We start from the raw sequence: 72,089 nt of genomic DNA, 5'->3' as shown, positions 1-72,089 counted from the left end.
TCGAAATGGAGAGTGATTAGAAAAGCAGTAGAACTTTTGGTGTACTCTGAAAAATGTACCACAACGGGCATCATAGCATTGAATTCGGGCCTCCGATAAATACAAAAGCTCGAGTAGAAGTTTATAGTTTATAAAATACATTTTGGAGTTTTTCATTTTGTATAACTTTGGCTTGGGACTATGTGGATTCCCATGCACTATAATCCTCTTGGTTGGAAAATCCTTGCAACTGTATATTTGACATTTTTCAGTTGAAAGTGTGGATGAATTTCATTATATTTAACGTTTTTTAGTTGAATGTGTTGATGAATTTCATTCTTAACCGTCTATCTTCCAATCGCTATCAATGATAAGCACTTAGTCCTTTCCTACCAACCAACCAAAAGTCGTCGGTAGATACATATATAAGAACAACACATACCAAACAAAGAGAGAGTGGGAGTGAGTGAACAAATACCCCATTGTTGGGGCTTTTTCTCCTTGTGATGAGAAAGCTAATGGAGAAAAGGGCTGAAAAGAGTCCTAATATTTTGAAAAGGATAGGTATTTGCTCTTATAGCTTGATAATTTTCCTTATATACTTTAATAAAAAATCAGAATGCAAAGGTGAATCAACCACAGAAAAATGGCCCATTACGATACCCTAGAAGCATATTGGCCCATATGATTGTTATGGCTATATGAGGCTTGGGTTTTGTTTCCTTTCTCATTTTTCTTCCAAAAAATAAAAGACGGGCCTTTGAGAACATGTTCGATTAGATTAAAGATCAACAATCAATAATTAACAATTTGGGTGGGAAAGATATCCATAGATACCAGCGGATACTAATTCCACCTGAAAAGTTCAGTTAATCAATCTTGTCATTGAGCTCGACCTTAGAACTCCATCAATGATTCAATGATCTAAACCAATGGATTGATTAGGCTCTACATTGGATGGGTTTGCCACAAAAATCTCTATGGTATTACAAATCTAACTTTTTAATTATGGTCCACAAATAAATAGTTAGCAAGACATACAACAACAATCTACTTGTGTAAATGGCCTGGATCCCTAAACCATGACTTGGCTACGGATCTTATAAGAGAAAAGATTCATTAGCCTGATTATGTGATGGGTCATACACATGTTCTCGAAAAGTCAAGCATGTTGCTTACGTGTATCTCAAATTAAGTTGTCCAAGCCATGGGCCCCACCGAAGCTAGGTCATAAAATAAAAGCCGATGTAAGATGTTTGATTCCAATTAGACCATTAGTTGGTATCTAATGGATGGTTAATATGGAAATAACTTATGTTTGTGATTAAATCAAGAAAAACCAAAGGTTGGGAGTTGAATATCAGTGGGTGAATGATCAAATGGCTAGGGAAATTCAATGCATGCAATTAAAGTTGGGCATCGAGTCGAGTCAGACCGAGTTAGGGTTGACCTGACTCGATCCAATTTTGAAATAGGCCTGAACTGAACTCAACCCGACTTGATACCGAGTCTAACACGCTTGACCCGATTCGAGTCCGGGTCTGGCCATAAGTACCAAGTTGAGTCGAGTCGGGTCGGGTGCAACGAATATCCACGGGCTGAAATCACAACTCAAAACCTAGATTCACTTGCCAGAATTGCAGCCTCTCCATCAGCTACTTCACATCTTTCTGAAACCCTCATATCTAAGTTACACATACGCGCGCGCGAGAGTTGAGTCAGTATTGAGTTGAATTTTGGGTCGAGTCAAGTTGAGTTACTGGGTGACTTAAACTCGATTGAGTTTGAATTTGGATTGGACGAAGTCAACTCAATTCGGATCAACTCACCCATTCGATTTGGATCGAGTCAAATTTGAACAAGTCGGATGAGTCAAGCTTGCTGAGTCAAGTTGTCCCGTGCCCAGCTCTACATGCAATGTTTAAGCTATGACTCACTTTATAGGTGGTCCATCAATTGAAGTGATAGACGATCACCATTTGAAGAATAATGACATGATGCATTGCATCTCTAAAGTTTATGAAATATCACATATATACTGCACAATCCATGCATGTGTTTGTCAATCTAGACCATTGAGTCAAGGTCCTACTTAGATTGACCACATTTCAAAAATGACATCAATGGGATGATCCAAATTGCTAAATCTTTCAAACAATTTCTCAGCTTGTTAATCAAGGTAGGATCTACTACAAAGTCTTGCAGGTTAAGCTTAACCTATAATGAGTGTGTGGGACCCATTGTGATGTGCTCATGATATCCAACTTTCTATCATGTGCACCCCCAAATGTTCTCTTTGAAAGCTAAAATTAGGTGGATCCAAAACTTAGGTATGCCATAGCATAGAGAACAATTAAAATGACGCCAACTATTAAAAGCATTCCAAATTGAGGGGCCCATAGTGTTTTTTTAGATGACATCTAATCCATTCAAAAGATGTGTCCTACCAAGATGAATGGATACATTAAAAAAAAATGGCAATTTTAAAACTTAAGTAAGCCCTTTTAATGGTTTTACACATGATTTTAAATAGTATGCCCTACATGAGTTTTGGGCACCAGGGAGGACAAAAGAGCGCAAAGCAAACGTGATATACGGATTAGATATCATGAAAGCATCATGATGAGCCCTACACATTTTAGTGTAGATAAAGCTTAACCTACAGAACTTTGTAGTGGATCAGGGCTCTAATTGAGCTAATAGCAACCAAAAAGTGGGCAATTTTCATCATGTCCTTAAGATAAGCCAGTTAGAAGGATTTTTGGATTACAACCAATCTAAGATGCGTACTATCTATTGAAAGGTCTAGATTGGCAAGAATGTGTCCCACTTATGTTTGGTGAACATTAAAATAGTTTGCCTATGATGGGGTTTTTCTCCCCAGGCTCGACCGGTCGAGAGCCTCACTCGACTGGTCGAGGGTGGCACTCGATTAGTTGAGTGGGGCTTGACTCAAAGTCCAGCAACCAATTGTTTTTATTCGTCTGGGCTGCTCGATCAGTCGAGGACTCTGCTCGACTAGTCGATGTTACGTAGATTCTAGTCCGATTCTGTGCGGGATTCGAAAATTTGAGGCGGTTTTTGCACCCATGCGAAATGGAGTTTCCTAAACTATAAATAGGAGGTACCTAGGACTTTCTAGGTAATGCAATAGGGTTTCCTAAAGCTTTACAAGGGTTTTGTGCAACGACCTCCGACAAAGTAGTATCAAAGCGTTCAGGTTGGTTGAACGGGGTGAGATCAGTGCTGAATTATGGAAGGTGGCTCATCAAGGATGATTAGTCTCAATGGTTCTAACTGGACTATATGAAAGGCTAAGATAGAAGATTTACTTTATTTTAAGGACTTGTATTCTCCAATTCAAGGCATATCAGCAAAGTCAAAGGATATGACAGATGATGATTGGAAGAAATTAGACCAGAAGGCGGTGGAGTTTATTAGACAGTGGTTGGATGATTCTGTATTCCACCATGTGTCTACGGAGACCTCAATCGCTGACCTATGGCTGAAACTACAAGGGTTGTATGAGAGGAAGACAACCGGTAATAAGATTTTCCTGATACAATAACTTGTGAATCTCAAGTTCAAAGATGGTGGTTCTGTGGCTGAGTACATGAATGAGTCAGCAATATATTGAACCAACTCTCCGCTATGAAGATGGTTATGGATGATGAATTACAGGTTTTACTATTGCTTAGCTCATTGCCTGATAGTTGGGAGACATCGGTGATGTCTCTAAGTAACTTCGCGTCAGACGGAACGGTATCTATTGAACAGGTAACTAGCTGTCTCTTCAATGAGGAGACAATGAGGAAGTTTCAAGGGTCTACTTATCAAGAGGCCCTTGTGACACAAGAATGGGGGAGAGGAAAGCATAGAAAGGGCGGGAAGGCCCGAGATAAATCATGAGGCAAGTCGAACACAAGGAAGGATGTTGAATGTTTGAATTGTGGCAAGAAGAGCCACTATAAGCATGAATGTCTTAAGAATAAGAATGACAAGAAAAAGAAATGAAAGGAGAAGGAAGATGAATCAAATTCCACTGCGGTCGTTTCAGATGGTGACGTTGTAGTTATTCTTTCTGCAGATCATGATGTTTATCTCACGGCTACGAGTCAGGACACCGACTGGATGATAGACTAGAGAGCCTCGTTTCATGCGACTCCACGCAGAGACTTTTTCATAAGCTACAAGTCAAGTGACTTTGAGACCGTGAAGATGAGAAATTCTAGTGTATCAAAGATCGTAGGTGTTAGTGATATTTGTGTGAAGACCGATGTGGGCTGGACATTGGTTCTCAGGGATGTGAGGCATATTCCAGACCTTCGTCTTAACTTAATGTCGACAGGAAGGTTGGATGATGATGACTATGAAAGACGATTTGTTGGTGGGCGTTGGAAGCTCATCAAGGATTCATTGATCGCGGCCAGAGAAAAGAAATGTTGCACCCTTTATAAGGCAAGTTTCAGTGTATGTAATGGTGAGTTGAACGCAGCGAAAGATTCAACTATTAACATGTGGCATAGCTGTCTAGGCCACATGAGTGAAAAAATGGCTTCAGGTACTACTGAGGAAGCGGCTCCTTCCAGACGTGATAGGTATACCTCTCAAAACCTGTATTGATTGTTTATCAAGGAAACAACATAGAGTTTCATTTGTTAAAACTGCTTCTCATGTTAATAAAGTGCATGCATTAGATTTGGTTTATTCTTATGTTTGTGGTCCTATGAGAATAAAAACCTTGGGCAGGGCATTGTATTTTGTCACTTTTATAGATGATGCATGTAGGAGGGCTTGGGTTTATACTTTGAAATCTAAGGACGAGATCTTTGGTGTGTTTAAATTGTTTCATGTTATGGTCGAGAGAGAGACAGACAGATCATTGAAGTGCATCCACACTAACAATGGTGGTGAATACATCGGTGACTTTCATGAGTACTGTAAGTCCTTGGGTATACGGCATGAATAAATGGTTCCCAAGACCCCCCAGCATAATGGTATGGCTGAGCGAATGAATCGCACTATTGTTGAGAGAATCAGATGCATGTTATCCCATGCGAAGTTGCCCAAGACGTTCTGGAGAGAAGCAATGCACATGGCAGTGTATTTGATAAACAGGTCTCCATCAGCCCTATTGAATGGAGAAGTAATCGAGAAGGTGTGGACTGGACAAGATCCATCGTACAGTCATCTCAGGGTGTTTGCAAGACATCCGTTCAGGTACCAAAGGACGAGAGGTCCAAGCTCAATATGAAGATCAGGCAGTGTGTGTTCTTGGGGTACGGTGATGAAAAGTTCGATTACAAATTGTGAGATCCGATCGAGAAGAAGCTCGTCAGGAGCAGAGATACGGTTTTCTTTGAAGATCAGGGTATAGATGACATTGGTAAGCTAGAGAAGAACTGGCTTAGTTCAGGTGAGCTAGAGGACATGGATCTAGTTATTCATCCAGTGGTGCCTGATAACGGGGGAGTACAGTAAGGTACAGAGGCCGAGGGAGTTCCTATAGAAGATGGACTTGGGGAGCAGCCCCCACTTGATTCACCTTTTGAGCCACAGGTGAGGAGGTCATCTAGGGACAAACAGCCATCTAAAATGTACTCGCCGCATGAGTACATTGTGCTCACTGATGGGGGAGAGCCAGCAGATTATTCTAAGACCCTAGCCGACGAGCATAAGGGGGAGTGGTTGAAAGCTATGTAAGAGGAGATGAAATCCTTGTATAAGAACCACACTTATGATATGGTGAAACTACCCAAGGGCAAGAAAGCTCTGAGCAACAAGTGAGTTGAGAAAGAAGATTGAGCAGAAGAATTCACAGACGAGGTTCGAGGCCAGACTTGTGGTGAAAGGGTTCGGTTAGAGGAAAGGTATAGACTTCGAGGAGATATTCTCACCAGTGGTGAAGATGGCATCCATACAGGTGTTGCTTGGGTTGGCGACTAGCATGGATCTAAAGATAGAGCAGTTAGATGTTAAAATTGCTTTCCTCCATAGTGACCTGTAAGAAGAGATATATATGCACCAACCAGAGGGGTTCGAAGTCAAAGGCAAAGAGCATATGGTGTGTAGGCTGAGGAAGAGCTTGTATGGGCTGAAACAAGCTCCAAGGCAATGGTACAAGAAGTTCGACTCGTTCATGTTAAAGCATAAGTATGATAGAACGGAGTCGGACAACTGTGTGTTCACGCACAAGTTCTCAGATGGTGATTTCTTAGTTCTGTTATTATACGTTGATGACATGCTCATCATGGAAAAATACATCAAGAAGATTGACAGGCTAAAACAGGAGTTCGACAAGTCGTTTGCGATGAAATACTTGGGCCTAGCTAAGCAGATCCTAGGAATGGAGATAACCCGTGACAGATGCAGCAAGAAGCTTTTGTTGTTACAAGAGCGGTATATTGAGAAAGTCCTAGAGCGGTTCAATATGAATGCAGCGAAGCCAGTTAGTACTCCACTGGATGGTCACTTCAGATTGAGCGACAGACAGTGTCCCAAGATGAAGGAAGATGTGGATGAGATGCAGAAGATACCCTACACGTCAGCAGTAGAAAGTTTGATGTATGCTATGGTGTGTACACGCCCAGACATAGCATATGCGGTTGGTGTTGTCAGCCGGTATCTTGCCAATCCTTGCAAAGAGCATTGGGCAGTGGTGAAGTGGATACTGCGGTATCTAAGAGGCTCATTGTTCACTCCCCAAGTATAGGGTTGTGATGTAATAATAAACTCGGTGAGACCGAGGTCGAATCCGAAGGGACTGAAACCTACACGTAATCTGAAACTAACTAGAACTAGAACTAGAACTATATTAAGATGAAATCTAAATCGAATGATTTTGAGGAATAATGATGAAATAATTATCTAAAACATAAAGAATTCAGGGAAAGGAAACTAGGGATTCAGAGGATCCACTTGTAGAGATCAGGGAGATCTTATGCCTGCATCAAAAACTCAACTGGACTTAGAGTGCATCTTCATCCAGTTGAAGGGTGTAACCATGAAGATCAAAATTGAACTTTCTTTGATTTAATTTTCAATGGATGAAAGATATATGAATTAGAATGGATTCCATCACTAAACCATGCCTAGGAGACAAAGTAAACAATAGAATTAAACTAATTACCAACCAATCAACAATGTATGAAGGTTAGGAAGGGTACCGTCATCTGACCATGCCCAGGAGACGATGGTGAACAATAGGGCTTCCTGACGTCATACACATAAAAGGAAAGAAAAATGCTCAAAGTCATCACAGACCCATTGTAATTTTAGTCACAACAGACTATTAAAAACTAAAAACATTCCCTTAATAATCAAACTAATATCAAATTGAGTTTATAAATTAAATTAAAGGCATAAAATAGAGTCTCCCATCTCCTACAAGCTTCATCTCTTAGCCCTAGCTAAGAGGTCTAGCCTAACATGATTGGACCAGATCTTTGGAAAACCATGATAAAAAAAACTACAAATAAAACAAATAAACGAAACTACTCCCTGTCTCTCTCTCTGCTACTGACGTTCTCAGCCGTCTGATCCTGGAAAATTGAATGCCCTTAGCTCTCCCTCTTCTCTTCTTTTATAACTGTGATAGACCGTGGAGAATTCGACTGGAGTCGGTTTTAGCAGCCTCCGTGCGAAGAGGCGGTGGCCGCGTAAGAAGTTACGCACTCCTTTCGAAGAGAATGAGTTGCGCCCCCTGTTTTACGCAGCAAAGAACGGGAAGATCTGCTCCACTTTCCTTCCTTTCTTTCTAAAGAAACAACGTCCCCTAAGACAATTTTCGACGGCCTACATGATGAACGGATCAGATCTTGCATCCGATCAATGGTCATGATCGTACAACGGCCAAAAACCATCCATCGTCCGGTGCAAAAACAGGGCCTACACACTGATCGCGCTGTGACATTGGTGGAGCCCACTTAGCTATCATTTTGAGAAATCCACACCGTCCATTGCACTCTACTCGAAAAATCAGTCAGAGATGAACGATTTTGAATCAAACATGGTTTGGCCTATTGAATCTCTTTCGCTGCCATCTATCTTTTATTTGAACGACTGAAATATGTTCCTCGTTGTTTCTTCGAATATTTCCACCTAAGCCTTGACCCGTGGACTTGTGGGATTCTCATGGACGGTCCAGATCAATCATCTGGACTATGATGGTGGCCCACAGAGATCACGCTCCCTCTCTGTACACGGACGAAAATGGAAATTCCGTTTTAAAGAGGAAAGCTCGGTCAAACATCCTTTGACCTGCTCGGCTGATCCGGTGCACTAAGAGTGCACTTGTGCACTGTGCACTGACACCTCCAATGGGGTCTATTGCAATGTTTTGGATGAAATTCGCTCCATCCATCCATTCTCCCAGTTGATGTAAGGAATCGAGCCCAAGTTTGAAACATATCTAGAGATCCGGTGGGCCCAAAATCAACGGTTTATGGGCTAATTTGTCTGTTGGGCCACTTTCACAGGGATCTGAGGGCTGGAATTCGACGTGTACAGTTAAGCTATATATAAAGTTTCGATCCAAATTGATGGTTAGAACCAAGTGATCTTGCATTCTGGACCAATTTCAGGCTACTTGAACTTCAGTTTCTCGATTTTCTCGGGTCTCTGGCATGTAAATCCATCGATCTTGGTCCCCTGGGATCCGTCCCTTGCCTTGGTGATTTTGGAGCGCTAAATCCATGCTTTTAGTACCCTTTTTCAGTCCAAGCTTGTAATTGCACCTTGCATCATAAACACGATTACAACAGGCCGTTAAACAGTATTATGTTCATAAATCTAGGCAATAACTGGGGTCTTATATGCAATATTTGACCCTCAACACAACCCTCAACCAGCATTTTGCTAGTCCCGAGCAAAGTATGAGAAAAATAAGTTGAGAATTACGAGACAATTCTTGTGAAACCGAGTGATATTTTGAAAAACGATTCAGATACGAAAAATCTAAGATTCATGAATGTTGGGCATAATTCTCTCCTAGACTCAAGCACATGGTAAACTTCATAATTAAGTTCAAAGTATTAATCCATTAATTAGAATAATTCTAAACATTGAATTCCATGGATGTATAGTCTAACCTCGACTTATCAACATTAAAATTCACTTCTCTATTTCAGGATATCATTGGTAACCAATAAGAGAATTCATGATAACCAAAACTTGTCTCACACATCATCTTTTCATTCTTTTAGTTTTTGATTTTTTTATTAAAAGTAACGCCAAGAAGGGGAATTAAATCATCACCTATAGGGAGCAAACCTATGGTAAAGACTGTACACCTAACCCATTTTTACATATCATCCATGGGGAATCGAATCCTTACTTATAGGGAGCAAACCTATGGTGAAGACCGTTCGCCCAATCCATTCAATTTTCTCAGGTTGGTTCCTTTCATGTTTAGTGATTACCAAGTTAATCCTTCAATATCGACTGAAACCTTAATGTGTAAGCGAGATGTGACATGTAAAATTATGATACAATCAATGTTTAAAACTTCTAATCATGGATTGATAAGTCGCTCTCAACTGTGAAATCTATCAAACAACTAAATCCAAGAGATATAAATCACCAACATCATGTATCTTGTAAGTCTAAATCCAAGATGGTCGTCAAAATAACTTCGAATTCATACGAAATTCCAGAAAAATTTAAAAATTTTCACAATTTCTGCTCAAGACCAAAAAAACACTGATTAGGTAACCTAATCTCCCACCCCCAACTAAAAATCTACATTGTCCTCAATGAAAAAGATATGCTCGCAATGTACATGACACAATGAAAGTAAATGAGAAGTGATGGGAAGATTGTACCTGGACGAGGGATTCAAGAAGCTTTTACATAAAGATCTCAACATGAAAGCAAGTCAGCACAAGAGAGAAACCAACAAAAGAAAACTATCCTAAAACAATGTAGAAAATAAATTAACCTAGGACAACATAAAGTAAACTACCCTAGTCCTATGAAAACAGGAAACCTACCTATACCTCCATCAGACTAGGAGATCAATCCTGGTAAACAAGATCAATCAGAGGTATGGACATGTCCTCTGAATCAAATTTCTCGACAAATGGCTTTAAGCGATGTCCATTTATTTTAAACTTCTTGCCATTATCAGGATCTCTTATCTCAACGGCCCCATGAGGATACGCAGTGACCACAATGTAAGGGCCAGTCCAACGAGATCGAAGCTTACCTGGAAAGAGATGTAATCGAGAATTATACAAAAGGACTTTCTGACCAGGTGTGAATGATTTTCGTAGAATACGTTGGTCATGAAATGCCTTCATTCTGTCCTTATAAATTCTCAAGTTCTCGTATGCATCGTTCCGGATTTCTTCGAGTTCATTCAACTGAAGTTTGCGTAGCGAGCCAGCATTGTCCAGATTGAAATTCAATTTTTTGATTGCCCAGTAGGCTCTATGTTCCAACTCCACAGGCAAATGGCAAGCCTTCCCATAGACAAGTCTAAAGGGAGACATTCTAATAGGGGTTTTAAACGCAGTACGATAAGCCCATAAGGTATCAGTTAATCGGATTAACCAATCCTTACGGTCAGGGTTAACCGTTTTTTTCAAAATGTGTTTGATCTCCCTATTAGAAATCTCAACTTGCCCACTTGTCTGTGGGTGATATGGGGTGCTCACCTTATGAGAGATATCATATTTCTTCATTAAACTCTCGAATGGCCTATTACAAAAGTGTGAGCCCCAATCACAAATGATAGCTCGAGGTGTTCCGAATCGGGAAAGGATGTTCTCTTTTAGGAATTTAATGACCGTGCGATGGTCATTATTCCGACACGGAATCGCTTTAATCCATTTAGTGACATAGTCTACAACGAGCAAAATATATAGATTTCTAAAAGATTGGGGGAATGGTCCCATGAAATTAATGCCCCAACAATCAAATGCCTCAATGATAAGAATGAGATTCAAGGGCATTATATTTCAACGGGACAACGCTCCCAATTTCTGACAACGCTCACAAGCTTTGCAAAACTCATGAGTGTCCCTGAACATAGTGGGCCAGTAAAAGCCACACTGTAAAATCTTGGCTGTGGTCTTTTTGGCAGAAAAGTGACCACCACAGGCCTGTGAATGACAGAAAAAGATGACACTCTGATGCTCAACGTCTGACACACATCTCCTTAAGATTTGGTCTGGGCAATATTTAAATAAATATGGATCATCCCAGAAAAAGTTACGCACCTCGGTGAAAATTTTCTTCTTATCTTGCGCAGTCCAATGTGTCGATATGAAACCTGTGGCAAGATAATTAGCAATATCAGCGAACCAAGGTGAATAAGAGACTCTGAACAATTGTTCATCAGGGAACATGTCATTGATATGTGTCGTTTCAAGGGAATCAGAGGGATTAAGGCGAGAAAGATGGTCAGCCACTACGTTCTCTACTCCCTTTTTATCTTTTATTTCTAGGTCAAATTCCTGGAGTAGGAGGATCCATCGTATCAGGCGGGGCTTAGCATCATTCTTAGACAGAAGATACTTGAGCGCCGCGTGATCAGTGTAAATAATGATCTTGGATTCGATCAAGTAGGACTGAAATTTGTCCAAAGTGAACACTACAGCCAAGAGTTCCTTTTCCGTAGTCGAGTAGTTCACTTGGGCAGGATTTAGAGTCTTACTCGCATAATGAATAACGTAGGGTTTCTTATCTTTTCTCTGGCCTAGAATCGCCCCAAGAGCATAATCAGACGCGTCGCACATAAGTTCAAAAGGAATGCCCCAGTCGGGTGGTTGTATGATGGGTGCACTAGTCAACATACCCTTAGGCTTAGTGAAAGCTTCCTGACATGGCTCAGTCCACTCGTATGGTGCATCTTTTTGAAATAGATTACATAAAGGACGAGAGATGAGACTAAAGTCCTTTATGAATCTCCTGTAAAACCCAGCGTGTCCTAAGAAGGATCGCACGTCCCATATGTTCTTGAGTGGAGGTAGGTTAGAGATAAGATCAATTTTTACCTTATCCACCTCGATTCCTTTGGACGAGATAATATGTCAAAGGACAATTCCCTTATGAACCATGAAATGACACTTCTCCCAATTAAGTACCAAGTTCTTTTCTTTACATCTTTTCAGCACACATTTAAGACTCTCTAAGCACTTGCTGAAAGATGAACCGAAAACAGAGAAATCGTCCATGAAGACCTCTAGATATTTTCCCACCATGTCAGAAAAGATACTCATCATACATCGCTGAAAGGTGGCAGGGGCATTACATAATCCGAATGACATCCTTCTGTAGGCAAAGGTGCCGCAGGGACATGTAAATGTGGTCTTGTCCTGGTCCTCAGAGGTGATTTCAATCTGATTGTAGCCCGAATATCCGTCAAGGAAACATTAATAGGAATGACCAGCTAGCCTTTCCAAGATTTGATCAATGAAGGGCAAAGGACAGTGGTCCTTCCTCATGACGGTATTCAGCTTCCTGTAGTCAATGCACATTCTCCAACCAGTTGTAACTCTAGTTGGCACGAGTTCATTATTGGCATTGGCTACGATGGTGATCCCGGACTTCTTAGGAACTACCTGAGTTAGACTCACCCATTGACTATCGGATATGGGGTATATGATACCCACATCCAATAGTTTAAGAACCTCGGCCTTTACCACTTCCCTCATGTTTGGATTTTAGTCTACGTCGTGATTGGCGAGCGGTCTTCGCATTATCCTCAAGATATATGCGGTGAGTACAAATCGAGGGGTCGATTCCTTTCAGGTCCGCTATCGTCCATCCAAGGGCTCCCTTATGCTCAATGAGAGTAGATATGAGCATACTCTCCTGTTCTTTCTTCAGATGAGCAGAGATCACCACCAGGTATGTCTCATCTTGACCTAAATATGCGTATTTTAAATCAGAGGGCAAAGGTTTTAGGTCAAGCTTCGGTGGCTTGAAGTTAGACGGTAGAGGCACTACATCGATTTGTAGCAATTCTTCAAATTATGGCCTCCAGCGTTTAACTTCAAGTACCAGTGCAGTATCAAGAAAGGAAAACGTCTCCCTAATCATGTCATCATCAAAATCATGAGAGTGGGTCAAGCACGTCTCTAGAGGATCAGAGGATAAGGTCAAAGGTGTCGTATCTTCCACGAAAGAGTCAATCATGTTAATGTCGTGCAAATCGTCATCATTCTCTAAGTTTCTACCGTTATTGAAAAAGATGTTTGACTCCAATATCATATTCCCAAAAGACAGTCATGACACCATTCTTACAATTGATAATTGCGTTTAAAGTGGCAAGGAATGGGCGTCCAAGAATGACGGGAATCTGAGTGCTCATGTTATTGATGGGTTCGGTGTTCAGGATGATAAAATCTAAAGGGTAGTAAAATCTATCAACTTGGACCAACACATCCTCAATTATCCCTCTTGGTACATGAACAGAGCGATCAGCAAGTTGTAGTGTGGTTAGGGTGGGTTTTAATTCACCAAAACCTAACTGTTTGTATACCGAGTATGGAATCAGATTGACGCTCGCTCCTAAGTCAAGAAGTGCGTGATCAATTCGATAGTCCCCGATTTCACATGATATGGTTGGGCTACCGGGATCTTTAAATTTCTTTGGCACGACTTGCTTTAGGATGTCATTCACTTTCTCAGTCAAGAAGATCTTCTTTTGAATACTCTACCATCGTTTGGTTGTGCATAAGTCTTTTAGGAATTTGGCATATGAATGTATCTGTTTTACGACATCAAGTAGAGGAATGTTGACTTTCACTTCTTTCAACACCTTTAGGATATCCTGAGAGTTAGAGAGAGGTTTTGATGCGACTAACTATTGGAGAAATGGAGCAACTGGCTTTTCTAAAAGTTCCGGTTTTAATTTTTGTGGGGCATCACTAGATCCATCATTGTTGTCCTCTTCTGGTTCTTGAGGCTTTTTGGGCATAACCGGAAGGGTTTTATCAATGATCTTCCCACTCCTAAGAGTGGTGATGGATTTAGTGTGCTCCATTTGATTTGAAGAGTTGGGATTACTTATCTCGTATTGCGGTTTAGGATTGAGGAGCGGTTGTGCAGGAAGCATCTCCTTTTCTATAACCGTCATACGTGAATCCATCTTTTGCGTAAAATCTCGCATGGCCTAGGTCAGCTCTTGCATGGAATTTTGAACCGGTTCTTCTTGAGGTTTCCCCTGATTTGGATTTTGATTGAAGAAACCTTGAGGGGTAGCAGTTTGTCCATTTCTCCAACTAAAGTTTGGATGATTTTTCCAACCAGGATTATACGTATTAGAGGTCGGTCCATTGAAAGGTCTTTGATAAGTATTTACGGCATTGGATTGTTCATTCAACACTTCTTGAAAGGCGGGTATTGTAGGACAATTTTTAGTTGTATGAATGTTGCAATCACAGATGCCGCAAACGCTTTCATTAACCTTATCCTTCTTTCCTTCCATGATTTCAAATTTTCTTATGAGCGTAGTCACTTTATACTTGAGATCATCCTCTTCTTTCAAGAGATACATCCTTAGATTGAGTCGGCCTAGACGCGGTGTTCGATTTTGGGTAATAGTCCCATGATTGTGTTTTTTCAGCAAGACTATCGAGGTAATCCCATACCTCGTCGACATTTTTATTAATGAATTCTCCATTACACATTGTCTCAACCATTTGGCGCATAGAAGATGTCAGTCCATCGTAGAGAAAATTTGTAATGTGCCACATTTCAAAGTCGTGTTGTGTGCATGAACTGACCAAATCCTTGAACCTTTCCCAACATTGGTAAAATGTTTCATCCTCCTTTTGGGTGAAGTTCATGATTGCTTTTCTAAGGGTAATCGTTTTATGATGTGAAAAAAATTCCTTTATAAATTCCCTCTGCATATAATTCTATGCGCCAATGGATCTAGGACGCAGTGAATGTAACCACGTCTGAGCCTTCTCCTTCAAGGAAAAAGGAAAGAGTTTCAGCCTGACTGTATCCTCAGACACATTTTGAAAATATAAAGTGGTTATGATCTCATCAAACTCTTTTAAATGTAGATATGCTTCTTCAGATTCAAGCCCATGGAACTTAGGAAGGAGTTGGATAACCCCTGACTTGATATCCATATGTCCTATATTTTCAGAAAAAATCATGCATAAGGGCGTACTCACCCCCGCTGGTTGTAAATAATCTCGTAAAGTACGAGGTGGGGGTGCTTGATGCACCTTATTCTCATCCTGAATGTCCTCCACCCTAGGTTGGGGTAGAAGAGGTTGGTTTTCAGCCATCACTTCAATTAACTCAGGGAATTTCGAGTGGTGTCTACTCCTCTGATGGATAGTTAACCTCTCAACCAATCCTCCTTCAGTCAAGAGACGTCGAGTGTTGTCACGGGCCCACTTGGGCATGAAACACTCGCAGCCCTCAATCAAATTCGAAACCTAATCTTAAAAAGGGAAAGAAAATCTAGAAAGAAAGAGAGGGTTGGAAAGAAGTTAACAAATTGGAGTCCCTAAGTTAAAAACCTGAAAAATAAAACAAACCAAGTTAATTTCTACAGATAGAAAGTCTAGAAATAGCAGGAGATCCTAAAGTAAACTAGTTTCTAAAAAAAGAAAATTTTCTAAAAGGAAAAATAAAAAGTTTCTAAAACAAATTAGGAAAATTCTAAACCTAAAATAGAAAGACAATTAGTTTCTAAATTAGAAGAAATCCTAGAATTAGAAAGTTTCTAAAGATAAAACCTAATCTAAAAGAGAAAACAGAAAGACTAGAAAATTAGAAAGATATTACCAATTTAAAATGTGTATATTAAGGTCCTACAAAACAGGAAAACAGATTAGTTTCTAAAAACAGAAAAAAATTCTAACCTAAAATTAGAAAATCCTAATCTTAAACTAATCCTAAAACTAGTTAATCTCAGAGAAACGTAACCGTCAATCCCCGGCAACGGCACCAAAAACTTGTTCACTCCTGTAGTAATAAACTTGGTGAGACCGAGGTCGAATACCAAGGGACTGAAACCTATACGTAATCTGAAACTAACTAGAACTAGAACTAGATTAAGATGAAATTTAAATCGAATTATTTTAAGGAATAATGATGAAATAATTATCTAAAACTTAAAGAATTCAGGGAAAGGAAACTAGGGATTCAGAGGATCCACTTGTAGAGATCAGGGAGATCTTATGCTTGCATCAAAAACTCAACTGGACTTAGAGTGCATCTTCATCCAGTTGAAGGGTGTAACCATGAAGATCAAAACTGAACTTCCTTTGATCTAATTTTCAAGGGATGAAAGGTATATGAATTAGAATGGATTCCATCACCAAACCATGCCCAGGAGACAAAGTAAACAATAGAATTAAACTAATTACCAAACAATCAATAATGTATGAAGGTTAGGAAGAGTACCATCATCTGATCATGCCCAGGAGACGATGGTGAACAATAGGGCTTCCTGACGTCATACACATAAAAGGAAAGGAACATGCTCAAAGTCATCGCAGACCCATTGTAATTTTAATCACAACAGACCATTAAAAACTAAAAACATTCCCTTAATAATCAAACTAATATCAAATTGAGTTCATAAATTAAATTAAAGGCATAAAATAAAGTCTCCCATCTCCTACAAGCTTCACCTCTTAGCCCTAGCTAAGAGGTCTAGCCTAACATGATTGGACCAGATCTTTGGAAAATCATGATTAAAAAAACTACAAATAAAACAAATAAACAAAACTACTCCCTGTCTCTCTCTGTGCTACTGACGTTCTCAGCCGACTGATCCTGGAAAATTGAATGCCCTTAGCTCTCTCTCTTCTCTTCTTTTATAACTGTGAAAGACCGTGGAGAATTCGGCTCGAGTCGGTTTTAACAGCCTCCGTGCGAAGAGGTGGTGGCCGCGTAAGAAGTTACACACTCCTTTCGAAGAGAATGAGTCGTGCCCCCTGTTTTACGCAGCAAAGAACGGGAAGATCTGCTCCACTTTCCTTCCTTTCTTTCTAAAGAAACAACATCCCCTAGGACAGTTTTCGACGGCCTACATGATGAACGGATTAGTTTTGCATCCGATCAATGGCCATGATCGTACAACGGCCAAAAACCATCCATCGTCCGACGTAAAAACAGGGCCTGCGCACTGATTGCGCTGTGACGTTGGTGGGGCCCACTTAGCTATCGTTTTGAGAAATCCACACCGTCCATTGCACTCTACTCGAAAAATCAGTCAGAGATGGACGATTTTGAATCAAACATGGTTTGGCCCATTGAATCTCTTTCGCTGCCATCTATCTTTTATTTGAACGACTGAAATATGTTCCTCATTGTTTCTTCGAATATTTCCACCTTAGCCTTGATCCGTGGACTTGTGGGATTCTCATGGACGGTCCAGATCAGTCATATGGACTATGATGGTGGCCCACAAAGATCACGCTCCCTCTCTGTACACGGACGAAAACGGAAATTCCGTTTTAAAGAGGAAAGCTCGGTCAAACATCCTTTGACCTGCTTGGCTGATCCGGTGCACTGAGAGTGCACTTGTGCACTGTGCACTGACACCTCCAATGAGGTCTACTGCAATGTTTTGGATGAAATCCGCTCCATCCATCCGTTCTCCTAGCTGATGTAAGGGATCGAGCCCAAGTTTGAAACATATCCAGAGATCCGGTGGGCCCAAAATCAACGGTTTATGGGCTAATCTGTCTGTTGGGCCACTTTCACAGGGATCTGAGGGCTGGAATTCGACGTGTACGGTTAAGCTATATATGAAGTTTCGATCCAAATGGATGGTTAGAACCAAGTGATCTTGCATTCTGGACCAATTTCAGGTCACTTGAACTTCAGTTTCGTGATTTTCTCGGGTCTCTGGCATTTAAATCCGTCGATCTTGGTCCCCTGGGATTCGTCCCTTGCCTTGGTGATTCTAGAACGCTAAATCCATGCTTTTAGTACCCTTTTTCAGTCCAAGCTTGTAATTGCACCTTGCATCATAAACACGATTACAACAGGCCGTTAAACAGTATTATGTTCATAAATCCAGGCAATAACTGGGGTCTGATATGCAATATTTGACCCTCAACACTCATCCAGGTTGAGCCTATACTATGGTGACGAAAAACTTGTGTTAGAGGGCTACACAGATGCAGATATGGCAGGTGACATAGACTCCAGGAAGTCTACATCAGGGTTCATGTTCACATTTGTAGGGGGAGAGGTCTCTTGGCAGAGTAAGCTAAAGAAGGTCGTAGCATTGTCGACAACAAAGGTCGAGTACATTATAGTCACAGAGGCATGTAAAGAGATATTTTGGATGAAGAGGTTCCTACAGGAACTTAGCCTGAAGTAGGAATAATACGTGGTCTATTGCGATAGCTAAAGTGTTATACACTTGAGCAAGAATCCAAGTCAACACTCCAAGTCGAAGCACATAGAGATTCGGCATCACTGGATCAGGGATATTTTGGAATAGAAGGTATTACAGCTTGACAAGGTCCACACGGACGATAATGGGTCAGACATGATGACCAAGGCACTGCTCAAAGGCAAGTTTGATGTTTGTAGACACCTAGCTGGCTTGAAGAAGGCGGATCTTTCTTGAGTCGAAAAGGGAGAGATTTGATGAGGTTTTTCTCCTCAGGCTCGACCGGTCGATAACCTCACTCGACCGGTCGAGGGTGGCGCTCGACCAGTCGAGTGGGGCTCGACTCAAAGTCCAACGACCAATTGTTTTTATTCGTTTGGGCTGCTTGACTAGTCGAGGTTATGCAGACTCTAGTCTGATTCTGTGCGGGATTCGAAAATTTGAGGTGGTTTTCGCACACATGCAAAAGAGAGTTTCCTAAACTATAAATAAGAGGTACCTAGGGCTTTTTAGGCAATGCAAGAGGGTTTCATAAAGCTTTACAAGGGTTTAGAGCTATCAAAGGTGAGAGAGAAAAAAAAAAAGAGAGAAGAAGCTTGTGGAAGGGAGGTTATGCTCGTGGAGGTGATCTATTGTGCAATCAACATCTCAGAGCCTCTACGTCCTCGTGATCGGTGAGATCTCTCCATTTTTCTTTATTCTCTTATTGTTTATCCGCTCCTGCGTGAGTGAAGAAGGTTTGATCATAGCAAGGTGTGCTTGTGATCGGTTGTAACGTTTTACTTCATAGTGGATTGTTGATCTGTACGAGGTCCCGTGGTTTTTACCTCTTTGAGAGTTTTTCATGTAAAAATCTCTTGTGTCGTGTGGTTTATGCTTTGATTTATTTCATTGCTTTATTATCCCATAATTTTGATGTTTTAGGAGGCTACATCCTAAGGTTTTGTGCAATGGCCCCCAACAGCCTATACCATGAACATCATAAAAACCCAAGGATTAATGGCACCAAACAAACTTATATGTTTCCTTAGTTGTAATTTGTTCTTAATAATTTGATATGAGTAATATTATATTATAGAACCAAAAAACTCAACTTCGCTCGATGTCCGGTCAGGTCAAGTTGAATCAAAGACATAACCCAATCTTCACTCAATCCGACTTAGTATTTTTAGTAATTAAATAACAATATTTGAAATATTTTTGAGATCTTCTCTAGCTATCTAAAATACTTTAGATTGATAATATAACATGTGATTGAAGGGTGGCTATGATTAGAGTTGGGCATTAAGTCGAGTTGGACCAAGTTAAGGTTGACCCGACTCGACCTGGTTTTGAAATAGACCTAACCCAAACTCAACTCGACTCGGTATCGAGTCTAGCATGCCTGAGCCGATCTGAGTTCGGGTCTAGCCTGGACTAATTCGAACCGAGTCCGGCCTAGTCTCAGCTACATGGCATCTCGGATCTGAAACGTTATACACACACACACACACACACACACACACACACACACGAGTCAAGTCAGTACCGAGTTGGATTTTGAGTCGAGTCCAATCGAGTTACTAGGTGACCTGAACTCGACTCGGTTTGAGTTCGGATTGGACAAAGTCCACTCGGTTCGGATTGACTCACCCACTCGGTTTGGATCAAGTCGGATGAGTCGAGTCGTCCCATGCCTGACTCTAGCTTATGATGTTTGTTCTTATTGTGGATGGCCTAGCTTTGGACCTCACTAGCCTTTAAAATTTTACAATCGACCCACAAATTAAATGATTTTTTTTTTTAGTAAATCGAATGATTCTGTTCGAGTATCCACAATTGACTTGTCGATAATTGATCAAGTCAAATTTTGAATTTCTTGAAACGGGGCCATGTTTCAAAACTGCTGGTAATGTATGCTTTACTATAACAAGTTATTCATTATCATGGAAGTAATTAATATAATGAGAAAACCCATAGCAAAACTTCAATATGGACATGAATGTTATGCTATGACATATGCTAAAATTTTCACAGGATATCAACTTTTGCACTTTAACATTTGATGGGGATGAAGTTGAATTTAATGAGATTAAAAATTTCTAGAGACCAATCTTTATTTTACTAAGAAATTTAGAGAATAAAACTAATTTCTTGATTGGACAACCTGTTCAATTCCTCTTTCTAATTGTAAAAATGGATTTTTGGTGGGTAATTAATCGTGTCTTTCATTTAATATGCAATTACTAAGGGCTAGTTTGGATCGTAAGTTACTTATTCCACAGTAAATTATCTTAGTTTCTACTTATTAAGAAGATAAGTATGTTTGGTAAACAACCTGCTTATCAACTTCTCCTCTCCATCAGCTCTCCTATGCTTCTCTTCAACAACTTAAAAAAAGTAGAAAAACTAAAAAAAATTAACTGAAGTGATTAGGTACTTCAAAATAAAAAGTTACTTATAACTAATTATAAACCAAACTTATATAAAATAAGTTACTTATCTATGGCTGTAAGTGGAAAAAGTAACTTATTTGGTGGTATCCAAACAGGCCCTAAATGACATTGGTTTCATTCCTTTCGTTATTTGTATTCACATCTCATTTTACAATCAACCATGCGTTATATCTCACCGTAATTAATTTTTTGTATCAATTCTATGTTTTAAAAGTTAGATCAGACTCTGACATGTTTTGTAGGTGGTTCAATTTAATTGCTAGTCCAAATAGTTAGACTCACTCCAACTCCTTATGGGTTGGAATTTTACTTAATCTAAAATGATTTTTTTTTTTTAAAAGATAAAAAGGAATAAACAGGTACTCTATTATTAGCCTTGTGATTAGTGTTAACCTTTCAAGTACAAATTATATATATGTTTGAGTTTGAGCTTGCACTCGTTTGCTTTTATTTTTTATCGAAAGTACTTGACCACTTAATATACTTGGGTTTTTAGTTAACCAGCCCATTTTTGTAGCCAGTTTTGGTCCAAATTGGTCTGACCATCCACTCTAGTTAGATCTTGAATCACTTCTCATCAAAGTTTGTCCTGGAACCTACTAAATGGCAATAGCTAAACAAGGTAATGAATGACTCGTAACTCTTTCTTAACTGGTGGCTATTGTGTCCAATTCCAAGCTTTTAAGGATAACTGAAGGAATCCCTCTTAACCACCTGTATGAATTCAATGTTCCATGCACATTCATGAGACTAATGAATGAATGCATCATATAATAAACTATCCAGTCTGGTCAGGTCGTTAATCACTTCTGGCATTGTAACCATTTTAGTACGAAAGAAAAGAGAAAGAAGAATAACCAAGTTGTGTCTTTAATAAAATGAGTTGTAAAAAGCAAAGATCATATATGAAATCTTATTATCAAATAGATACCCTATAATTGTTGTATTCAATACATTTATTTTTATAAATAATTACAATGACTATTTTCGGAGAATCTCCAAACATGATTCGATATATCTATCTACTGTTTTAAAATAAATCTTTCTCCAACTATTGTTCAATATAAGAAAGGTGATGACACCACAAAATCCACAAACATATGAAAGAGCCACAAATGAGTAGAAAAATAAAGAGCTGTCGACTATTCTGGATGCTTCTTCTCCCGTATCCTTGGAGTGTTGTTGTGGAGTGTTCAACGAGCAATTTCTTTCTAGCGGCTTCCCACATAGATATGAATTCCCGAAGAAACTGTCCTCATTGAATGTGGTGAAGTGATTCTCATATGGTATCTTTCCCGTAAGATTATTGAATGAGACATAGAAAGTAGAAAGGGAACTCAATTGATTCATCTGGTGGGGGATTGACCCATTCAACTTATTATGAGAAAGATCTAAACTCTCAATATTTTTCAAGTTTTGAAAGGATATTGGTAGAGGTCCAGAGAGAACATTGTTGGACAAGTTTAATGAGCGAAGTCCAATCAAATCTCCAATTTCGTACGGAATATTACCCGTCAAACGATTGGATGACATGTCGATCCCGGTCATCAAGGCTAGCGGAATGCCTTCATAAGAATAACCTATATCTTTTGTAGTGAAATCAACCGTAACCCGAATACCATTATCCCTTAGTGGTGATAATAAATTACCTAAAGTTGTAACATTGGAGCCTATGGATTGATTTTTAAAGAAAGTAATGTTGTTCAAGCAAGAGGGTATGCTTCCTAAAAAATAGTTACTGGAGAGATCTAAGAATTGAAGGCTTTGCATTTGACATAACTTCCTTGGGATGAGGCCTTTGAAATGATTTCCCTTTAGGAGGAGTACTCTCATATAAGGAAAGACGGGTAGCTTCGCAAACAGATCACCTGATAAGTAGTTATTTCGAATGTCTAGATACACCAAATCAGGACTGTTGGCTAGGCTTGGCGGAACCGTTCCAGTGAAACAATTACTATGAAGCTGTAAATATAGCAAATTTGTCATATTGGAATCTCGCGGAAGTATTTGTCCTTGCAAACTATTGTTAGAGAGGCTCAAATATAACAGTGAGTTCCCACCGGCAGTTAAGCTCTGCGGTATTATTCCAGACAGTTTATTGATGGATAGGTCTAATGCTTCTAACTTTAAGATTTCACCAAAGGAGAGCGGGATGCTTCCATGTAGGTAATTTGAAGACATGTTAAAGAAATATAGGTTTTGAAAGCATGCTCCAATGTTAGCAGGAAGTGTCCCGTACACATGATTGTCAGATAGATCAATTACCATGAGCCATGAAGTGAGGTTTTGCACAAGTTGAGGAAATGGACCATCAAACATGTTACTTTTCAAAGACAATGATTGAGAAATATTGAAAAACATCCAAGATGGAATGCTTCCAACAAGTGAATTTCTGGACAAATCTAGACTCAATAGATCATTTTGAGTGGAGAGGAAGCTAGGGATAATACTGCCACTATGTTTATTCAAGTTGCACCTTCCTAATTTAAGAATTTGTAGTTGAAAAGATGGAGACCAAGTTGGAGACTCCGTTTCAACCTCTAAGTTGTAATTGTTGGAGAGGTCGAGACTAATAAGATTTTTGAGGTTGGAAAATATGGAAAATGAGAGCTTCCCACCAAACCGATTATAGGAAAAATCAAGATCTTCGATCATAGTGAGATTGCTAAGAAATGAAGGAATGTTTCCACTTAATTCATAATTTCTTTGTAGGTATAAACTCTTCAAAGAGCGCATGTGGCCCAAACATGGAGGAATAACACCTTTGAGTTTGTTATGGTCGAGTGTCAATGTCTGTAAGAACTTCAGCCCACAAAATGCTGCACAATAACAAAGAGATGTTAGTGCTATATATAATCTAGATAAATTATAAACTAACATGTCTTAGGGATTGCCTAGATGCTTATAAAATTTTAAGTTGCAACCAATTTACACTTGTAAAAAGTTTGAAAGGTAAATTTTTACATTTTATATTTCACGATAAGTGGTAAAGTGTTTACAAGTAAAACTTTTTGGGTGTTTAGCTAGCTTGTAAAGTGTTTTATATGTGGAAAGTGGGTAGTTATGCTAAACGGAGCTTGGAGTGGTAAGTCTAGCTAAAATCTTCAAATCTCATTAAAGGGTTTTTTTTTTTTTTAAAAAAAAAAAAAAAAACTTCCAAAGAGAGCATAAATGGATGCACATAATGGATGTATTAGATATACTTTTCTTTTTTTCTTTTACTTCCAAAGAGAGGATAAACAGATGCACATGATGGATGGATTAGATATCCTACACCCACCGTCAGCCACACCCACAATCTAAAATATTTTTAACTATGAGTGTCTAATCTCAGCTATTCCCTATCATGTGGCCCACATGGAGTACCAACCAGCCTACCTTTTTGGGCCCTAGGAGAGCATTAAGAGATGGAAATAAAAGACGATGTGGATATACGATACACATCATGGTGGGCCCCATAGTATATATATGCACTTTGCTGTGTATAATGTCTTTCCAAGCGTATTCCTTTATCTATAATCTAAAACCATGGGGCTTTGTGCGAGGCAAAAAATGTGGTGTTTACCTCTAAACACTTTATACCTAAATTTTGTCATCCAAACATCACTTATAAAATTTTCACCTATAAAGTCTTTACAACTAAATGGTTTTACAGGCATTGAAATAACCCTTTAGAGTCATTCTATTTTCGTTCGACAAATCAAAAAAATGGAATTTGATTATAATAGAATATCAACAACATTGAGAGATAAAATAGCATGTGCCACATATTTTTATTAAGACAGTTTTTATTAGTGCAACAATTCCTTGTTGAATTCCTTAAAATAAAATATTCAAATGACAATATGTTATCTTAAAAAATATTGATATTTGGTATTGTTTATCAACATGTTAATCTTTTATATCATATCACTATTGTATGGATTGGATGATGTTATAGATGATATGAACATGCAATATATTAATTTCATTATTTCCTTTTTTCTTATTTGATAAGTTCATGCATAATTGGAAAAATATGAGAAATAGTTTTTTTTTTTTTTTTTTTTTTTAAAATCAAGTTTTATTCATATGATGATAAGGAGAGGAATGTATGACTATTAGTTGTGGAAAAAATGGCCCATAACAGTGGTTAAGGGCCGAGCCGATATAGTTTTTCTTTAAAATGGCCATAACAACCATTATGGCATGTATCGTAATAGTAATTATAATGGTTGTTATGGCCATCGTTATTGTTATTGAATATGAGAAACCAAGAAAGAAAAAAGAAAAAAAAATCAGGACCCATTATTCATCGCCAGCCAATGGTAAGATGAGAAATATAAGATCTAAAGATTTAAACAATATATGCAGGTTTTTAGTTGTCTACTGGGACAATGATTTGATTTATGAAGATGGTTACTTTGTGGCATTTGCCTATGTATGGACCATGTCATTAAATCTTCTTATTGGAGAATCTTAATCTTTCAACTTTTGCCTCACACTGTCTGATAGGTACAACGATGGTCAATGTTCAATTGAAATTTTTTCCAACATTGTTCTTAGGATCCTCCAATTTGGGAGATTTTTTAGAGACATGATCCATCCATGGTGGGACAGAATAGAGGACTAGTCTTTATAGTTGATTGATGGGCCCCAAATCCCACTTGTTACTGATAAGATAAAAAGTTACGTTATGTCAAAGTTTAGGCAGGTGTCTAAGTAGTTTATGGTAAGATTCACTCACAATTATTTCCATGACAATTTGTCCCAAGCGGTCAAAATCATTTCTGTATGAATATTTTGGTAGAAGCCTATAAAAATAAGCTCATTTCATTTTAATTAATCATAATTATGATTAGATATTATGATTATTGGTTATCAAGATTATTTTAATGTTTTAAAAAAGAAATTTAATCTCTAATACACAAAGGTATTCAATAATAGTGTCGTTATGATATAGTATGTAAGGGCCATTATGGCCACTTTTTTTTTTAATGAAAACTGTATCATCCCATTAATAGTGTATTACAAGTTTTATTTTTTTCTTTCATAACGACCTTTATGGCCCCATAATATATAATGGTTCCCATCATTATCATTACATAACGGTTGTTGTATAACTATTTTTTAATACGTTATTAATATATACTTATAATTAACTAAGATGAGATAAAATTTATTTTTATAAGTCTACCAAGCGGGCCCTTAGAAAATAACTTGCACATGCATCATCACCATCACCATAGCCTCATCACAACTATTTAGGGTCAAGATTATGAATCTCAATTTTCCAATTAATCCTTTCTAAGGCCCTATCTCCTGGGGAAATTTTGGCTAGGCATAAAGCATGACTATAATTGTATGGGCTAGTATTCAATTTCAACAATTGGAGGATCATATGCAGGCTTTCACTTCTACATATATTAGTTCTCGACAAGGCCAAACTTTGTAGTTTTGGAAAAAAATTACAATTAGTCAATTAAATCTCCGAACCTTTTAGAAGACATGATTTTTATTTTTATTTTGAAATCTTTGAGAATCAAAATTAAACACATTTTTGTTAAAGATGTGATCTATTAAAAGAGTTTAGAGCACAATTTAGAAAAAAAGAAAGAGATTGTGGTCACTATCCATTGATGAGCAGTTGGACAGGGTGAAATTTTTTAACCGAGGTGGACTATTTATATAAGATTATTACAAATGAAGAATTTGAGAGAATCAAAGTATATAAACCTATCATTTAATTACCTATATACATTACTACATATATACATGGTGTGTGCTACTCGCACATAAAAAAGAGTGAGAAGAAGTGAGAAAATTTCAAGTCGTTTATCCATGTGGATTAAGACATTTAATAATGGTAGCAATGGCCGTAATGGCTGCTACTGTTATGATATGAATCATAGTGGTTATTACAACTTTAAACAATGTATAATTCTTGTAACGGCAGTCATGTGTCATTTTTTGTATTACATAATAATTCTAAGAGTTCTGTTACCATTAATCATTTTTAATACCTTGAAGTGGATACATCTATGCCATTAATTTATAAGCATATAAAAGTTTTAATATTTTATAAATACCATCTTTTTTAATATTTCATAAAAATTCAAAAGTCATGATTATTTTTTAAAACTAATTGAATGGGCAAAAATGTTTGTTTGCTCCTCCAGTGAAGATATATACACACACAATTATATGATAGCCATTTTTCTCACTCTATAATTTAATCTGAACCATATGTTAATGGGTCTTTTCAATCTTTTTATTTTTGGCATTTCTTTTCTTTTTTTTTTTTTTTGCTAATTCTTTTACCATTTTTTTAATTATTGAAAACTGAATTAAACACGAACATTTTGCCGTATTGTTTTATTGCCGATATGCTGTTTTTGTAAACTATGATCCTAACCATTGATCTGTCTCTCTCAGTTGTGGATGGACTCCATCTTAAAATTCTCCCTGACTGCAAGATCAGGGCATCTGATCTTTGGACTGCTACCCAGCGAGTTGATCTTTTGGGCACGCTCCATCCATGGGGTGATACAACGAAGCGGATTCGGTCAGGTCGGGGTCACACTCAGTTCGGTCAGGCTGTGACTGTGGGGGCCACCTTGATGTATGGGTTGTATATCCACGCCGTCCATCCGTTTTACTAGCTCATTTTAGGACACTAAAGAAAGTAAATTTAAATCTCAGATGGACCATAACACATGAAACAGGGGGTGATTGAATGCCTACCATTCAAAACTTCCCTGGGCCCACCGTAATGTTTATTTACCATCCAACTTGTTGATAAGTTCACATAGATCTGGATGAAGGAAGAAACAAATATCAGCTTGATCCAAAACTTTTGTGGCCCACAAGAAGTTTTTAATGGCCAATCACCACTGTGTTTCCTGTGGTTTGGTCCACATGAGACTTGGATCTGCTTAATTTTTGGGCTCATGCTCTAAATCGAGCTGTAAAAACGGATGGACAGCATGGATATATAACAAGTTGGCCCTGCAATCATAGCCTGACAGAACTACATGTTACCCCAACCTGACTGAATCCGCCCTCGTGATTAGGGCTGAGAGTCGGGCGGGTTGGGTCGGGTTGGTGCTCAACCCTAACCCAACCCAACCCAACCCAATCTCGGGTTGGGAATTCTCAACCCAAGCGGGCTCGGTCGGATTGATCGGGTTAGTCAGGTGTATACATGCTAATATTTTCATTATTACATTAGTTTATTACATTTCAATATATGACTTATTTTTTGTATCTATGATTTGATTAATTATATATGTGATTATTCATCATAAAGGACTTCATTTTTTTTCTTAAAAAAAAACAAGTTAAAATACAGGACAACTACTACTTTAAAAATCATGTAGCATGGCACGCAATCTATTTGGGAGAGAGAAATCCGGCATATCTTGTTAGCTTGAGTCCTTGGAAATGACGTGGATAAATGAGACCCGACATCACTAATGTGCCTTTGACACAAACGATCCACACTCGATTATAATTTATAAGTAACTAATATATTGATCGGGTTCTGGTTGGGTCGGGCAATCCGAGACCTCAACCCGAGCCCAACCCAAGTTTTATCGGGTTAGTGTTTGTATAGCCCATGCTTGAATCCTGCCCGAGCCCAACTCAATGTCCGGTCGGTCACAGGTCGGTCGGCCCAACTTTCAGCCCTACTCGTGATACAACGGCAAAGTGGTCTAGATTACCAAGCCGTGGGTCCCACTCATCAAAATAGAATATCCACCCACCTATATGCATTCTATAATCAGAAATGATCACACACCATTCATGCATGTTGGGCCAACAGATCACATGTGTAGAGTATTCTATAAGTGCAAAAGGTGGGGCCCACACCATGATGATCACCTACCATCAAAATCAGGCCGTTCCACTCATCAAGAAGGATACCATGTAAAATCAATGGACAGAAAATGATTTGGCTCAATATTCTGGCATGGCCCACACGATGACTGGATTGGCCTGATTTTCGTACCAGGTGTGGCCCACCTTATTCTACACTTGGGAAAGAAATGGCTTCATGTGTGACTAAAATGTGAAAATGAAAACAGGAAAGAGCATCATCACCTTTGATCACATCTGGTCCACTCAACTGATTCCATTGCAGCTCTATGATCTGCAATTGCTTGAATTCGGAAAATAATGTGACATTGGGATACCATGTTCCCTGACTCTCATGCCTTTGACGGATGAGATGGAGTTCTTTCACATGAGATGTAGACTCGTCGCATACAACTAGTTCCCATTTGCAACAGTCCTCTCCTACCCAGTCTGGGAGAGCTGCCCCGTTTGGATGGTTGATGGATTCTTTGATTTGTAACAGGACTCTCCTTTCTCCATCCAAACACCCTTCACACCAACACCAACAATAGGCAATGCTCCAAAACAGCACCGACAGCTTGTAGGCATTTGAACCGTCCATTTTCTTCTGGTATTTTTTTTCTTAAGATAGGAGGAGATGCCATCTCTTTTTATACATGAGGTGGACCATCCTCAGGCTGAATGTTTGTACAGTGTGGTCAGGTTTTCAATTTGTGTATGTGGGGCCCATGATTTAGTGATCCAAACCGTTGGTATGATGGGACTCACCGTGGATGGCCCAGGAACAAATACTCCCCTGGATTGGAAGATCCCACCCATTGGATATTTTTGTTTTCTGCTGGATGTGAATGGTAGCAGTGTTTTCTTTCCTGACCGTCTATTTGTTTGGCCCCACATTGAAAGACTTTGGGATTTGCCATAAGGGAGAATTTCGATACAACGACCATCAATAACGGAGCCCTTCATATCAATGGCTTGGATCAATAAGCCACGGGTCCCCCTTGTACAAAATGAAGGCTACAGCAGAACCGTACAAATATTAGGTGCCCATCACTGCAGCGCGGTGATCCCAACGCCACGCAGCTACCAGATGTAAGGACTCTCTGGGCCGTACTGTGATGTATGTACTTTTATCCACGCCGTCCATCCGTTTTCCTAGTTTATTTTAAGCCAATATGTTAAAAACTTTAAGCATATTTAAAGTTCGAGTGAACCACACCATGGGAAACGGTGGCGATTGAACGTCTACCCTTTAAAACTGTTTAGGGCCACAGAAGTTTTGGATCAAGCTGATATTTTTCTTTTCCCTTCATCCAGGTCTGTGTGACCTTATGAACAGATTGGATGAGAAATAACCATCAATGTCGGTCCTGGGAAGGTTTCAATGGTGGAAATCATGTTTCCTGTTGTGTGGTCCACTTAAGATTTGGATATACTTCAATTTTGGGACCATGGACTAAGATGAGTTAGAAAAACGCACCACGCAATCCACGTCCACGCCTGAGTCGACGCCAAAGGCTCCTGCCACCTACCTTCATTAATGCATGGAAATTCGGTTGGATTTCAGCATCCAGTTATTTGATACTCCGACGGTGGTGATAGTTTATACACATGCCTTCTGAAATTGTACACGTTGCATATATGATTCTCGAATTAAATCATGCCTAATATTTGGGACGTTATAATCCAATATCAATCTGGACAATGGATTTTTTTCTTATTGAATTTGAACTATTTCTCACATTTGATTTTAGCTGTCCATTTTATGTGCACTAATTGGTACTAACTAAGATATTGTTTGTCTGTAAATTTTGGTCCAAGGCCCTTCTGAAGTGGGACCCACTATTTAAATACTTTATTTTTATCTTTGTAAATATCAATTATCAAAATTTGTTAGCGCATGTGCATTAACCATCGTGCTCTACCAGAGCATCAAATGTACAGGGAAAAGGATAGAGCGAAGACGAATTCATGGCTAACGTGCCACATCGATTAAATGTGTGAGATCCGGACCACTCATCAACTGAATCTGCTTTCAAACATGTCCTGTCCCAAACATCAGGATGGTCCATGAACCATGTGGGTCACACGAGTACTTTGAATATAGATCAGCGCTCATATTTTTATTTAAAACAGTGGGTTTTTCTTGTAGACGTCCACAGCCCATGTGATCAAAGGACAGGGTAAGGCACCCAACTGATGAGCGGACACGATCTTGCATGTCTTCCATGTGACACGTGTCATGCAAATAACTTCTCAAACTCTTCTCGCCGACAAATTGGAATGGCGCAGGACGTGACTTTTCTGACAAAACTTTAATTCGTTAGTTGAGAGTCTGATTGATTGGATGACTCGCATGGAAAGTAGCAGGGCTGTCAATGGGCCGGGCTGGTCCACGGGCTTTGCAGCTAGGCCACATCAGCCCTAAGGGCTGGCGGGTTAAGTTTGGACGGTGTACAACAGCCTGACCTGAATCTAGCCCGGCCTGGAAATGGATTGGCTACTCCCCCTGCCACCTGCCACCAGCCCAGTGGCTGGTGATCGGTGCTATGTGGGCTCCACAATTATGTATATGTTTCATCCATTCCGTTCATCCATTTTTACAGATCATTTTAAGGCTTGATCCAAAAAATGAGAGGGGTATAAATCTCATGTGGACCACACCATCCAATCATTAAAATCCTCTTAATGCCCACTGTACTGTTTATTTGAAATATAGATTAGGTCATATAGACCCGGATGAAGGGAAATAACAAAGATTGGCTTGATCTAAAACTTTTATGCCCCTAAAAAGTTTTTAGTGGTCAACGTTCATTCAATACTGTTTCCTGTAACGTGGTCGCTTGAGATTGGAATGGACATCTCGTACCATAAAATGATCTAGAAAAATAGATGTACGTCATGGATGAATCGAATACATCATGGTGGGACCCATAGAGCACCGACCACCAGCCATTGGCTGGTGGCAGCGGGAGTAGCCAATCCGTTCCCGGCCGGCCTGACCCCGTGGCTGGTGGTCAGTGCTTTGTGGGCCCCACCATGCGTTTCCGACCCATTAGGTTTGCATGTGTACGACGGGCGCGGATTAGCTACTTGAGTAGCTAAACTCGAAGTGACGTCACCAAGTTATGTGAGCCCCACTGTGATGTATGTTTTGTATCCATACCATCCATCTATTTGAAGGGATCATTTTAGGGCATGAGACAAAGAATGAGTCAGATCCAAAGCTGGAGTAGTCCCCACCAACACAGAAAACAGTGGAGAGAGTGATGCCCACTGTTAAAAATTTCTAACGGCTACAAAAGTTTTAGATCAAGCTGATATTTGTGTCTTCTCTTCTTTCATGCTTGTGTTAACTTATAAACAGGTTGGATCTCAAATAAACATCATGGTAGACCTTAAGAAGGTTACAACGGTGGGCGTCACTCTCCCTGCTCTTTTCTGTGGAGGGGTTTTGTATCTGCCTCATTCTTTGTCTCCTCCATTAAAATAATCTCTCCAAATGGATGGACGGTGTGGATACAACAAATACATCATAGTGAGGCCCAAATAACTTGGTGACGTCACTTCAGCAGCGAGCCAGTAGCTATTCCGCGTCCGTGAACGATAAACATCTCGAGCCAGGCTTGGCTGGGCTATTTTAGCTTCACAGGCGCCCAAGCCACGCTCAAGCCTAACATTGTGAGCCGGGCTTCGATAGAGGCTGGTCCACAGGCCCCACCATGAATGTATATGGTTCATCCATGCCCTCCATCCCTTTTTCCAGCTCATTTTAGAGGTTTAATCCAAAATTGAAGGATATCCAAAGCTCAAGTGAACTATAACACATGAAAAAAAGAGAATAATGATTTAAACCTAGAAACCTTCCTAGGGCCAACAATGATGTTTATTTGTTATCTAACTTGTTCATAAGATCACAAAGACATGGGTGGAAGGAAATAAAATAAAATAAAATCAACCCTAAATGTTCAATTCAATTCGCATTGCTTCCCGTGGGAAGGCGCATCGACACCAACCCTGGCCGATGGGAAAACTGTTCATCCCAACCCAATTCAATCCCCTCATACAAGATGACTACATATCTTATGATAGAACCTTGGCTTTAGTGGCCATCATTTTATGGTATGAGACGAAAACTTAGGTATATCCCAACTTCAAGTGGGCCACATTACAGGAAACAGTATTGAATGAAGATTGACCGTTCAAAACTTTTTGGTAGCCATAAAAGTTTTGGATCAAGCTGATCATTGTTTTTTTTCCCTTCATCTGGGTATTTATGACCTAATCAACAAATTGAATGTTAAATAAACAGTACAGTGGGCCTTAGGAGGATTTTAATGGTGGATATCCAATTACTATTATTCTCTAGTGGTGTGTTCCACCTGCGATTTATATTCCTATCATTTTTGGATCAAGCCTTAAAATGATCAGTAAAAATGGATGAAGCACATACATCTTGGTGGGGCCCACAGAGCACCCGACCACTAGCCATGGGGATGGTGGCGGGGAGTAGCCATTTTTGCTAAGTTCGCTGGAAATCAAGGTGGGGCCCACCATGATGTTTGTGAGAAATCTATCCCGTCCATCCGTTTTTTGAATTCATTTTAGGACGGTAGACCAAAAGTGAGCAGGATACAGTAGTCAATCGAGCCGTACCGAAGGAAAAGGGGGTAGGAAAATTCCTACTATTGAAACCTCCTTGGGGTCGACATGGATGTTTACATGCCATCTATACCATTCATAACATCATTCCGACTGGGATTAGCTGAGAACACAAATATTAGCCTGATTCAAAACTTTTGTGACATACGAATATTTCAACTGTGTAAGTTTAATCTTCATGTTTTCAGCCCACTTGAGTATTAGATTTGGCTCATTTTTGTACAGATGTCCTAAAATGATCTCATAAAACGGATGGACGAATTAGATTTCTTAAAAATATCACAGTGAGCCCCACTTAGGTTTCCAGCGCACGAAAGGCTTTCACGGGAAATCCGCAGTGTGGTTTTTTCGAACGCAGATTTCCTTCAAAAGCCTTTTACTTCCTTGAAACCTAGGTAGGGCCCACCATGATGTTTTTTGAGAAATCTACCCCGTCCATCCGTTTTTTCTTATCATTACAGGGCATTATCCCAAAACTGAGGCAAATTCAAATCTCAAGTGGACCACACCACATGAAGCAGCGGTGTTAATGATTCTCATCGTTAAATATTTTTTAGAGCCCACCGTGATATTTATTTGACATCCAACTTGTAGATTAGGTCATACAGACTTGGATGATGGAAAAAGACAAATATTAGCTTGATCCAAAAATTTGGTAGCCCCAGAAGTTTTTAATGGTGAGAGTTCAATCAACACTGTTTGGCCCACTTGAGATTTTGATCTACCTCAGTTTTGGGTTCAAACCATAAAATTATTTTTTAAAATGTATGGACGGCATGGATTTATCATTAACATCTTGGTGAGACCCAAATAACATCCCAGCGGAAAATTTTCATCTGAAAAGGCTTCCGCCCCATTCTTCGGAGAGATAGAGAATATGGTGAAGAAGCATGCGAGAGAAAGAAACTGCTCTTTCAAACTCGTGCTAAGAGCGCTTTCATCCAGACCATCGGCCTTATCCAACGGTTGATAGCAAGGTTCGCTGATGCATAGCTGAGCGTTCCTTCCTCTCTCTCTCTCTCTCTCTCTCTCTCTCTCTCTCTCTCTCTCTCTCTCTCTCTCTATATATATATATATATATATATATATATATATATATATATATATATATATGGTTCTATGCGGTCGAGCTCATGGGAACTTCCCATGAGGTCAAGTTGTGTGGGCCCCACTGTGATACATGTCGAACATCTACCCCATCAGTCAGATGCACCATTCCATGATGGGCTTTGGGCTTAAAAATAAAGTCAATCCATGACTTTTGTGGGCCATACCACATAAAAAAGTTGAGAGAGGTTATCCTCCCAACTTGGATGAGAGTCGGACCAAGTTTTAGATGCATCCAAATTTCAGGTGAGCCCCACTAGTGTCTTCATATGATTTTAGATGGTATGGCTCACCTGAGTTCTGTTTACGACTGATTTTTGGGATATCTCATAATTTAAAGGGGACCTATCAAATGCACGGTGTTGATGTTCGACATGCATCACGGTGGGGCCCACACAGCTCGACCTCATGGGAAGTTCCCATGAGCTCGACGGCATAGAACCATTTCTCTCTCTCTCTCTCTCTCTCTCTCTCTCTCTCTCTCTCACACACACACACACACACACACACACATACATATTGGATTTAGGTTGAGTCCTCGTGTCAACTTGACCCGATTGAATATCGAGTCAAATCAAGTTGAGTAGAGTTTTTGCTTTTTTAACTATGATCTGGGTGTGATCATGATGGATGGATTTGCACCGAGTTCTTGTGATAACACAAGAACAACTAAAAATTTCAGAAATAACATAATATTTTGGAGGATTCTCCTTGAGTTTTTTTAAAATATTCCTTTAACCTTGATGGGGCCTATATAAAGATATACAACCTATATATAAAAAAGAATATCTAATAATAAAATCAATATACATGATAGGAGATGATTTGCTATTAATATACATGATAGGATATGATTTGCTATCATCCCGTCCATTCGAAATGGAGAGTGATTAGAAAAGCATTAGAACTTTTGTACTTTGAACTATATACCAGAACGGGCATCATAGCATTGAATTCGGGCCTCAGCCGCTCATGTATTGTCCGATAAATACAAAAGCTTGAGCAGAAGTCAATAGTTTATAAAATAATTTTGGAGTTTTTCATTTTGTATAACTTTGGCCTGGGACTTTGTGGATTCCCATGCACTATAATCCTCTTGGTTGGAAAATCCTTGCAACCGTATATTTGACATTTTTCAGTTGAATGCGTGGATAAATTTCATTATATTTGACGTTTTTTAATTGAATGTGTTGATGAATTTCGTTCTTAACAGTCTATCTTCCAATCGCTATCAATGATAAGCACTTAGTCCTTTCCTACCAACCAACCACAAGCCATATATAAGAGCAACACATACCAAACAAAGAGAATGAGTGGGAGTGAGGGAACAAATACCCCATTGTTGGGGCTTTTTCTCCTTGTGATGAGAAAGCCAATGGAGAAAAGGGCTGAAAAGAGTTGTAATATTTTGAAAAGGATAAGTGTTTGCTCTTATAGCTTGACAATTTTCTTTATATACTTAAATAAAAAATCAGAATACGAAGGTGAATCAACCACAGAAAAATGGCCCGTTACGAGATACGCTAGAAGCATATTGGCCCATGATTGTTATGGCTATAAGAGGCTTGGGTTTTGTTTCCTTTCTCATTTTTCTTCCAAAAAGTAAAAGATGGGCCTTTGAGAACATGTTTGATCAGATTAAAGATCAACAATCAACAATTCACAATCTGGGTGGGAAAGATATCCATAGATACCCGCCGATACTAATTCCACCTGAAAAGTTCAGTTAATCAATCTTGTCATTGAGCTCGACCTTAGAACTCCATCAATGATTCAATGATCTAAACCAATGGATTGATTGGGATCTACATTGGATGGGTTTGCCACAAAAATCTCTATGGTATTACAAATCTAACTTTTTAATTATGGTCCACAAATAAATAGTTAGCAAGACATAATGGCCTGGATCCCTAAACCATGACTTGGTTGCGGATCTTATAAGATAAAAGATTCGATAGCTTGATTATGTGATGGGTCATACACATGCTCTCAAAAATCAAGCATGTTGCTTATGTGCATCTCAAATTAAGTTGTCCAAGCCATGAGGCCCACCGAAGCTAGGTCATAAAATAAAAGCCCATATAAGATGTTTGATTCCACGTAGACCATTAGTTGGTATCTAATGGATGGTTGATATGGAAATAACTTATGTTTGTGATTAAATCAAGAAAAACCAAAGGTCGGGAGTTGAATATCATTGGATGAATGGTCAAATGGCTAGGGAAATTCAATGCATGCAATTCAAGCTGGGCATTGAGTCGAGTCAGACCGAGTTAGGGTTGACCCGACTCGATCCAGTTTTGAAATAGGCCTAAACCGAACTCAACCCGACTCGGTACCGAGTCTAACACGCCTGACCTGATTCGAGTCCGGGTCTAGCCATAAGTACCGAGTTGAGTTGAGTCGGGTCGGGTGCAACGAGTATCCACGGGCTGAAATCACAACTCAAAACCTAGATTCACTTGCCAGAATTGCAGCCTCTCCATTAGCTACACAACATCTATCTGAAACCGTCATATCTGAGTCACACACACACACACACACACACACACACGAGTTGAGTCAATATCGGGTTGAATTTTGGGTCGAGTCAAGGTGAGTTATGGGAGACTTGAACTTGACTCGATTTGAGTTCAAATTGGACGAAGTCAACTCAATTCGGATCAACTCACCCCCTCGGTTTGGATCGAGTCAAATTTGAATGAGTCGGATGAGTCAAGCTTGCCGAGTCAAGTCGTCCTGTGCCCAGCTCTACATGCAATGTTTAAGCTACGACTCACTTTATAGGTGGCCCATCAATTGAAGTGATGGATGATCACCATTTGAAGAATAATGACATGATGCATTGCACCTCTAAAGTTTATGCAATATCCCATATATACTCCACAATCCATGCATGTGTTTGTCAATCTGGACCATTGAGTCAAGGTCCTACTTAGATTGACCACATTTCAAAAATGACATCAATGGGATAATCCAAATTGCTAAATCTTTCAAACAATTTCTCAGCTTGTTAATCAAGGTAGGATCTACTACAAAGCCTTGTAGGTTAAGCTTAACCTATAATGAGTGTGTGGGACCCATTGTGATGTGCTCATGATATCCAACTTTCTATCATGTGCACCCCCAAATGTTCTCCTTGAAAGCTAAAATTAGGTGGATCCAAAACTTAGGTATGTCATACCATAGAGAACAATTAAAAGGACGCCAACTATTAAAAGCATTCCAAATTGAGGGGCCCATAGTGTTTTTTTAGATGACATCTAATCCATTTGGAAGATGTGTCCCACCAGGATGAATAGATACATTAAAAAAAGGCCATTTTAAAACTTAAGTAAGCCCTTTTAATGGTTTTACACATGATTTTATATAGTATGCCTTACATGAGTTTTGGATTGGCTTGATTTTTGGGCACCAGGGAAGACAAAAGAGCACATACATGATGTATGGATTAGATATCACAAAAGCATCATGGTGAGCCCTACACATTTTTCTGTAGATAAAGCTTAACCCACAGAACTTTGTAGTGGATCAGGGCTCTAATTGAGTTAATAGCAACCAAAAAGTGGGCAATTTTCATCATGTCTTTAAGATAAGCCGGTTAGAAGGATTTTTGGATTACAACCAATCTAAGATGTGTACTATCTATTGAAAGGTCTAGATGGGCAAGAATGTGCCCACTTATGTTTGATGAACATTAAAATAGGTTTCCTATACTGTGGACATCATAAAAACCCAAGGATTAATGGCACCAAACAAACTTTTATGTTTCCTTAAATTGTAATTTGTTCTTAATAATTTGATATGAGTAATATTATATTATAGAACCAAAAAACTCAACTTCGCTCAATGTCCAGTCAGGTCAAGTTGAATCAAAGACATAACCCAATCTTCACTCAATCCGACTTAGTATTTTTAGTAATTAAATAACAATATTTGAAATATTTTTGAGATCTTCTCTAGCTATCTAAAATACTTTAGATTGATAATATAACATGTGATCGAAGGGTGGCTATGATTAGAGTTGGGCATTGAGTCAAGTCGGAACAAGCAGCTACATGACATCTGAGTTCACACACGCACACGCACACGCACACGCACGAGTCCACTCGGACTCACCCACTTGGTTCGGATCGAGTCGAGTCGTCCCATGCTTGACTCTAGCTATGATGTTTGTTCTTATTGTGGATGGCCTAGGTTTGGACCTCACTGGCCTTTAAAATTTTACAATTGACCCACAAATTAAATGATTTTTTTTTTAGTAAATCGAATGATTCTGTTCAAGTATCCACAATTGACTTGTCAATAATTGATCAAGTCAAATTTTGAATTTCTTGAAACTGGGCCACGTTTCAAAACTGCTGGTAATGTATGCTTTACTATAATAAGTTATTCATTATCACGGAAGTAATTAATATAATGAGAAAACCCATAGCAAAACTTCAATATGGACATGAATGTTATGCTATAACATATGCTAAAATTTTCACAGGATATCAACTTTTGCACTTTAACATTTGATGGGGATGAAGTTGAATTTAATGAGATTAAAAATTTCTAGAGACCAATCTTTATTTTACTAAGAAATTTAGCGAATAAAACTAATTTCTTGATTGGACAACTTGTTCAATTCCTCTTTCTAATTGTAAAAATGGATTTTTGGTGGGTAATTAATCGTGTCTTTCATTTAATATGCAATTACTAAGGGCTAGTTTGGATTGTAAGTTACTTATTCCACAGTAACTTATCTTAGTTTCTACTTATTAAGAAGATAAGTACGTTTGGTAAACAACCTGCTTATCAACTTCTCTCTTTCAGCTCTCCTATGCCTCTCTTCAGCAACTTAAAAAAAAGTAAAAAAACTGAAAAAAATTAACTGAAGTGATTAGGTACTTTAAAATAAAAAAGTTACTTATAACTAATTATAAACCAAACTTCTATAAAATAAGTTACTTATCTACTGCTGTAAGTAGAAAAGTAACTTATTTGTTGGTATCCAAACAGGCCCTAAATGACAATGGTTTCATTCCTTAAGTTATTTGTATTCACATCTCATTTTACAATCAACCATGCCTTATATCTTACCGTAATTAATTTTTTGTATCAATTCTATGTTTTAAAAGTTAGATCAGACTCTGACATGTTTTGTAGGTGGTTCAATTTAATTGCTAGTTCAAATAGTTAGACTCCAACTCCTTATGGGTTGGAATTTTACTTAATCTAAAATGATTTTTTAAAAAAAGAAGATAAAAAGGAATAAACAGGTACTCTATTATTAGCCTTGTGATTAGAGTGTTAACCTATCAAGTACAAATTATATATATGTTTGAGTTTGAGCTTGCACTCGTTTGCTTTTATTTTTTATCGAAAGTACTTAACCACTTAATATACTTGGGTTTTTAGTTCACCAGCCCATTTTTGTAGCCAGTTTTGGTCCAAATTGGTCTGACCATCCACTCTAGTTAGATCTTGAATCACTTCTCATCTGAGTTTGTCCTGGAACCTACTAAATGGCAATAGCTAAACAAGGTAATGAATGACTCATAACTCTTTCTTACTTTCTTAACTGGTGGCTATTGTGTCCAATTCCAAGCTTTTAAGGATAACTGAATGAATCCCTCTTAACCACCTGTATGAATTCAATGTTCCATGCACATTAATGAGACTAATGAATGAATGCATCATATAATAAATGGAAGTATAAGAATGTAACATTAGTTTTCCAAGTCACAACCCCATTAAACTATCCAGTTTGGTAAATTCGTGAATCACTTCTGGCACTGTAACCATTTTAGTACAAAAGAAAAGAGAAAGAAGAAGAACCAAGTTGTCTTTAACAAAATGAGTTGTAAAAAGCAAAGATCATATATGAAATCTTATTATCAAATAGATACCCTATAATTGTTGTATTCAATACATTTATTTTTATCAATAATTACAATGACTATTTCCGGAAAATCTCTAAACATGATTCGATATATCTATCTACTGTTTTAAAATAAATCTTTCTCCAACTATTGTTCAATATAAGAAGGGTGATGACACCACAAAATCCACAAACATATGAAAGAGCCACAAATGAGTAGAAAAATAAAGAGCTGTCGACTATTCTGGATGCTTCTTCTCTCTTATCCTTGGAGTGTTGTTGTGGAGTGTTCAACGAGCAATTTCTTTCTAGTGGCTTCCCACATAGATATGAATTCCCGAAGAAACTGTCCTCATTGAATGTGGTGAAGTGATTCTCGTATGGTATCTTTCCCCTAAGATTATTGAATGAGACATTGAAAGTAGAAAGGGAACTCAATTGATTCATCTGGTGGGGGATTGACCCATTCAACTTATTATGAGAAAGATCTAAACTCTCAATATTTTTCAAGTTTTGAAAGGATATTGGTAGAGGTCCAGAGAGAACATTGTTGGACAAGTTTAATGAGCGAAGTCCAATCAAATCTCCAATTTCATACGGAATATTACCCGTCAAACGATTGGATGACATGTCGATCCCGGTCATCAAGGCTAGCGGAATGCCTTCATAAGAATAATCTATATCTTTTGTAGTGAAATCGACCGTAACCCGAATACCATTATCCTTTAGTGGTGATAATAAATTACCTAAAGTTGTAACATTGGAGCCTATTGATTGATTTTTAAAGAAAGTAATGTTGTTCAAGCAAGAGGGTATGCTTCCTAAAAAGTAGTTACTGGAGAGATCTAAGAACTGAAGGTTTTGCATTTGACACAACTTCCTTGGGATGAGGCCTTTGAAATGATTTTCCCTTAGGAGGAGTACTCTCATATAACGAAAGATGGGTAGCTTCGCAAACAGATCACCTGATAAGTAGTTATTTCGAATGTCTAGATACACCAAATCAGGACTGTTGGCTAGGCTTGGCGGAACCGTTCCAGTGAAACAATTACTATGAAGCTGTAAATATAGCAAATTTGTCATATTGGAATCTCGCGGAAGTATTTGTCCTTGCAAACTATTGTTAGAGAGGCTCAAATATAACAGTGAGTTCCCACCGGCAGTTAAGCTCTGCGGTATTACTCCAGACAGTTTATTGTTGGATAGGTCTAATGCTTCTAAGGTTGAGATTTCACCAAAGGAGAGCGGGATGCTGCCATGTAGGTAATTTGAAGACATGTTAAAGAAATATAGGTTCTGAAAGCATTCTCCAATGTTAGCAGGAAGTGTCCCGTAGACATGATTGTCAGATAGATCAATTACCATGAGCCACGAAGTGAGGTTTTGCACAAGTTGAGGAAATGGGCCATCAAACATGTTACTTTTCAATGACAATGACTGAGAAATATTGAAAAACATCCAGGATGGAATGCTTCCAACAAGTGAATTTCGGGACAAATCTAGCCTCAATAGATCATTTTGAGTGGAGAGAAAGCTAGGGATAATACTGCCACTATGTTTATTCAAGTTGCACATTCCTAATTTAAGAATTTGTAGTTGAAAAGATGGAGACCAAGTTGGAGACTCTGTTTCAACCTCTAAGTTGTAATTGTTGGAGAGGTCAAGATTAGTAAGATTCGTGAGGTTGGAAAATATGGAAAATGAGAGCTTCCCACCAAACCGATTATAGGAAAAATCAAGATCTTCGATCATAGTGAGATTGCTAAGAAATGAAGGAATGTTTCCACTTAATTCATAATTTCTTTGTAGGTATAAACTCTTCAAGGAGCGCATGTGGCCCAAACATGGAGGAATAACACCTTTGAGTTTGTTATGGTCGAGTGTCAATGTCTGTAAGAACTTCAGACCACAAAATGCTGCACGATTACAAAGAGATGTTAGTGCTATATATAATCTAGATAAATTATAAACTAACATATCTTAGGGATTGCCTAGATGCTTATAAAATTAATTTTAAGTTGCAACCAATTTACACCTGTAAAAAGTTTGAATGGTAAATTTTTACATTTTATATTTCGCATAGTGTTTACAAGTAAAACTTTTTGGGTGTTTAGCTAGCTCGTAAAGTGTTTTATATGTGGAAAGTGGGTAGTTATGCTAAACGGAGCTTGGAGTGGTAAGTCTAGCTAAAATCTTCAAATCTCATTGAAGGGGCTTTTTTTTTTTTTTTTTCTTTTTCTTTTACTTCCAAAGAGAGCATAAATGGATGCACATGATGGATGGATTAGATATCCTTTTCTTTTTTTTCTTTTACTTCCAAAGAGAGCATAAACAGATGCACATGATGGATGGATTAGATATCCTACACCCACAGTCAGCCACACCCACAATGTAAAATATTTTTAACTATGAGTGTCTAATCTCGGCTATTCCCTATCATGTGGCCCACATGGAGTACCAACCAGCCTATCTTTTTGGGCACTAGGAGAGCATTAAGAGATGGAAATAAAAGACGATGTGGATATACCATACACATCATGGTGGGCCCCATAGAATGTGTGTATTATTATCTGCACTCTGCTGTGTATAATGTCTTTCCAGGTGTATTCCTTTATCTATAATCTAAAACCATGGGGCTTTTTGCGAGGCAAAAAATGTGGTGTTTACCTCTAAACACTTTAAACCTAAATTTTGTCATCCAAACATCACTTATAAAATTTTCACCTATAAAGTCTTTACAACTAAATGGTTTTACAGGCATTGAAATGACCCCTTAGAGTCATCCTATTTTCCTTCAACAAATTAACAAAAAAGAATTTGATTATAATAGAATATCAACAACATCGAGAGATAAAATAGCATGTGCCACATATTTTTATTAAGACATAGTTTTTATTAATGCAACAATTCCTTGTTGAATTCCTTAGAATAAAATATTCAAATGACAATCTTAAAAAATATTGATATTTGGTATTGTTTATCAACATGTTAATCTTTTATATCATATTAGTATTGTATGGATTGGATGATGTTATAGATGATATGAACATGCAATATATTAATTTCATTATTTCCTTTTTTCTGATTTGATAAGTTCATGCATAATTGGAAAAATATGAGGGTTTTTTTTTTTTTTTTTTTTTAAATCAAGTTTTATTCATATGATGATAAGGAGAGGAATATATGACTATTAGTTGTGGAAAAAATGGCCCATAACAATGGTTAAGGGTCGAGCCGATATAGTTTTTCTTTAAAATGGCCATAACAACCATTATGGCCTGTATCGTAATAGTAATTATAATGGTTGTTATGGCTATCGTTATTAATGTTATTGAATATTAGAAACAAAAAAAGAAAAAAAAAAAAAAAAGAAGAAGAAGAAAAAGATCAGGACCCATTTTTCATCACCAGCCAGTGGTAACATGAGAAATATAAGATCTAAAAGATTTAAAGAATATATGCAGGTTTTTAGTTGTCTAGTGGGACAATGATTTGATTTATGAAGATGGTTACTTCGTGGCATTTGCCCATGTATGGACCATGTCATCAAATCTTCTTATTGGAGAATCTTAATCTTTCAACTTTTGCCTCACACAGTCTGATAGGTACAACGATGGTCAATGTTCAATTGAAATTTTTTCCAACATTGGTGCTTAGGATCCTCCAATTTGGGAGATTTTTTAGAGACATGATCCATCCATGGTGGGACGGAATAGAGGACTAGTCTTTATAGTTGATTGATGGGCCCCACATCCCACTTGTTACTGATAAGATAAAAAGTTATGTATGTTATGTCAAAGCTTAGGCAGGTGTCTAAGTAGTTTATGATAAAATTCACTCACAATTATTTCCATGACAATTTGTCCCAAGCAGTCAAAATCATTTCTGAATGAATATTTTGGTAGAAGCCTATAAGAATAAGCTCATTTCATTTTAATTAATCATAATTATGATTAGATATTATGATTATTGGTTATCAAGATTATTTTTAATCTTTTAAAAAAGAAATTTAATCTCTAATACACAAAGGTATTTAATAATAGTGCCGTTATGACATAGTATGTAAGGGCCATTATGGCCACTTTTTTTAAAATAAAAACTGTATCATCCCCATAATAGTGTATTACAAGTTTTATTTTTTTCTTTCTTAACGACCTTTATGGCCCCATAATATATAATGGTTCCCATCATTATCATTACATAACGGTTGTTGTATAACTATTTTTTAATACGTTATTAATATATACTTATAATTAACTAAGATGAGATAAAATTTATTTTTATAAGTCTACCAAGCGGGCCCTTAGAAAATAACTTGCACATGCATCATCACCATCACCATAGCCTTATCACAACTATTTAGGGTCAAGATTATGAATCTCATTTTTCCAATTAATCCTTTTTAAGGCCCTATCTCTTGGGAAAAATTTGGCAAGGCATAAAGCATTTTTGTTTTGAAATCTTTGAGAATGAAAATTAAACACATTTTTGTTAAAGATGTGATCTATTAAAAGAGTTTAGAGCACAATTTAGAAAAAAAAGAAAGAGATTGTGGTCACTATCCATTGATGAGCAATTGGACAGGGTAAAAATTTGTAACCGTAGACTATTTATATAAGATTATTACAAATGAAGAATTTGAGGGAAGCGAAGTATATTAACCTACCATTTAATTACATATATACATTACTACATATATACATGGTGTGTGCTAGCTACTCGTTTATCCATGTGGATTAAGAGCAAGAAGAAGCGAGAAAAATTCAAGTCGTTTATCCATGTGGATTAAGACATTTAATAATGGTAGCAATGGCCGTAATGGCTGCTACTGTTATGATATGAATCATAGTGGCTATTACAACTTCAAACAATGTATTAGTCTTGTAACGGCAGTTATGTGTCATTTTTTGTATTACATAATAATTCTAAGCGTTTTGTTACCATTAATCATTTTTAATACCTTGATGTGGATACATCTATGCCATTAATTTATAAGCATATAAAAGTTTTAATATTTTATAAATACCATCTTATTTAATATTTGATAAAAATTCAAAAGTTATGATTATATTTTAAAACTGATTGAAGGGGCAAAAATGTTTGTTTGCTCCTCCTGTGAAGATATATGTTAGCCATTTTTCTCACTCTATAATTTAATCTGAACCATATGTTAACGGGCCTTTTCAATCTTCTTCTTTTTTTGGCATTTTTTTTTAACCTAATTCTTTTACCATTTTTTTAATTATTGAAAACTGAATTAAACATGAACATTTTGCCGTATTGTTTTATTGCCGATATGCTGTTTTTGTAAACTATGATCCTAACCATTGATCTGTCTCTCTCGGTTGTGGATGGGCTCCATCTTAAAATTCTCCATGGCTGCAAGATTAGGGCATCTGATCTTTGGACTGCTACCCAGCGAGTTGATCTTTTGGGCACGCTCTGTCCATGGGGTGATACAACGAAGCGGATTCGGTTAGGTCGGGGTCACACTCAGTTCAGTCAGGCTGTGACTGTGGGGGCCACCTTGATGTATGGTTTGTATATCCACGCCGTCCATCTGTTTTACTAGGTCATTTTAGGGCGCTAAAGGAAGTAAATTTAAATCTCAGATGGACCATATCACATGAAACAGGGGGTGATTGAACACCCACCAATAAAAACTTCCCAGGGCCCACCGTAATGTTTATTTACCATCCAACCTGTTGATAAGTTCACACAGATCCGGATGAAGGAAAAAAATAAATATCAGCTTGATCCAAAACTATTGTGGCGGCCCACGAGAAGTTTTTAATGGTCAATCACCATTCTTTCATGTGGTGTGGTCCACCTGATAACTGTATTTGCTTAATTTTTGGGTTTATGCCCTAAAATGAGCTTAAAAACGAATGGATGGCATGGATATATAACAGGTTGGCCATGCGATCATGTCCTAACCAAGGGCGGCTCAACATTTTTGGGGGCCTTAGGCAAGCCATAAAAATGAGGTTTAGAATTTAATTTTTTGAGAACTTAATTAGCAATAAATTAGGTGGCTGTGGTCCTAGGTTTTAGGAGAAGAATTTATTGGGAATGATGCTATTATTTTGAAAAGGGAAGTTGACTGTTATTGTTGATAGTGCTAGTTTCTAGGATTTTTTATTTTTATTTTTTCAATTTAAAATTTATAAACTAATTTTTAGATGTTCCTATTTTGTAGGCCTTTCAATAAGTTTTATTTCAAAAATTTTAAGCTTTTTTTCTTCTTCTTATTTTTAATTTTGGAACCTAAGAAATTTTAATTTTGCTATAATATAGGGCCTTAATAATTCGGGGGGAAACGGATTGCGTACTGAGCAACTCAATACAATTAGCGTACTGAGTAAACTGTGTGGGTCCCACAGTCATTCATGCATTTTATCCACTTCGTCCATACATTTTAGCAGATAAGTGTAGGTCATTAGCCCAAAAATGAAGCATTTCCAAAGGTCAAATGGACCACACCATCAGAAAAAGTATGAATTGAACATCTACCATTGCAAATTTCGTGGGGGCCACAGAAGTTTTAGATCCATCTAATATTTATTTTTTTCACTTCATCCATGTCTTTGTGATATTATGAAAAGGTTGGATGACAAATAAATATCACTGTGGTTCATAGAAAGGTTTCAACAGTGGAAATCATTATTTCCACGGTTTCCTGCGGTATGGTCTACTTGAGCTTTAGATATACCTCAAATTTGGGCTCAACCACTAAAATGATATGAAAAAATGGATGGATGGAGTGGATAAGACAAATACATTCACAGTAGGCCCAACTAAGTTTACTCAGTACTGTAAGAACGTACTGAGTAACTCAGTACGCAATCTGATTTCAATCAGGGGTAGGGTTGTTCACGAGTCGAGCTAGCATGAAAAACTCGCTCAACTCGGCTCGAGTTAGCTCGGATTGACTCGGCTTGAATGGCCGATTCAAGCCGAGCCAAGCTAATTATTTGAAGCTCGAGTTGAGTTCAAGCCAAGTTCGACCAGGGAGCATTTCAACTCGAGCTCGACTCGGCTCAATTAATAAATATTTTATATATATATATATATATATATATATATAAGTTTTAAGTTTAAACTTTAAAAAAAAAAAAAAAAAAAACCCTAGAGTCTCTACCCGACCGCGCACACCCCCTTTCCCTTTCTCTTTCTTCTCTTTCTCTACCCATTGCCAGCCGCACGCCCACCCGAACCACCACCACCAGTTTTCATTTCAGCTCCACAATACTATGATTTCAATCTCTTGAGATCTACTTCTTGGGCAAGAAACCTAAGAATTCCTAGATGGGTTCTTCTCAGATTTGTTAGAGCTTCAAGGAAATCCAATGATCTGATTGGCTAGAGCTCTTTACTGGGATTTCTGATCTGTTTTCTGCTCTGTTTATTTTCTAGTACTGGGATTTTTGCTGGTGGAAGAGGATCAAGAACAGATCGGTTCTTACAGGTTTCCTCATCCGATTCGAAGCTTTGTTTGGTTTTTTCATCGGGTTTTGCTTTGATTCTCTTAAGATTTTTGAATTTTTCATCAATGGAGGACGATCAAGAACAGAATTCATAACGCTCTCACCCAACAAGCTCGAGCTCGAGCTCGACTCGAACCACTAGCTCGACTCGAACTCGACTCGACAGCTTTGGCAAACAAGCCAAGCTTCAATGTTGAGCTCGAGGCCGAGCTCGAACTCGAGTACATCATGGACAAGCTGAGCCGAGCTTGGCCCACCTCGACTCGACTCAACTTGATGCCCACCTCTAATCAGGGGCCTTAGGCGATTGCCTCACCTGCCTACCCCTTTGAGCCGCCCCTGTCCTGACAGAACTCCATGTTACCCCGACCTGACTGAATCCGCCCTTGTGATCGAATATCCACCCACCTATATGCATTCTATAATCAGAAATGATCACACACCATTCATGCATCTTGGGCCAACAGCTCACATGTGTAGAGTATTCTATAAGTGCAAAAGGTGGGCCCCATACCATGATGGTCACCTACCATCAAAATCAGGCCGTTCATCTCATCAAGAAGGATACCATGTAAAATCAATGGACAGAAAATGATGTAGCTCAACATTCTGGCGTGGCCCACATGATGACTGGATTGGCCTGATTTTGGTACCAGATGATCACCATGGTGTGGCCCACCTTATTCTACACTTAGGAAAGAAATGGCTTTATGTGTAACTAAAATGTGAAAAATGAAAACAGGAAAGGGCATCATCACCTTTGATTACATCTGGTCCACTCAACTGATTCCATTGCAGCTCTATGATCTGCAATTGCTTGAATTCGGAAAATAATGTGACATTGGGATACCATATTCCTTGGCTTTCATTCCTTCGACGGCTGAGATAGAGTTCTTTCACATGAGATGTAGACTCGTCGCATACAACTCGTTTCCATTTGCAACAGTCCTCTCCTACCCAGTCTGGGAGAGCTTTCCCGTTTGGATGGTTGATGGAGTCTTTGATTTGTAATAGGACTCTCCTTTCGCCATCCAAACACCCTTCACACCAATACGAACAATAGGCAATGCTCAGAAACAGCACCGACAGCTTGTAGGCATGTGAACCGTCCATTTTCTTCTGAACTTTTTTATCTTAAAGATAAGAGGAGATGCCATCTCCTTTTATACACGAGGTGGACCATCCTCAGGCTGAATGTTTGTACAGTGTGTTCAGGTTTTAAATTTGTGTATGTGGGGCTCATGGTTTAGTGATCCAAACCGTTGGTATGATGGGACTCACCGTAGATGGCCCAGGAAAAAAATACTTCCCTGGATTGGAAGATCCCATCCGTTGGATGTGAATGGTAGCAGTGTTTTCTTTCTTGACCGTCTATTTGTTTGGCCCTACATTGAAAGACTTTGGGATTTGCCATAAGGGAGAATTTCGATGCAAGGACCATCAATAGAGGAGTCCGTCATATCAATGGCTTGGATGAATGATACACAGGTCCCACTTGTACAAAATGAAGGGTAGAGCAGAACTGTACAACTATTAGGTCCCCATCATTGCAGCGCGGTGAACCCAACGCCACGCAGCTACCAGATAGAAGGACTCTCTGGGCCCTACTGTGATGTATTTACTCTTATCCACGCCGTCCATCCGTTTTCCTATTTTATTTTAAGCCAATATGTTAAAATTTAAGCATATTCAAAGGTCATGTGGACCACACCATAAGAAACGGTGGGGATTGAACTTCTACCCTTTAAAACTTGTTGGGGCCACAGAAGTTTTGGATCAAGCTGATATTTTTATTTTCCCTTCGTCCCGATCTGTGTGACCTTATGACCGATTGAATGAGAAATAAACATCAATGTCGGTCCTCAGGAGGTTTTAATGGGGGAAATCATGTTTCCTGTGGTGTGGTCCACTTAAGATTTGACATACTTAGGGCCCGTTTGGCCGGGTGGATGGGAAGGGATTGAATGGTATTAGGGTGGATGGCATGGATTTCTAGGTAATTATGGTGTTGTCAGTGGATTGTCTGGAGATCCATGGGATTGATATATCCCTGGATTGCTATATCCAGTCTGTTTGGCGTGCCTGGCCAACCCGATATTAAACCTTCTCATCCCTTCTAATCCCTCAAACCAAACACGTCCCAGGCAAATTTGAAGGATTAGGGTGGATTGGATGGGATTTAAATGTAATGATGGTGTTGTCAGCGGATTGTCTCGAGATACTTGGGGTTGGGATCAGATCACTGACTCTGTTTGGCACGCTAGGCCAATCCCGAGATTTGACTTCCTATCCCTTCTAATACCATCCAATCCCTTCCAATCCGACCGGCCAAACGGGCCCTTAAGTTTTAGGATCATGAACTTAAAATGAATTGGAGAAACGGAAGCAATAAAATACGTACATATCACCACGCAATCCACGTCCACGCCTAAGTCGACGCCAAAGTCTCCTGCCGCCCACCTTCATTAATGTATGGAAATTCGGTAGGATTTCAGCCGGAGCGGATTGGATGCTGAACGTTTCGGTGGCCAAAAGGCTGGCTGAAGTGATAGGGCAAAGCGTGATGGGCTAGATACCAATAATATATTCCCTTGGTATAAATCCGACTCCGTTAAATCCGTAAACGGATCTTTCTCCGTTTCTGCCGTGCACCCACTCGGCCACTGAAATCGGATAGTCGTGCTGAGAAAATTTAATTGTGCCCACTGTAAATTTATGTGATTTATCTAAACTTTTCATTTATTTTTCATCTAATTTTAAGCGTCGATCTCAAAATTGAAGTTTATAAAAATCTCAAGTGGACCATACCACAAGAAACAGTGGAAATAAAACCTTTATAGGCCTACAGTGATGTTTATTTTTCATCTAAATTGTTTAAAGGATTAAAAAAAACATGAACAAATGTAAAAAATATATATATAATCTTGATTAAAAAATTCTATAGCTCTAAGAATTTTTCAATTGTATAAATTCAATTCACTCTGTTTCCTTTGGTGGCCGATTTTAGCCTTAAAAATGCTTAGGTTTTGAGCTAAGGTCCTAAAATTATTTTATAAAATGGATGGTCAAACGAGATAAAATACATAAATCACGGTGGACCCCTGAAGTTTACTCAGTACACAGTCCACTTCCCTTGGCCACGTACCGGTAAGCTCTACATAAGTTTGTGCGCGGATTTCCTCGGAAAGGCTTCTGCAGGAAGAGTTCCTGAACTGGAAACTTAGGTGGGGCCCACTGTGAGGTTTGTGAGAAATCCTCTCCTTCCATCCGTTTTTTGAGTTTATTTCAGGACATTATGCACAAAATGAACCGTATCGAAAGCTCAAGTAGGCCGTACTTAAGGAAAATGTGGTTAGGGAAATTCCTACCGTTAAAATCTACCTGGGTTTGACAGTGATGTTTAAGAACCATCCGTACCTCTAATAACTTCATTCCTACTGAGATGAACTGAAATCACAAATATTAGCATGACTCAAAACTTCCATGGCCCACGAATATTTCAACTGTGGATGTTCAATTATCACGTTTTTGGCCCACTTGATTTCTGGAAACGGTTCATTTTTTGCTTCATGTCTGAATTAAGCTCAAAAAACGGATGGACGGGTATGATTTTTCATAGACATCACAGTGGGCCCCACCTGGGTTCCCAGCGCATGAACTTCCTGCGAAAGTCTTCCCCAGGAAATCCGCGCCCTTTTTTTTTATAAGATAAACGATCACCCGTGCGTCCCTTTTATTCTTAAGATAAACGATCACACGTGCGTAGCCGGGTGCGTTCACGCCCTAAACAGAAAAGCATATGCGAACGGATCTCCAGCCTACTGGTATCCACTAACGTCACTTCAGTAGCCTTTTGGCCACTGAAGCGTTCCAATCCACTCCCGATTTCAACATCGAGTTATTTGATACTCCGACAATGTATGATAGTTTATACACATGCCTTCTTAAATAGTACACGTTGCATATATGATTCTCGAATTAAATCATGGTTCATATTTAGGACGTTATAGTCCAATATCAATCTGGACGGTAGACTTTTTTCTTGTTGAATTTGAATTATTTCTTGCATTTGATTTTAGCGGTCCATTTTATGTGAACTAATTGGTACTAACTAAGACATTGTTTGTCTGGAAATTTTAGTCCAAGGCCCTTCTGAATTGGGACCCACTATTTAAATACTTTACTTTTATCAATTTTCAAAATTTGTTAGCGCATGTGCATTAACCATCGTGCTCTACCAGAGCAGCAAATGTAAGGGGGAAAGGATAGAGCGAAGACGAATTCATGGCAAACGTGCCACATCGATTAAATGTGTGAGATCCGGACCACTCATCAACTGAATCTGCTTTCAAACATGTCCTGTCCCAAACATCAGGATGGTCCATGAACCATGTGGGTCCCACGAGTACTTTGAATATAGGACAGCGCTCGTATTTTTATTTAAAACAGTGGGTTTTTCTTGTAGACGTCCACAGCCTATGTGATGAAAGGACAGGGTAAGGCACCCAACTGATGAGCGGTCACGATCATGCATGTCTTCCATGTGACACGTGTCATGCAAGTAGCCTCTCAAACTCTTCTCGCCGCCAAATTGGAATGGCGTAGAACGTGACTTTTCTGACAAAACTTTTATTTGTTAGTTGAGAGTCTGATTGATTGGATGACGCGCATAGAAAGTAGCAGGGCTGTCAATGGGCCGGGCTAGTCCACGGGCTTTGTAGCTAGGCCACATCAGCCCTAAGGGCTGGTGGGCTTAAAATTTAGGCCCATTGACCTGAATCTAGCCCGGCCTGGCCCATTAGGTTTTCATGTGTACGATGGGCGTGGATTAGCTACTGACAGGTTGAGTAGCGAAACTCTCTGTCAAGTGACGTCACCGAGTTATGTGAGCCCCACCATAATGTATGTATTGTATCCATACCGTCCATCCATTTGGAGGGATCATTTTAGGGCATGAGACAAAGAATGAGTCAGATCCAAAGCTGGAATAGGCCCACCACAGAAAACAGTGGAGAGAGTGACACCCACCCTTAAAAACTTCTAAGGGCCACAAAAGTTTTAGATCAAGCTGATATTTGTGTTTTCCCTTCTTTCATGCTTGTGCTAACTTATTAACAGGTTGGATCTCAGATATACATCATGGTAGACCTTAAGAAGGTTTCAACGGTGGGTGTCACTCTCCCCACTCTTTTCTGTGGTGGGGTTTACTCCAGCTTTGTATCTGCCTCATTCTGTCTCCTCCCTTAAAATGATCTCTCCAAATGGATGGACGGTGTGGATAAAAATACATCATAGTGAGGCCCACATAACTTGGTGGCTGTCAGTAGCTAATCCCATCTGTGTACGATAAACATTTCCGGCCAGGCTCTGGCTGGGCTATTTAAGCCTCTCAGGCGCCCAAGCCACGCTCAAGCCTAACATTGTGAGCCGGGCTTCGATAGAGGCTGGTCCAGGGGCCCCACCATGAATGTATGTGGTTCATCGACGACGCTGTCCATCCGTTTTTCCAGCTCATTTTAGGGTTTAGTCCAAATTTGAAGGATATAAAATCTCAAGCGAACCATACCACAGTACACAAAGGGGATAATGATTTCAACCCTAGAAACCTTCCTAGGGCCAACAGTGATGTTTATTTGTTATCTAACCTGTTCATAAGATCACAAAGACATGAGTAGAGGGAAAAAAATAAAATAAAATCAACCTTAGATGTTCAATTCAATTGACATTGCTTCCCATGGGAAGGCGCAATGAAACCAAGCCTGGCTGGTGGGAAAACTGTCCATCCTAACCAAATTCAATCCCCTCACACAAGAAGACTACATATATCTTATGATAGAACGTAGGCTTCAGTGGCCATCATGACCTATATGTAGTTCCCAGGGACTATTAGAGGACTAACCCATGTACATATAAATTCAAGGTAACACTACACACTAAGGAATACTAAAGTAGCCACGTTAGACTCATGGTCATCACAATCTATGGCTGAGATTAGCCATGTTCCATCTACATGGTGGGTGGATGAAAGCTTACACTGGTTGGTTTTCCAGGTCACATACTTCAACATTAAATTTAAAGTGATTACAACCTAAAACTTTGCAAACGAGCATGAGTCCTTTACCTCATGAGCACACTGCAAGGAGGCTTTAAGGCATATGTGAAAGCATGCTCCTACGATGGGCGTATATCCAAGCTGAATGTACACTGATGGTTATGGTTTTCATAAAACTTCACATTTCTGTAGTGAGTGTGGCTGACCTAGCAAGTGGACCAGCCCGACTTCTGCTCAAAGGCAAGTCCCGAGTAGAGGTGTACATGAGTTGAACTGAGTTGAGCTTGGCACAGCTCGACTCGGCTCGGCCACTAGCTGACCCCAGCTTGAACTCGGCTCGGCTCGGTCCTCGAGCCTGACTAGCCAGCTCGGGCTAGATTGAGCCGAGTTCAAGCCAAGATCGAGTCCAGTTCGCCTGTGCAGCATTTTTACAAACATATAGACTGCACCTTCAAATTCTCACTGTATGTAAAACAGCCGCAACAATTTAACAAGGATTTCATCAGACACCTGTAGGCAACATCAAAGTCAAGAAAAAAGGGTATTTGTTTCATATACATACATTCCTTGCCACCAGCCGACACTTCGTTGTTCATCAAACACTTGGTGAGCAACATCAATATCAAAGTAATCGAGTCACCAAACTGGTTCGATCCGAGTCGAGTCGAGCTCGGGCAAGCTCAAACTCGGTTTGAATTTTTTTTCAAGCTAAAAAAATCAGCTCGACTCGGCTCGAACTCAGTTTCGAACAGAGTCGAATCGAGCTTTTTCGAGTTGAGTCGAGTCAAGCGAGTTAACCGAGCTAACTCAGTTCATGTACAGCCCTAGTCCCAAGTGGGTCCCACCTGATAGGAAAGGAGTAGATCGAGTCACCTATCCAATCTCTCCTACTGAAAAATGGCCTTGGCATTTCAATCCTGCACTCAACTTTCTTCAGGTTCTGTTTATTTTCTTCTTCTTTTACCCCTGCAATTCTCTCACCACCCCAAATCCCCTGTTCAGGTCCTGATGTTTCCCTGGAATTTTTATTTCTTAGATCTTCCCAAGAATCTTTCAAGAACGCTAAACTCAAGACATGCTTTAAATACAGTTTTATCAAGCAAATTTATAGGAATAATCATTTTATGGGTGGCAATGGGACCGGTTTGGGCTAGGTCCAGCTGACCTGAAACTTGAGCCTATTTTTTTTTTTTTGGATGGACCCAGTCCGATCTGACGTGATCAGAGCCAGCCTGAAAGTTGATAAGATCCTTATCTCTCCACTTGAATGTTCCTAATCTATCCATTGATCAAGTGGGCCACACATGCACAGAAATAGACCTAGAGGAACCAAGTTTACACCACTGTTATTACGATACAGGCCTTAGCAGCCTTTACGGCCCCTTTTTTTTTTGGGGGGGGGGGGGCGCGGGGGGCGGCGGATAAGAAAAGAGAAAACTATACGACCTTTTCAGCCCGTAATGGGCCATTATGATCTCAAGATGGGCCTTTTTCTTTCCATAACCACTTACAAAACTGTTTTTTCGTAACTCGAGAGGAACGACTAACAAGATCAATGGTCTATATTCAAGATGCATGGGATGCTTAATCAAGGATTAAAATGGTATAATTTTAGGATATAAGACGTAGATATGATGTTGGGTTGGACCGAGCTGGGTAGGTGGGGTTAGGCTAAAATGACTTAGACCAAGTCAGGCCGATGGGCCAAGCTAATAGATCCATGGGTCCTTGCTCTTGCTCTGGTAGACTCCTGGGAGTTTCAACACCTGATCAAGGGTTCGGGTACCCATAGGTGGTGAAATCCCACTACAGCGTGAGTGTGTGGTGGTATGTGTGTGCGTAAAGCTAATAGATCCAAGATCAGTCCAAAGCCAGGTCAGGCTCCTCAGGCCGGGTGGGTCGGCTGACCCATTGCCACCTTTAATTAATCTATTATCCAAGTCACAGACAGAAAAGATTTCAGAAGCAACTTTTCTTGGTTAGATGAATCCTCAGACAAGCAGGAATGCCTATAATTAAAGTTCATAAACTCTTGCATTGTCAGGAAAGGATGCACTTACAAAAATGCCGATGTTCAATTGCAATTTGAGTGCAGAAATGCATACCAGGATGACGATTGATGTAGATGGCAATGGAAAATTACATGGAGTTCTAGAATCTGCCTCGCCCCCTAAATCCACCACCCCCACGACCACCGCCTCTAGGAGGGCCACCTCTGCCTCCCCTCGGTCCAGATCTTCCACGAAACCCGCCGCCTCGTCCACCTCCCCGGCCTCCTCTTCCACCCCCACGACTGCCACCTCTAGCACCAGCTTGCCCTTGTCCCCTGCAATGAACAAAGAAAAACTTGAACCAAACAAATAATAATAATAATAATAATAATAATAATAATAGAGTCGGGGAACAGATCAAGCCCCAATCTTGAATAGCCTATAGATCATGCGCAGATACTAAGGAGTCAGGAAACTTCCTTCAGCTACGCTAGGACATCATAATAGACTGGATGCCCTTATGATGTTTGGGGACAGAAGTTCAAATGAGATCCAGATCATAGTTCTAATACTTTCTGAGTCGACTCAAAACTCAGGCAAGTCAACTCAGCAAGATCGCAAGCCGAATAACAAGGGGGACTCAGTACTGGAACTCTGGAAGTAACTCAGTCTCAGCTTGGGAAGATTTTTCAACTCAATAACTCGGTCGACTTGACACAACTTGGCTCAAAACCCCACTCCATCAATGGAAGCAATGCTCTTAAATAGGAGGGTATTTATTTATACTATATATAGATGTTTTAAATAGTTTGTACCCTTCCTAATATTCTTAATCTCTAAAAAATCAAATATCTAGTCGAATCAGGTCTAGTCCTTGAGTCCACCCAACCTGACTGAACATTCGAGTCAGATCAAGTTGAGTAAAGTTTTTGCATTTTTGAACTATGATCTGGATGTGATCGTGATGGATGAATTTGGATTAGAGTTTATAAAGTACAATTTGGGGTTTTCATTTTGTAGAAGTTCAGCCTTGCTTCAGTACTCCAACTCCATTGAGATGCCGGGACTCAGCAGATGCCCATGCACTATAATCCCCTCGGTTGGAAGATCCTCACAACCGAATATTAGACCTTTTTCCAGCAGATGTCCATGCACTATAATCCTCGTGCTGAATTTCATTCTCAACCATCTATCCTCTGGCCGCCAATTAAAGGTTAGGATCTTCGTGCATACTAGGGATTATTTGTGCCGAGCCTTCGTGCATAGTGGGGCTCATAATAGCAACAATTCAGATCACTAAAATACGGGGCTGCACTCGAACATATCATATACCAGAATATATAAAATATTCCTAGAATGGAATTTACAAGAATCTTAATGCATATGCAACAAGTAAGAAAAATGAAACACAAGGAGGGAAAAAAAAAAGGCCACTTAGAATTTCTCATGTTCTTAGGAAATGAAGTGTTCTTGTTGAGTTGGTTACTCAACTATAATTAATACTATAGCAGTTAAAAGTAAAGGACAGTAATCATGCCCCTGCAAAAACACACAAATGTATAAAAGACACCCCAAAAATGGGTTAGAGAAAGACTTAAATCTTGTCACCAGATAGTAGCTGCTGGCCAACAACCGAAAGCAACACTCTAGCATAGATACCAGTCAACAGTAGAAATTCTGTCAAAGATTAGAAAGAAATCCACATTTGCTGAATAATTTTCTTATTTATTTATATATATTTTTTGGAGAGGCAACTTACTTTTTATTAACCGAAGAGAACAAAAACAGGCAAAAGAAAATGGTGACTAACGGTAGGTCATCCATTCTAATACAAGTCAACTCTCCAACTCGAATCAAAGAGCTTAAAAGGACAATCTTGAAAAACACAGTGACTTGGCCCACCAGATCACACTCATCCTAGCATTCTCAAACACCTCTTCAGGCTGGCTTGTAGAATCACGGAACAATATGTTATTGTCTTCTTCCCACAACGAGCACACTCCTTCTAGGTTTTTGGCCCAGATAGCCCCGTACTGTGACATGGTTGTGGCCGGAGCACGTACGGACCAAACTTGAGGTTTTGTAGCCTTGAAACCACTTTTTCATATTTTGGAGGACGAAAATACCCCTCTACCACAGCTGCCCCTCGTACGGCAGACTCTCGTCTCAAAAAGAGAAATGTCCTTTTAAAAAGGAACGTGGACCCGCCAAAAACTAAAATTCGGCCCACCCCTTGGCCGATCTAATCCATTCATTTTAATCGAACAGCCGTGAATCTACAATAGAATTTTTTTTCTATTTTTTTATTCGAAGTTCTTTGTGGCCCATAAGTACACTAACGTTGTGCGTTAATTCTGAATTGTTTTCTCCTGTGTAGTCCATCGGCTATGAGTTTTGCCTCAAACTTGGATCGATGACATGAAATTAAAACCCTTTACATATGAACAGGTTAGATTTGCTTTACGACAACTCAGTGGTCCCCACATAAGATGTGGATGGGTTCAAAATGTGAGGCCCTTCCGCATGAGGACCATTTGACCGTTTTCTTCTTCCTTCCTTATTTTTTTCACGGGAGGGGAGGATGGTATTTTTTGGTTCACTTCCTTCTTCCTTGGTTTCCTTTATATTTGTTTTTTGGGGTTCTTTTTTATTATTATTATTTGGTATGAATGGTGAGAGTTTGTGAAAGAGTAAAGGGTGTTGAAGAATACTATAATGGATGAATATTTATAATAAAAGGATGGTGTAATGTATGAACTTTATAATAGAAGAATGTTGGAATTGATGAATGTTGTAATGGATGAATTTTTGTAATGGAAGAATGTTAAGATGGAAGTATGTTTGAATTGATGAATGTTGTATAGTTGATAATCGATATTTACTGTGGATTGTCGATATTCAGTGTAGATTGTTGATATTCACTGTAGACTGCTGATATTAAGAGTGGACCGCTAATAATCAGATGAGGACCACTGATAATCCAATATCATCGGTCCACTTTAATAATATCTGTAGTCCTCGCTGAATATCTACGGTCCACAATGAATTCGCTTGTTAATATTAGCGGTCCACTATGAATTCCGCGATCCGTGTTGTCTCACCATTCATACAATAAAAAAAGGGGGGGACCCTCACACTCTCTTCCCTTTAACAAACTCCCATCATTCATACAATTTAAAAATAATAATTAAAAAAAAAAAAAACAACAACAACTATAAAGGGAACCATCACACCCTCCTCCCTTTCACAAACTCCCACCAATCATACCCAACCAGACAAAAAACAAAAAAACAAAAGTATAAAGGGAATCACCACACTTATCTTTCACGAACTCCCATCGTTCAAAATTCTTCCATTACAACATTCTTCCATTACAAAAATTCTTTCATTACAACATTCTTCCCACCATTCATACCCAACACAAAAATAATTATTATTATTATTATAAAAGGAACCATAACACCCTCCTCTCTTTCATAAACTCCCATTATTCATACTAAATAAATAAATAAAAACAAAAAACAACTATAAAGGGAACTAAGGAAGAAGGGAACCAAAAAACACCATCCTCCCTTTCACACTCTCCTCTCTTGTGTAAAAAACCAAGGAAGAAGGAAATGCCCAATTGACCCTCATGCAAAAGGGACTCACTTTTGAACCCATCCACATCTTATGTCGGGGCCCATTGGGTTGTCGTGAAGCAAATCCAACCTATCCACATGTGGGGGTTTTTAATTTTATGTCATCGATCTAAGTTTGAAGGCAAAACTCATTACAGATGGACCATATGAGAGAAAACAATTCAGAATTAACGTACAATGTTAGTGTAGTTGTGGGCCACAGAGACTTCAAACAAAAAATAGGAAAAACCCTCTTGTGGGTTCATGTCTGTCCAATTAAAATGAATGGATTATGTCAGCCAAGGGGTGGTCCAAATTTTAATTTTTGGTAGGACCCACGTCCATTTTTAGAAAAACTTTTCCCCTTTCGAGACTAGAACCCACCATACGAGGGGCAATTGTGATAAATGGGCATTTTCATCCTCCAAAAAATGAAAAAGTGATTTCAGGGCTACAATAAGTTAGGAAATGACATGCTCCTGTCATGACCACATCACAGTACGAGGCTATTTGGACCGAAAACCCCAGTCCTACCAACAAAGAGAGCCTCCATAAGATCTTTCCGTTTTGAACTATGAAATCCCTAGTGCCAAGGGTCAAACAAGGCATCACATGGTGAATACAACCCTCTTGAAATTGCATCAAATGAATAAATATCCACTAATTTTGCATTCCACAGCCATAAGGTATAAATATTGGGGACAACGAAAAGGAAAGCCCACTGCTAGTGCCATTTCTCTTTGGGATGAGAAACCCAACAGCGAAGGGGATTTAACCAAAAAGAGTCCTGATTTTCCAGAAACTACAACCATCTATCCCTTTGACCCGCAAAGGCTTCCAACTATAGATGCTCCATGAGGCTCAATGCATAAGCTCCACAGTCAACCACTTGGCTCCTACAATAGAATAACAATCATCATGTCTCTCTCAAGGCCCACCTCAGCCAGCCTGATTAGACCAGTCTCCACATCAAACACCCTCTTAAACATGGGTCTAAGATCAAGCATGGCAGCACCAATGCCATGAACAATCTCCTTAGTAGCATCTCTACTTAAAAATTCACTTTCCACTCTGGCAAAGGCTTGCACTATGGTGAAGCTCTAGTGAACCAACCACCGACAATCTTGATAGTTGCTCAAGATGATTTGCTTCCAAAAGGTTGTCATCTTCCTCAAATCCCCACAACCATTTACCAAATAACATTGTATTCATGGCTTTCAATGATTTGGTCCCAATCCTACTGCTTTTCAACATGCATGCTTCTCCCCACTCCGCCAAGTGAAATTTATGTTTTTCTTCCCTTCCTCACCAAAGGAATTCCCTTCGGATTTATTTTTTTAAACTACTGATGACGCTAGATGGCAATGAAATAAAGATAAGATAAACTTGCATATTTGACATTACTGCCTCAATCAAGATAATTCAGCCACCTAAGGACAGGTATCCATCCCCCCTAAAGAGAGAGAGAGAGAGAGAGAGAGAGAGAGAGCAAAAAAAAAAAGGATAGAAATTTGCCCTTCTAGCTTGACAATTTTCTCTATCCATATAAGAAGTCAGAATACACGTTCACTAATATCAAAGACAATTTAGAAAAGACAGCCAGGGTTTTAAACAATGTTTATAATAAATCTTTCTTGACTGTATCGTATCTGTATCAGTCTCCCGAATATGTGATACAGGGGTGAATCAACCACAAAAAATTGCCCCATACTGTTACGTTGGAAGCATATCAGCCCGTGACTGTTACGGCTATAAGAGACTTCAGTTTTGTTTCTTTTCTCATTTTTCTTCCAAAAAGCAAAAGATTAGCCTCTGAGAACATTTTTGACCAAATATATGTCAACAAAAAAGTTTGAAAGTGATGATTTGAGCACGAATCAAAGAAGAACTTTTGGGGGAATAAAAATTGCTAATCCAATCTGCTTCTTTTCTTTCTTGCAGCATTTTATTCTTCATTTTTGTTAGATTTAAACATGGATCCCAACCTATAAAATCATGTTTGATTTGTGTTTAATTGGGGCTTATTTTGTTGATATTCATAAATCAACCCATTTGAGAAGATGAATAGTAATTGGGGACTATCATCTGTTTTTTTTTTCCCCTTCAAATTGTTGAGGGAAATCGTTGTGTCAGAAATAAACCTCAGTTGGATGAATCCCACAAATTTCATAATTTCTGGGCTATTTTCAAGTTGGAACTCAGGATCAACACTATTAATCAAATTTTTTCCTCAAAATTTGTTTAGGGTAAATGTTCATTAAGGTACAAAAATGCATGAGTTGGATCAGTACACGACTGTCACAAAATTCAAGCATTTCTTGGGCCATTTTTTCTCCTTCTTATATATGTTGTGAGTTGCGACTCACCTGAATAGATAACTTGTCTTATTTCTTTAGGTAGAAAATCTAAGAATTATTTCCAACCATATTAGGAGCACAGATCCCACTTGTGTATTTTATATTTGCACACGTGGTCAGGTGTGGATGTGTACAGCTCTACAATCAACACATGTTTGGAATTAGCTAACCTTTTTGGCTCGTTTTGAACTCCTCAGTCAAAGTTTCTACTTCAAATTCACTTGCCACTCATGGATCCCTAACAGCAGTGTCGCAACTTTTTGCTACACCCATTGTGCACGATTAGCAATCCTCTCTAGCAAATATAGGACCTCTATGATTACACATGTTGAGTATGTACTAATCTTATACAACACAAGACTAATCAAGAACTAAGACTAATCAAGAACTCATGTGCCTCAATTAATCTTGATTTGATAGTAGCAAAAGTTCGCGTTGAATAGGCAAGATATAGCTGCACTAATTGTGACATTGCATGAACAAGAAACTCAATGAGCTATGCTCCACACCACAGATGCAACCATGTGCAATAAGGCTCTTCTAAGTTCATAAATTGATGCATCTAACACAACTGATTTAGAAGTTTACATAACATTATAATTTAAAAATAAAAAGAAAATAATACAAACATACCCAAAAAGGCATCATAAAGAGTCGTGCAAATGCTAAACAAATGACTTATTACATAGATCTAAGCATAAATACGTAAATCTAGGCATCTAAATGCAACGACGACAACAACAAAAATAATAATAATAATAAGAGAAAATGAAAAATTAAAAATTAAAAAATGTTGATAATTCAGAGAACTATTTTTGCAAATTATCTAAACACAATGGTTAGGATAAGAGAGCTTTCAGTGGATGAGCACTGTATTTTTAAGTTCCAGATTTTAATATCAGAAGACCGTCATATCTAGTGTGATTTAATAAGATCTGGTTTAGGCAAATGGGAATTGGATGTCTTCTTTCTAGTCCATATATGGTACAGTTTCACCCCTGTGCAGTATGAGAAGTCCAATAGAGATTGGATTTGGCATATGTATTATAACAGAAATATGATGTGTCTCAGCAGTCAGCACCATTAGAGATTGAGACTTTAAGGGGATCTTGTAATGATAGAATTAATAATGGGAAAGTTGTAATTAGGATCTTGAAATGTTATAATTTAATAGGATGGAATATAACAGAAATATAACAGGAACATAACATTAAATTAACCATAGTTATCGAGAATCTTGTTTCCTGTCACAAATACCAGCATTTCCTCATTCATGTTTTTCATGCTTGTGGTTAAATACTATTAAACTATCAAAATGACACTTTTCACATCCATGTCTAACATAGTTTCGGCATCCATTTCTCAATAATGTAGCTATGAAATTAACAATTCCTCCATGAGAACAGGGTCATCGGTCTATCAGGCTATCATTTTCTTAGAACCTAGAGGGGTGTTTAAACTGTTGCACTTCTTCATATCGAAGACAACTGGATAACCCCCTCTTCATGAAACAGTTGATGTCTTGAAGCATTCTTTTAAAATTAAAAAAAATAAAAAAAACAAAAAAAAAACCTCGAAACAAGATGTCTTGAAGCATTCATGTTAGCTTTCTATGACTTAAGGGCATATCTTAATTTCTATAACATATGAATATTAATGTAGGTAACCCTCCAATGGACCAAAAGCATTCAAGCCATTAAGCATATTTTAAAATAGGATTTCTTTTCATCTTCCATGTGAAAAGGACATTATGGCTTAGTAAGATCTAGAAAGAAATTGAGGAAAGAATTACAAGCAAGCGTTTGAATAATGTAAAAGATTTGTATTGGACGTTATGGGCCCATAATTTTTCTTTTCGTAAAAGATTTTGTCAAAAAAATATATCAAGAAAATAGGAAAAAAAAAAGTAAAACACCAGAACGTATAAATTCCTTTAATGTTTGTTTTTAACATGTATTCAATTGTGTATCAGACCATTCTTTGCTAAGAACACTGTTTTTCCACTTGACCTGCTAAAACTCAACTAAATAGTCCCCCGATGAAATACAATGAAAAAGAAAATGAAAGAGGAAAAGAGAAGGGAATTTTTTTTTTTAAATGATAGTTTCCCCTTCCATTTTTTCTCAAAATGGTTCATTCTGCTTCAAATATTTGAATATCACTAAAATCTTGTGTTTTGATCCCCAAAGCAAGCCTAGGTCTAAGGCTGAATAGAATTAAAGACGAAGGAGAAGAAGAAAATAACATAGGTCTAGTATAAAATGCATTTTTAAGCTTCCTTCATGGTTGAAATGAAGAAAAAACCATGGTGTGCAGTAACGGCTGTTACAAGGCCATAAAAGTAACGGTGGCAACCGTTACATGTTACAGGGTCAGCCGTAACAGCCCTTGTGGAAATATGACTCATAATCGCCATTACGCCTCTCGTAAAGGCCTTAACGGCCCCGTAATGGTCCGTTATGGGGCAGATGCAATTTTATTTTATTTTATGGATTTTTTTAATTAAAAAAAGACGATAATGGCCGTTACAACCACTGTTACCATTACGGAATACCTTGGGGAAAAAAAAAAAACCTAGAGCAAAGTTTCACAAAAAGAAAATTTTGAAATGGGTCCCCTCATGGTTGTATTTGATTATAACAGCCATATCAGCCCCTCATCAGTGCTGATATAGGGTGTATCGGCAGCCAATATAGGCCACTATGAGCCATGTTTTTTAAATGGTTCCATTCACCACCATTTCGTGTAATAGGGAAGGCAATATGGTTACATTATGACCATATTGTAACCAATTTTCAAAACCATGATTAGGAGACCTTGTTCATTAATAAACATAAAATTCATTGATGTGTAGAACTTGGTACATGTAGGGCCCATGGTTTAGTAAACCAAGTTCAAACCGTCAATCCAAGGGGCTTCACCATGAACTGGGGATGTCCCAAGAACCTCCCATCTTGAAAGATTCAACTCTTCGATCATCAGACTATTTTTCGTTTAATGTAGACCAGTAGCCAAAGGATGAATCATCTCATGAAGGAATATAATCAATCTTGATCAAGAGATATCCACCTCTAGAATAATGAATCTATAAAGAAACACTAATGAACCTAAAAAAATGTTTGATGCACAATAACTTGTAATAAGAATTAAACATACTTTGGCTGTGGAAGAAATCTTGCCAACGGCAACAACTTTGCAGGGTCAATGTAAAACTTGTCACCCTCTGAGTAGGAGGTTGCTATAATGCCTTCCATCATCTTAATCGAAAAAAACTGAAATAAAGAATGAAATATCAGAGGAACGGAATGTCAAAAATCACCCAAAAAGGATCCATCAATGTGGGAAAATTCTATGACAATAAAAGGTTATGGACGCACTGATTCATTGATGGGGCCGAATATTTCATCGACCTTCCCAATCTGGGTCTTGTTCTGCAGATAGATAGGAGCATTAAAGTAAGGTATTTTCTCATTAGTGAGCTTTGTGACCGCATCTCCCTCGCAGGCATGGACAAAAGACGAAACCTCTGTAGATAGATTACAATAAAATCCACATGAGAACTACCAAAAAAGAAGAAGAAGAAGAAGAAGGGAAAAACTTATAATCTGGCATTCGTGGCACACAAGCAATTTAAATTAAACTTACAATTTATGAGTCCTATTTCAGATGCGTCATGAACCAAAATTATGCTTATTTGATTATCCAGCTATCAGATTGGTGGACATTTATTGGGCTGTTAAAAATTTAAACCCTCCAATTGTCGTATCTCAACAAACATCTGCCCACAAGCAAAGGCTATGATCATTTATCCAATCTAATTTTAAGTAAGTTAACAATAGTAGGTTCTTCACTTTATTTAGTTCAGTATCAGTTAAGGGTAGAGGTGGGCATCGGACCGAGTCGGATCGGATTGGGGCTAACTCGATTCGGTCCGAAATCTAGCTGGATGGACCCGAATCCAATTCGATCCGGGACCAGGTCCGGAACATAGGACTCAAACCGACCCGACTCACGGTTGGCCTGACCCGAACTGAGTCCGACTCGGTCATGGAAACCGAGTCAGATTGGGTTGGGTGTGATTCGGATCGTTAAAAATGGTGAAAATCATTATCTCATTGCTATCTTCGGTGTGGTCCATTTGAGCTTTAGATTTGATTTATTTTTTTTTCCAAATGATCTAAAATGATCATGAAAAATGGATAAACGGTATAGATATAATAAATACATCATTGTGGGGCCCATCTAAAGTTGATATCATTTGAGCCGTTCGTACAACTCGGAGCTTGAGGCGCTGCAGATGCGAACGTGCTATGCACGGAAGCTGTTGTAACAGGTTGCGCACGAAACGACGACTTTTGATGTTATCAAGTTATGTAGGTCTGATCATGGGATATGTGTTATATCCAAACCGTCCATCTATTTGGCGAGCTCGTTTTAAGGCTTGAGACAAAAAATAAGATAGATCTTACTATCAAGTGGACCACGTTGGAAAAAGCAGTGGGACTACACTGAAAATCATTCTCTGTTGTTATTTGTGGTGTGGTCCAGATGATCTCTAGATATGATCCATTTTTTTAGATAATGCTCTAAAATGATGTCTAAATATATATCAACGGTGTAGATATAATAAATACATCACTGTAGGGCCATGTAACCTTGATCTCCTTTGAACTGTTTGTACAACTCGCAGCTCGAGGAGTGTCTGCACTGAAGACGAGTCGTCTTGGCACGACACGTACCTACAGCTAGCCGGACGGACTGCATCCTACCCTCGCCCGTCTCTAGCCCCGTACGAGCAGTTCTGTGGCGGGCCCACTGTGATTTATCTGTACATCCAAGCCGTCTATCTCTTTTCTCATATTATTTTAAGGAATGACCATAGAAATTAGGTAGATCCAACGCTCAAATGGGTCACACCATATATGACTTTTGCATTTAATGCAACTTGCATTTAATGCTCTGTGAACCAAGCTTATTATTTGGTGTAGTCCACTTGAGCGTTGGATCTGCCTCATTTTTGTGGTTATTCCTTGAAATGATCTTAGAATAAGGATAGACAGATTGGATGTACAGATACATCATGGTGGGCCCGCCCACAGAATCGTCCATTCGCGGTTAGAGACGGTGGGGGTAGGACACAATCTGCGTGCCAGCTAGCCGCAGCTATGTGCGGTAAACCAGCAAACATTTTTTTATTGTACACGGTAAGCATTGTTGGGGTCACCTTGAATGCATGTGGTTTATCCATGCCGTCCATTCGTTTTTTCAAATCATTTTAGTGGTTGAACCCAAAATCGATGCATATTCAAAGCTCAAGAGGACCATAACATAGGGAAAAAGTAGAAGTATGATAAGAGATACTCTGGATCGGGTAGGATCGAATCTGTCCAGATCCATTCGGATCGGGTTTTCGGGTCGGGTCGGATCAGGGTCAATCCGAACTCGACCCGAAAAGATTTCGGATCTGGATGGAGCTACCCGATCTGCACCGATCCAGACCGTCGGATCGGTTCTGATCATGTCGGATCGGGTCTGTTTTGCCCAGCTCTAGTTAAGGGTCGTTTAGATGCTTGTAAAATTTTAAGTTGTAAAAACTTTACAACTGAAAGTCTTTACAGGCGTAAAGTGTTTACTAATTTAAGGTGTAAAGTATTTAAAAACTGTCTTGTTTGGTTTTAAGTTGTAAAGTGTTTACAGGTAAGCAGTTTTCTGTATTTGAGTAATCCATAAAGTATTTACAGGTTTGTTCAAAAAATAAAGTGTTTACCAGTTTGAAAGTGGAGGATATTCACACCAAACAAAGCTTGGAGTGGTGAATCCTCAGAAATCTTCAAATTCCATTAAAGGGCATTATATAAGAGGGTCATTGGGTAGAGCATTGATTAATACTTGGGACAATCCTATCCTTGGGCTAAACCAAGCATCAGTTGGGCAAAAAAAAGGGGGGGGTTGTCCACATTCCAACAATCAAGTTGGCCGTACCACAAGCAGCAATTGGGATAAGGATGAATGCCATTAAAAAAAAAATTATACTAATATTTGTGGGGCCTACCATGGACTGTATATGTCATCCAATCTAGTGAGATGGTGCTTCTGACCAATATGATTGGATGCCTAAATAATGTCCATTCTAACGGTCAAGTGGGCAACACCGCAAGGAACGTGGAGATAAGGGTGGTCATCATTAAAAGATTTTGGAACATTTGTGATTGATAGTTAAGGTGTAGTGATGGACCAGATATTATACTATCAGCTGTGGGCACCACAATGGTGCATCAAGCAAATGTTCAACTGGTAATCCAGAGTCAACAGGAGAAAGGTCTGGCCTTTGATCACTGACTAGGATCAATGTGCTGTTATGAACTCCAGGATATGTCTCATCATTGTAGGGCCATGGATGTAAACAAGTGCATTGATGTATGAATTTAAATAAAAATAAACCATGGGCCACAGAAGTTTTGGATCAAGCTGACATTTGTGTTTTTCCTTCACCTAGATCTTTGTGCCCTTATCAACAGGTTGGATGGCAAATAAACATTACAGTGGGCCCTAGAAAGTTTTTTATGGTGGAGATTCAATCACCATTGTTTCCTGTAGTGTGGCCCACCTGAGATTTGGTTTTGCTTCATGTTTGGGCCCAAGCCCTAAAAGGAGTTAGCAAAAACTAATGAACGGCGTGGATATACAAACATACAAAGGTGTGGGCTCCACTATCACGGCCTCACCAAATTGGGGCCTATTCAAATGCAGAAAAAAGAAAAAAAAAAAAAAAAAAGAACATAACCCTACTGCCCAATCGACTGCAGATATGGAGAGGGAGAGACACACATCACCGATTGTAGGGAGGGAGGGAGAGAGAGAGAGAGCCGGTTGCAAGTAGTTGTTGGTGTGTTTCCCCCTCTTCCCATGTTTCGAAAAATCAGACCGTTGGGCCTGTAAGTCACTTACAGGGAAGTGAATTCTCACCCCAGCCCCTGGAAGTTTCCTGGCAGTTTTGCCTGTTAGTGACTTACAGGTTGTAAGTGACTTACAAGTGAATTTCTTCCCCCAAACAACACCCGTAAGTGACTTCCCTGTAAGTAACTTCCAACTAACCCAACTTACAGGCATCCAAACATGCCCTTAGTTTGAATCTCTCTAATGGGAAGTGTACACACTTCATAGGTAACCCAAACATACAATACTGTTTACTTGCAAACACTTTACAACTTAAAGCCAAACACAAAAAATTGGTAAACACTTTACAACTTAAAGCCAAACAGGACATACTGAAAACACTTCACACTTGAAACAAGTGTCAAGTGCAATGTGGTTGCAACTTAAAATTTTTATAGGCATCCCAACGACCCCTTAAGCATACAGCCATGGTTCTAAAAATGGAGGACACATGATGGGGGCCTCCTATATGATTGGCTTCTGGGAGCGACAACCAGACCACAATTTCAGGTGGCCCGTTGGACTACTGAACCAGTCCTTAATCAGAGAAAAAAGAACGACAGGGTCCCACACCATAGCGAGCATACAGCTTCCTGATGCGTAGATTCAACACATATGGGGCTCATGCCTCGGTGATCCAAACCAATGATCTGAATGGCCACACCATGGATTAGGCATGCTTCGAAACAATTCCATATTGGAACATCCTGACCCTCGGATAAACGGTCTACCAATAGACGGTTGAGAAGGAAAAACAGTGACAAAACACATTCCACAGAAAATGGTCCAAAGATCATAGGGGAGTTGGGACGCTCCGATCCGGAAGATTTTCGGAGCACCCACCATCCCCTGTGACGACCATCAGATCAATGGTACAGATCACAAAAAGGTGGGTCCCACAAGATAGAACTGACCTATGACTTCAGCAGGGGGTCCTTCGTCACGAAATCCTCCGCCACGGCCTCCAAAGCGGCCACCACCGCCACGGCCTCCAAAGCGGCCACCATCTCTGCCCCTGAAACCGCCGCCACGGCCCCTCGGAGGCCGCATTTCTTTCGATCCTGAGGAGGAAGGAGAAACCCTAACAGTAGCTTACGAGCCTGAGGAGAAGGGGAAACAAAAACCCTAACCCTAGGCACAGGAGGAAGAGGATCTCTCTCTTCCCGCTTGGGTTGTTCGGCTAGCGGCAGCGTAGGGTTTAGGGTTTAAACGGTCGGTAACCATCGGGAGCGGATTAGCTGTTACCCGGGTAACGGCTTAGTTGGTGTTACCCTTATCTTGTGGGGCCCACCTTGATTAATATATTTCATATCCACGCCGTCCATACGTTGTTAAACCTCATTTAAGGAATTTATTCCAGAATTTGATAAGATCCATATATTTAGTGGACCACACTACTGGAAAAGGTGTTGAATGATCATTAAAAGCTTTTTGTAGGCCACAAAAAGTTTTGGATCAAGCTAATATTTACATTTTTCTTTCATAGAGTTTTTTTTTTTTTTTTTTTATAAACCTTATCAACGGGTTGGATGACAAATAAACATTACGAATCTTCTTACAGTGAGCCTGGGGGATTTTCTAATGGTGAGTGTTCAATCATCACCGTTGCTTTTTGTGTGGTCGACCTGGGATTTGGATGTACTTAATGTTCTTTATCTGGTTCTAAAATGGGCTTTAAAAACGAATAGACGGGGTGGATATACAGAATATCATCAAGGTGGGCCTACGGTAAGGGTATCACCCACTAAGCATTTGCAAGGGCGCGGTTTGGTGGATCCCTGATTGTGGGGCCACATTAATGCATGTGCCTTACATCCACGCCGTCCATCCGTTTTTAAAAGCTCTCCTGATCTCAAAAATGAAACAGATCCAAAATCTCAGGTGTGGATTACACCACATGTGGTGCTTGACCATTTAAAAACTTCTTGTATGCTACAAAAGTTTTGGATCAAGCTGATATTTGTGTGGTCCCTTCATCCAGGTCTTTGTGACTTTATCAACGGGTTGGATGGACAATAAACATTCCTCTGGCCCACAGGAGGTTTTTAATGGTGGGTATTCAATTGCCGCTGCTTCCGATGGTGTGGTCCACCTAAGATTTTGTTCTGCTTCATTATTGGGATCACGCACTAAAATGCTCTTTCAAAATGGATGGACGGCGGGGATGTAAGTTGCATACATCAAGGTGGGCCCATAGAGAGGGTTTTCAGATTTCATATCATCAAAATTCAGTGTATCATTCCCGTCCATCCATTACTTTTAGAAATTGTGGATCATCTTATGAGTGGACAATCCCTTCTTTTTTGGAGAGACGTATAATACTGGGCCCATCAAATTGGATGGTTTAGATGACAAGGTGCCTTACTCATGCTTACCAAGCATTCTCAGGTGTACATGTATGGCGTGCTAACCTGCCAGACACGGCATATAACCACAACTTTAATTTGCAGATGGCATATTTCTAAGACAATCCAAACCGTCCAAATGGCTGACGCAACTGTAGATGGAGTACAACCGTAAAAATATTTCCAGAAGATAATATTAACTGTCTAATTTTCCTTCAAATCTGATCACTGAACCTTTAACTGTTAATTTGATGGACCTTTATTAGATGGCCAAAATGTTACTGCCTAGGAGCTTATTAAAACCATGTAATGATTTAAACATCTTACATCATTATGTTACTATGGTGGGACAAATCCGGCACCTTGTTCCATGTAAATCTTTCCATCCAATCCATGATCTAAAAATGCAATTTCTATATCCATTTCTAGGTGATATATGGGGAGCCCACTAAGGGCCCGTTTGGACAGATGGATTGAATGGGAGTCGGACGGCTTAAGCGGGATTGAAGCGTCAAATCCCACTGCGACCGTACACCAGCCTGTTTGGGTGGCAGATGGATAAGAAGGAGAGGGTTTTCGATGGATTTCGCTGGATTTCCAGAATCCGATGGAATCATGCCCGTCCTGCGCTGGAATACTTCTCAAGCCCAACCCAGTCTCTCCCCAGTCCAGTGTACGGACTGAGGGATGGGATTGGAGGTGGAGCAGCCATGGCGGGAGGCATGGCGCGAGTCTTGGTTTTTGCTCGAAATCTTCCTATAAGTAAGTTGCTTGCAGATCGCGATGGCCATTTTCATCCGCTAGCGTTCCCATCGTGATCTCGCGGATTGTCTGAGGCCTGAGGTAGATCTCCTTCCTCACTAGCCCATTGAAACGCCATGAAAATGCTTGGACTTGTTCATGCATGTTGTTTTACCACTGTATTTGTTGTCATTTCTGAGAGGCCAAGTAGGGTTTCTTCATGACATTGATATACGCATGTTATCACAGGGCGATGGCCCTCCTAATTGCATGTGTGTTGTCTGCGAGGATGTCATGCCTTCCGATTTCTGTATTTTAGGAGTGCATGTTGGATTTTACTATCGGACTTC

The 72,089-nt window shown here is 39.1% G+C and overlaps 2 protein-coding genes across 2 annotated transcripts; both read right to left on the bottom strand.

The window, feature by feature from the left end:
* Positions 1-21,622: 21,622 nt before the first annotated feature.
* On the bottom strand, positions 21,623-48,845 carry LOC131249794 (uncharacterized). The gene is made up of 5 exons (XM_058250555.1): positions 48,456-48,845; positions 40,290-42,126; positions 40,117-40,124; positions 28,822-29,196; positions 21,623-23,558 (listed from the first exon to the last, which is right to left on the bottom strand). Exons 1-5 carry the CDS (start codon positions 48,808-48,810, stop codon positions 21,721-21,723), a joined length of 4,413 nt encoding a protein of 1,470 aa, XP_058106538.1. The 5' UTR covers positions 48,811-48,845; the 3' UTR covers positions 21,623-21,720.
* A 6,883-nt stretch (positions 48,846-55,728) lies between these two features.
* Positions 55,729-69,843, bottom strand: LOC131249294 (putative H/ACA ribonucleoprotein complex subunit 1-like protein 1). The gene is made up of 4 exons (XM_058249956.1): positions 69,568-69,843; positions 65,095-65,243; positions 64,874-64,989; positions 55,729-56,075 (listed from the first exon to the last, which is right to left on the bottom strand). The coding sequence occupies exons 1-4, from the start codon at positions 69,701-69,703 to the stop codon at positions 55,901-55,903; spliced, it is 576 nt and encodes a 191-aa protein (XP_058105939.1). The 5' UTR covers positions 69,704-69,843; the 3' UTR covers positions 55,729-55,900.
* Between the last annotated feature and the right edge of the window lie 2,246 nt (positions 69,844-72,089).

Source organism: Magnolia sinica, chromosome 6 (assembly GCF_029962835.1).
Source record: "Magnolia sinica isolate HGM2019 chromosome 6, MsV1, whole genome shotgun sequence".
NCBI lineage: Eukaryota > Viridiplantae > Streptophyta > Magnoliopsida > Magnoliales > Magnoliaceae > Magnolia > Magnolia sinica.
This window is presented reverse-complemented; position numbering and strand designations above follow the sequence as displayed.

What these genes read in the sequence shown, in the direction of transcription:
- LOC131249294 (XM_058249956.1), bottom strand. Translation starts at nt 69,703, where the DNA reads ATGCGGCCTCCGAGGGGCCGTGGCGGCGGTTTCAGGGGCAGAGATGGT. An exon ending in TCGGCCCCATCAATGAATCA is followed by an intron (nt 64,990 to 65,094) that starts GTGCGTCCATAA and finishes TCTTTATTTCAG; the next exon opens with TTTTTTTCGATTAAGATGAT. An exon ending in AGATTTCTTCCACAGCCAAA is followed by an intron (nt 56,076 to 64,873) that starts GTATGTTTAATT and finishes TGTTCATTGCAG; the next exon opens with GGGACAAGGGCAAGCTGGTG.
- LOC131249794 (XM_058250555.1), bottom strand. Translation starts at nt 48,810, where the DNA reads ATGGACGGTTCACATGCCTACAAGCTGTCGGTGCTGTTTCTGAGCATT. An exon ending in TGGACCAGATGTAATCAAAG is followed by an intron (nt 42,127 to 48,455) that starts GTGATGATGCCC and finishes GTAATCGTGCAG; the next exon opens with CATTTTGTGGTCTGAAGTTC. An exon ending in TGGACCAGATGTGATCAAAG is followed by an intron (nt 23,559 to 28,821) that starts GTGATGATGCTC and finishes GTTATTGTGCAG; the next exon opens with CATTTTGTGGGCTGAAGTTC.